Source organism: Chiloscyllium plagiosum, chromosome 24 (assembly GCF_004010195.1).
Source record: "Chiloscyllium plagiosum isolate BGI_BamShark_2017 chromosome 24, ASM401019v2, whole genome shotgun sequence".
Taxonomy (NCBI): Eukaryota; Metazoa; Chordata; class Chondrichthyes; order Orectolobiformes; family Hemiscylliidae; genus Chiloscyllium; species Chiloscyllium plagiosum.
In genome coordinates, this window is record NC_057733.1 from 47,760,290 (window position 1) to 47,825,125 (window position 64,836).

General features: G+C 40.7%; 1 protein-coding gene across 2 annotated transcripts; it reads right to left on the reverse strand.

Moving 5' to 3' along the window:
- Positions 1-9,689: 9,689 nt before the first annotated feature.
- arhgdia (Rho GDP dissociation inhibitor (GDI) alpha) lies at positions 9,690-59,181 on the reverse strand. 2 transcript variants are annotated; one of them, XM_043715019.1, is made up of 6 exons: positions 59,048-59,181; positions 32,950-33,155; positions 22,576-22,659; positions 18,291-18,367; positions 16,051-16,114; positions 9,690-11,159 (listed from the first exon to the last, which is right to left on the reverse strand). In XM_043715019.1, exons 2-6 carry the CDS (start codon positions 33,137-33,139, stop codon positions 10,960-10,962), a joined length of 615 nt encoding a protein of 204 aa, XP_043570954.1. In that variant the 5' UTR covers positions 33,140-33,155; positions 59,048-59,181; the 3' UTR covers positions 9,690-10,959. The 2 variants fall into 2 exon arrangements, with proteins under 2 accessions (XP_043570954.1, XP_043570952.1); XM_043715017.1 differs by having other exon boundaries at positions 59,029-59,149.
- Positions 59,182-64,836: the final 5,655 nt, after the last annotated feature.

Sequence of the window (64,836 nt, forward strand, 5' to 3'; positions counted from 1 at the left end):
CCCAAAAGGGATTCCAATGATCCAAAAATGTCTCTCCTTCTCCCATGCACCAGCTCCTCAGCCATGCATTCATCTGCTCTATCCACCTATTTCTGCCCTCACTAGCTCATAGCACTAGGAGTAATCCAGATATTACTACCCTTGAGGACCTCCTTTTTAAATTTCTGCCTAACTCTCTGTAATCTCCCTTCAGAATCTCAACCTTTTCCCTTCCTATGTCATTGGTTCCAATGTGGACAATGACCTCCTGCTGGCCCCTCTCCCCGTGAGAACATTCTGCACCCTCTCTGAGACATCTTTGATCCTGGCACCAGGGAAACAACACACCATTCTGCTTTTTCTCCGCTGGCCACAGAGACATGTCTGTACCTCGGACTACAGAATCCCCTAACACAATTGATCTCCTGGAAGCCGACATACCCCTCATTGCATTAGAGCCAGTCTCAAGACCAGAAACTTGGCTGTTTGTGCTACGTTCCCCTGTGAATCCATCACCCCATACATTTTCCAAAACAGCATACCTGTTTGAAATGGGTATATCCACAAAAGACTCCTGCCCTCGATGCCGACCTCTCTTACCCTTCCTGGAGTTAACCCATCTATATGACTGTATCTGAGACTTTCCCCCCGTCCTATAACTGCCATCCATCACATACTGTTGCTATTGCAAATTCCTCATCGCTTCTGTCCGTCTCTCCAACCGATCCACTCGATCTGATAAGATTCGCATCCAACAGCATTTATGGCAGAAATAATCTGCAGTAACTTAAACTCCTACATCTGACAAGAAGTACATCTCACTGTAAAGGACATTTTTGCTCCTTCACAATCTACAGACCCAGAAAATAACACCATTTTATTCCTCGACAAAATACTGCACCAGATTAATAGCTATGGCTTATATTTTAAGTTTAATCAAGAGACTTATCTCCAAAACATATAATCAAGAAAGAACCAACTGTACTCACTCATACAGCCTTTCTCTTGGACAGACTTAAAACAACAATTATTCTGGAGTGATTGTAACAAGGTCAGCCAGGTGGACCTCAGAGTATGAGTTCCCTGATTGGACCAGGTAAATAGCCCCAATCAAGGAGCTCTGGCTGACAGATATAAACAGGAGTATCTCCCCGTCCAATTCTATTTTGATTTAACCCCTGCCCTGCCCTTCACTGTTTGATCACACAGCATCGCCCTTTAATGTGAAGGGCACTGCTTGTCACAGGCCACTTGGGTGTTTCCTTTCTTCCTGGTGGTGGAAATTTCAATAAAGATTCATGCATCTTGTATCGTTCACTGTGTCTCACACCTGCACACACACAACATGGGTGCGGGGAATAAATAAGGACTACTGCAGTTAGGCGGTAGTGTGGGGGCAATCAAAAAAAAAGAAATAAACAGGTGTCAGAGGTTCTGTTCATTCTGTGAGCTGGCTCTGAGGGAGCTGGATCAGTGTCAAGGACTCTCAGTGTATAAATAAAGGGTGACTTGGTGACAGGATACCGGCCTCTGTGGAGTTATTTCAATTTCCATCAAGTATAAGTTAGCTTAAAGTAGAAGTCACCTTTAAAAGAAAAACGTTTGGCCAATAGCACTTTTAATTATTTGACATTATACAAGTTTTAACGTGTGAAAACTTTATGCATTTTTCTTTCAGTTGTTAACTTTTAAAGAGAAATCTGAACTTCTAGTTATCAGTGTTGACGGGACACAACAGCCAGCAGGAAGGGTCAGGAAAATAGGACAGACCAGGGATTAAAAAACAAGAGACCTGATGGTTCATTATGATTATAGAAACATCAAATGTTTAATCATAAAAGAATGGGGTCAATATTTAATAATCTTCTGTTCGAGGGTAACAAAATATCACAGCTGTACAGTTCAGTCTGCCCCAGTGGTGTTTACATTTCAGGTTCCCATTTTAACCAATCTGCGATAACATTGCTAATTAGTTAGCATTAGCAATGAGATTCATTGGTGATGGCTCGGTACAAGGCTGGCCTGATCCTTGAAGCTCATTCATCCAAAGTCAAAGCAATGGACATTACCTTGGATTTTCTCTAACCAGAGGGTCACTGTCACGGTTTATGAATTCCGGACTGGGGTCAATGGCAATATTCCTTTCAACAATGACTCTGTATCTATAACAAAATGTAACACGTGAACGCAACAGATGGACACAAACAAGCAATGTTCGGTGTTCTCAACTGAAAGGCTTCCTGGGCACCGGATATTTAGATGGAAATAGAGGCCAAGATTAAATGGACAGCTCTTTCAGACCCAGCACAATTGGAATGGGCTGAGGATTGCAATTCATGAAATCACGCAATGAAACCACACCGTAAGAGGCTGCTCAGCCCATTATACTTCACTGGTGGAGCTATCAAAGAAACCCCACTCCCGACTCTTTCCCCATTGCCCTGCAATGTTTGTCTTTATTAATCTGCTTCCACTTCATTTTCAAGCAGCTCATTGTCCGAGGTTATTTCAGCCAAAGTTCTTAAACCTTTATCCACTGGTTACTGATCTTTCAAGCACTAATTTTGGTTGAACTCCTTGACTAAAATCTCAACTATCTCTGGAGAACAATTTCAGCTTCTCCAGGTGTCTGAAATCCTTTGTTGCTGGTGTCATTCTGCTAAATCTGTTTCTAACATTCTCCAAAACCTTGACATCCCAGAACTAATTGCAACTGGTCCTAACTAGTGTTTCTTAAGGTCTATCACACCTTTGTGTTCCTTCTCTGTACCTCAATAAGCTACAGATCTCACATCCCTTTTCCTTCCCTCAAAACTTCTCAAATTATCCTGTCACCTTTCAGTTTACATGTAACGCCTGCTCTGTTCCTGAATAAAAACTCAGAAATCTAATCACTGTGCCTCTTCTCATTCTTCCAAACCAAAGTATGTCATTGCGTGTTCCTCTCCATTAAGTTGAATTAGCATTATTGTTGCCCGCTCCCCTCCTCTCCTCTGTCAGGCTGGTACTAACCACCTCATTCTTTAATTCACATAGAAGTCAAACTTATGAATTCAAATTCAGACAAATTTAAGGCACTAGGGCACTAGATTCAGTACTACTTGATGTTTCCTTTGAAAAGGATACATTGCCCATAAACAATATTTTTAAAAATATTAAAAAGCTGCCCCAGGTGGCATTAATTGGTATTCAGACCAGAAGTACAAAGTTGACCTGAACAAAATGTCATGATTTCAATTTCCCGCTGGTTTCCAATTGCAGAAGGGAGTCAACGACAAGAAACCTGACAAACTTTGAAATTTTGCAAATAGCACACACTTGGACTGCAGACTTGCCTCATCCATTCTGACTTTCGGAACAAACTCGGAGGTTTGGGGTGGGGGAAGAAAAATGTCAACAAGGCCAACGCAGTTGGAAAATTGAATCTTTTTTTTAAAACGAAATCCATTTCACTTGACAAGCTAAAGGAACCATTTCACTTGGGAATGCAGTTATGGGCAGAGGAGAGAGAGAAAAGGTTCCCACAATCCCTAAATCTCAGATTTTACTGATAACTGGCAATTGTTTAAATCGTTCATTCCCCACTGGCACTTCTGAAGCTTCATTTCTACTTCTTCATTACCTGCCCTATGGCAGGTGGTGAAATTTGAAGTCAAAGTCTGGAATAAAAAGCTAACTTAGAACCTTATTGTGCAAACCCATCTACTTCACTAATGTCCTTTAGGGAAGGAAATCGGCTATCCCTACATGGTGCAGTGTGAGATTCCAGACCTACAGTAATGTGACTGACTCTTAACTACCCTCTGAGCATAGCCCATACTCCACAGATGAATAAGTCTAAGCCAATTAACAAAAATGAACCAGATAAATGTAACCCATGCTTGCACGATGGCTCAGTGGTTAGCACTGCTGCCTCACAGCACCAGGGTCCCAGGTTCAATTCCAGCCTCTGGCGACTGTCTATGTTGAGTTTGCACATTCTCCGTGTCTGCTTGGCTTTCCTCCGGGTGCTCCGGTTTCCTTCCACAGTCAGGTGAATTGGATGCCAAAATGCCCATAGTGTTAGGTGCATTAGTCAGAGGGGAATGGGTCTGGGTGGGTTACTCTTCGGACCGGTTTCCTTCCACAGTCCAAAGATGTGCAGGTCAGGTGAATTGGATGCCAAAATGCCCATAGTGTTAGGTGCATTAGTCAGAGGGGAATGGGTCTGGGTGGGTTACTCTTCGGAGGGTTGGTGTGGATTTGTTGAGCCAAAGGGCCGGTTTCCAAACCAGGAAGGTGTGCAATAACATTTTCAAATCCACACTTGGATTCTAAGGTTTTAATTTGCAACTTATTTCAGTTTCTGCACCAATTCCCCAAAGATTCTGAAGTTAATGATCGACGATGACTTAATTGCTTTGTGACATTAAAGCAACTACACAAATTCAAGTTGTTGCTGCAGCCAGTGACTAAAGCCTTTGGAAAAAAATATAAGTGAAAAACCCAGGCTGGTAGATCTGCTTTCCCAATGACTATATCAGACAGCTTCCACATTACACTCTCAATGTGGCCACTTAGTGAGAGTTAGGTCTAAGATGAGCCCAGAAGTGTGGAGGGGGTGTCATAATTAACTATCTAAAATTGCAAATCTGATCAGCACACAATGCTAGTTAGCACCTTAGTCTCTAGCACTGATAATCAAGCTGGAAGGAGACTGGAGGATTAAGGAACCAAACTAACCTCCAGTACCAGGGTCAATGTCCTCATTCCATTTGTCATTGTAATTGATCACACCCTAGATCTCACTCCCATCAGACTGAGACTGGTACAAACAGTGAATGATCATGAAGAGGAAAAGACAATGTGGAGAAAAGGCCTGGAACTAGCTCTGGACAGAACTAGCACAAAGTTGCAAAAGAATTTCCCTTTCTACAATAAGTGCATGGTTAACAGAGGAATTTTATTTCAGCAAGAGACAATTAGAGTTTTTTTTAAACAAATTACAACCAATTGTAAATGGAGAATTGTCCTAACTGGCTGAGTTTTGATGATATTGGTGAGTTATAGAGTCCTACAGCACGGAGACAGACCCTTTAACCCAAACTAGTCCACCCCACCCAAAATGTCCATCTATGCTAACACCATTTCCCTGCACTTGGCCCATCGCCTTCTAATCAGGTGGGAGAAAGTGAGAACTGCAGATGCTGGAGATCAGAGTCGAAGAGTGTGGTGCTGGAAATGCACAACCGGTCAAGCAGCAGTAGGATTTAAGAGTTTATGCCTGAAATGTCAATTCTCCTGCTCATTGGATGCTGCCTAACTGGCTGTGCTTTTCCAGCACCATACACTTTGACCCACATCCTTCTAATCAGTGTATTTGTTTAAATGCCTTTTAAATGTTAAATGCACCTGGCTCAACCACTGCTGCTGTCAGCTCATTCCATAAGTGTACCACCCTCTGTGTAAAAAGAAGTTGCCCCTCAGGTTTCCTTTTATTCTTTCCCCTCTAGCTTTAAACTGATGCCCTCTAGTCCTCAATTCCCCCAACTCTGGGGAAAAAGACTGAGTGCATTCACTCTATCCATACATCTCATGATCTTATACACTTCTATCAGATTCCCCCAGTCTCCTACACTGTAAAAAGTCCTAGCCTGTCCAACCTTTCTCTATAACCCAGTCCCTTAAATCCTGGCAGCATCCTTGTAAATTTCTACTGCCGTCTTTCCAGTTCAGTAACATCCTTCCTATAGCAAGTTGACTAAAATTGAACACAGTATTCAACATCCTGTACAACAATTAAAGGAGATATTGGGCAATGTGTACAGGTCACTGATTAACAGGAGGCTAGTGTGTGGCTCAGAATACCTCCAACAGGGTTTGATTCCCATTCTAGCTGAGGTGCACTTGTACACTGGAGGATTAAGGAACCAAACTAACCTCCAGTACCAGGGTCACTGATTAACAGGAGGCTAGTGTGTGGCTCAGAATACCTCCAACAGGGTTTGATTCCCATTCTAGCTGAGGTGCACTTGTACAAGGTGAGGAGGCAGGCCCCAAGACTGGAAGGAAATGACAGAACGACAACAAAAATGGCTTGGGATAAAACATCAGCAATAAGCCAAAGCAAAGCACTTATGAATACATTAGACAAGTTACATTGCCTAAACGGGTGACAGTCAACGGGCGACAGTCAACGGGCCCAACAGTGTCCTACAGAGAGCTGCCCGCTGGTAATCTGAACAGACGGGGCCCACTCAAACACTGAGGACTCCCTGAAGTCTCCTTATAAACACTATCACTATCAACAATCACCAATGAGAAGCACAGGCCATTGAACATTGAACCAAGGTACAATGGTACAAGACATGATCTTCCCATCAATAAAAAACACCACAGGATCCCACAACCATTGGAGTAATCTGACCGTACCCCTTTGGTTTTGTATGAGGTGATGAAAGCAACAAAGATAGTCATAGAGCATGGAAACAGACCCTTTAATCCAATTAGTCCATGCTGACCAAGTTTCCCACCTGCCTGTGTTTAGCCCATATCCCACAAAACCACCCCTATTCATAAATTTATTCAAATGCCTTTTAAATGTTGGAACTATACCTATATCCATCACTTCCTCTGGAAGTTCACCCCACATACAAACGGTTTTTAAAAAAGTTGCCCCTCACATCTTTCTCCTCTCACCTTAAAAATATGCCCCCTAATTTTGAACTTCCCTATCTTAGGGAAGAGACTTTTGCTATTCATCTTATCTATACCCCTCATGATTTTATAAACTAAGGTCACCCCATCATCTCCAATGGTCCACTGAAGTCTCAGCCTATCTATATAACTCAAACCCTCCATTCCTGCAACACTCTGGTAAGCCTTTTCTGAACCCTCTCCAGTTTAATAATATCCTTCCTGTAACAAGGCAACCAGAACTGTACTTCAGAAGAGGCCTCACCTACATCCTGTACAACTTCAACAAGACTTCCTAACTCCTTTACTTAAAGATCTGAGCGATGAGGATGCTGTGGAATCCTCAGCTGCTCGCAAACACTGCAAACCTCTCAGAAATTGGAATGTAAGGCAGGGCCACCATGTTACAAGGCTTTTGATGGAACTCTAACTCTGGATGTAAGTTTGTGTGCTGAACTGGAAGGTTCGTTTTCAAATGTTACATTACCATACTAGGTAACATCAGTGAGCCTCTGGAAGAAGCACTGGTGGTATGGCCCCTTTCTATTGATATGATTGGGCTTCCTTGAGGTTGGTGATGTCATTTCATGTGGTGACATCATTTCCTGTTCTTTTTCTCAAGGGTGGTAACTGGGATCCAAGTCAATATCTTTGTTGAGAGTTCCAGTTAGAATGCCATGCTTCCAGGAATTCTCATCTGTGTCTGTTTGGCTTGTCCCAGGACTGATGCATTGTCTCAGTCGAAGTGGTGTCCTTCCTCATCTGTATGTAACGATACTAGTGAGAGTGGAGAAGACTCAAGGCACTCCACCCAAGAATTCCTGAAGACCAAAGACACCAAGATAGAAGAGGATGAAATAATGGTCTCCTTTGATGCAAAAGCTCTGCTCAAATCCATCAACATCAACCTGGCCAAGGAAACACTGACCACATTAAGAACCAAAGACACATACACCAAACAACAACTTCATCAGCAAAGACAATATTGTCAAGCTAGTGGACCTATGCCTTACCACCCACTTCACTTTCAACAAAACCTACAGACAAACCAACAGAACACCCATGGGATCTCCGATGTCAGGGTTCTTAGCAGAGGCAATAATGCAGAGACTCAAACAAACAGCTCTGCCAACCATCCAACCCAAACTCTGGGTCCCCTACATGGATGACACCTTTGTCATCAGTAAATAAAACAAATCAGGGGAAACCTTCAAGACTATCAATAATACCCTTACTGGCATAAAATTCACTAAAGAGGAGGAAAACAACAAACTGCCATTCCTAGATGTTGCAGTAGAGAGTGAATAGCCAACGGGGAACTTCAAACTAGTGTCGATGGGAAAACAACACATACGGACCAAATATCGAGCTACAGAAGCAATCATCCTAACATCCACAAATGAAGCTGCATTAGAGCATTATTTCAACGAGCCAACACACATTGCAGCACAGAGGAACTACGCAGAGCAGAGGAAAATCACCTATACAGTGTATTCAAAAAGAACGAGTACACAGTGAAGACAGTCCACCGATTTCTCAGCAACAAACAAGCAGACAAAACATGTCCAGAAACCCTAGCCACTCTCCCCTACATCAAAGACATCTCGGAAATGTCTGCCAGACTACTCTGACCCCTTGGCATTATGGTAGCCCACAAATCCACCAACACACTAAAACAGCAGCTAATGAACTTTAAAGATCCTATACAGACGACAAGCAAAACTAATGTCATTTACAAAATACCTTGCAAGAACTGTAACACTACATTGGACAAACAGGCAGAAAACTAGCCACAAAAAAACATGACCCACTCTCACTTGTATCCTTACATACAGATGAAGGACACCACTTCGACTGGGACAACACATCCATCCTAGGACAAGCCAAACAGAGAGACACACAAGAATTCCTCAAAGCATGGCATTCCAACTGGAACTCTTATCAACAAACACATTGCCTTGGATCCCATTAGCCATCCCCTGAAAAAAAGTACAAGAAATGGCATCACCAACCCAAGGAAACCTAAACACAAATGGAAAGCAGGCTATACCACTAGTGCTTCATTCAGAGGCTCACTGATGATGTTATCTAGTATGGTGATGAAACGTCTGAAAACAAACCTTCCCGCTCAGTGAGCAAACCTACATCCAGAACCTCAACCTGAGCTACAAATCTTCTTAAAACTCAGTAACTCCAACAACTCTTGGGACTTTGATAATCTTCATCTGATTAATGAAAGTCCCAATTTCCAGAATTGGGCTCCAATTCAGCAGTTCTTTCAATAGACAATTGCTTGATACACTTGATGGTATTAACGCAGGGTGAGTACTTGGTGCCTAAAGGTATGTCAAGCCCGACTCCTTTCCAGTGTGTAGTGTCTTGCAATTGGCATTCAAGAAGTTTAGCTTTGGGGTTTTAGGTTAGGAACTGAAAAACTGTGAGTCATGATATTAAATTTGCCATAAGCTGATGCTAAAATGTTGAAAATTTCGAGTTTACTTTTTGTGGGAGAAGGAACAGAAAGATCCTCTTTCACTTCTACATTTGCTGGAAAATTGATCTTTTTTGGTAAAGGAATCAAATTCCCTTTGTCACCACCCCAATGAATCAGTACAACCCGCTCAAGCCAATTACACCATTCAAAAAGAACATGCCCAATATTGTCTCTTAACCCCACTTTACTGCATTATACCCTCTGCTGCCAACAAAACTCCTCCAGTGAAGCAATTCCTCATTTCTAGAGGTCAGTGTGACGGAAAACAAGCCTCTCAACAGCCACCTTGTCAAGTTCAAAGGTCAATCTCAAATGTTAACCACTCCTCTCCTCACAGATGCTGCAAGATTTCCTGAAATTTTCCTTTCATATTTTAGATTTCCAGCAATTGTCCATGAAACTTACTGCTGCGTTGGGCCACCTGTCCTAATTTCTCACGTGGATTGGTGTGAAACTCAGATAATGTATGCAAAATGCTTTAGGATGTTGTCTTCAAATTTAGAGATTATGCAAGTTGCTGACAGAGAAAAGACGACAAGTATTTAGTCGGAATATTTTATTATATTTGCAGTGAAAACGTGGGTATGGTTTTTTAACCTGTTAATATCCAGTCTACACAGGAGTCACAAGAGAACATAAAAAAAAATCCATTATTGTATATGGGGAAGAGCAGGGGATATGGCAAGACAGACAGGTAAAATCACATTTGGTCCCAGTTCTAACCTCAATGGCTAAAAGCTTCCAATGATATATGCTGGCTGCTTAGAACACTTTATTGAATATGCCACATTTTAAAAATGAAACTATTCAACTAAAATTAGCCGGATGGTAGTGTAGAGAATCCAGAAATGGAATACTGACACAGATTGATATGAGGCACAAAATACAAAGAGGCATAACACGAGTTCCACCATCTCTTTCCAACACTTTGAAGCAATGCTCCTTTATCTTTTTGGTTGACACTTCATCCACTGCTGACATTTCATGGTCAGGCAGTTCCACTTAGCACCTGTAACTTGAAAAACTATACATGATTCCGTCTGCTGTAACATGCCTAGACACAGCACAAAATTCTCTCTAAACCATAGGCCTTCAATACTCAATTGTGTACATCTGAAATACTACTTTTAATAGATGTGCATTCACATCAGAAATGCCAGCATTGATCAGACTAGCTGCAGTGCAATGTGATCACAACCACAAGCACCTAGTAAGACAAAATGGTTTCTGGATTCATGCTACTAGTATAAAGACCTTGACTAGGAAATTCTATGATTTTTTTCAAAAACAATTTTAGCATATATAAGGCAACATGGTTACACAATAAAAATTACAAGTTTTTTTTTAAATTCAGAGAAAGAACTGCCTCTAACAAATTTACATTATATTCTTTTGCCTGGTTGAAACATCATGATCATCTAAATTTCCAAGCTTAGCATTGCGCTTAAGTAATAGATAAGAAGTGGTCAAAGCTCCACTGCAGAATGTCAAGACCTCAAGCCAAGTCTATATGACTCATTGCTTCCTCTTTTAAAGCAACATACTGCAGTCCCACCCTCCCCATCCCCCACAAAAGGCAGCTGCTGGAAGGAAAAAAAGCAAACTAAAATGAGACTGGGGAATGAAACATGTAGCCGTGCCTCTGACCTGTGCCTTACAAAAAAAGGATTTGATTTTCTTTTGCCAATGATCTCACTGTGCAGTATAAATCTCGCATTTTTTTGTTCCTTTTCAAAAAAAGATTACTTTGGTACAGGTGGTGTATTTTTATGTTTCCTCTGTCAGATGGACTACAGCTGGTCTTGTGTTGATTAATCTTTCCATTCCTTCTTTATGTTGAGCTGCCACTCCCAGGTGAGGTGGTTATGCTTGTCATCATCTGTGAATAAGGATTTGATAGTATAGGTGCCCCTCACGAACATTCCTTTGGGTGCATCTTCCTGTGTTGTAAGGAACTCATATTCGGTGTCACGTGGACCATAGCTCCCCACCATGTATTCAGCTTTATCAACTGTTCAAAGGGTACAAGAAAAAGGAATTTTAATGAATCATCCATTTAATTTCTCACTAGGTCTTCATTCAAGCTGCACATTTATGCTTCTGACATTCCGAGCACAATACACGCTTATTTAAAACGTTCCATAACCTGCTCGCCCTGCTTACATTCTTTCACAGGATGTGGGAGTAGCTGATTAGGCGCGCATTAATTGCCCTTTGATAAGCTTCCCCAGGTCAGTCACCTTTTTGAATTGCTGCAATCCATTTGATGTTGATATACCACAGCACCATCAAGAAGGGAGCTCCAGCATATCGATCTCCTGATTATAGTTCCATGGCAGAATGGTGTGGGCCATGGGAGGGAACTTGCAAGAGGGGTTGCCATGCACTCCAGCCCAGGTGGGAGAGCTCTTGGGTTAGGGGGAAAAGACAGGAAATGGAATTGAGGATCATCAGACACAAGAACAGAAATTGCTGGTCTGGCAGCATCTATGGAAAGGAGGCAGAGATAATGTTTTGAGTCCGGTGACCTTTCTTCAGAAGTGACTGTAGCTAGGAAAAGGCTGGCATATATGCTGAAGATTGGGTAGGGGAAGAGTAAACAATAGGTGGTCATGGAGCCTAGAGAAAGAAAAACAATTGGGTAAAGGGAATGGGTAATCGTCGGCCTGGGGGAAACAATATCTGCTAATTAGTGGCTGACAATGGATTATTGTGGAACTCCAACTCTGGATGTAAGTTTGTGGTAACAGCCCATATGATAAGACCTGGAGTGGGGTTTAGGGCAAGGACATAGGAGAAGGTGCTCAGGCCCTAATATTATTCAACTCAATATGGAATCCTGAAGGTTGCAGGACCCCCAAGTAGAAAATGAGGGGAAGGAGGGAATGATGAATGTTTGTGAATGGGATGCTAATCAGGTGGACTGTTTTGTCCTGAATAGTGCCAGGTTTCTTGAGTGTTGTTAAAGCTGTACTCAGTCAGGCAAGTGGAGGGTAATCTAGCACCCTCCAGCATTATAGTTAGTAGACTTTGGGGAAGACAGGTGATGAATTACCTCACCACAGAATTTCCAACCTATGTTGCTCTTCTTTTATGGAATGTCAAAGGGAGATGGTTAGATTCTTCCTTATCTGGCACCTGTGTGGCACAAATGTTAATTGCCACTTTCACCCTAAGCCTGATTGTTCAGGGCTTGTTGCATTATTAGAGGGGTCACAAATGGGTGCTGAACTTGGTGCAATCATCTGTCTGAGCTTATTGGGGGGGGCAGGGGGGGGTGTGCTTACTGATGAGTAAGTTCTCAAAATGCTCACCATCTGTCATCATCTCCATCACCCTAGGAGACAGCCACTTGGCATCTTAAGCCTACATACCATTAGATGATGGATTATCGTAACCTTGTCTCGGTTCTGTAGTCCTTAATATCCTTTCCGAAACAAAAACTAGTACATTTTAATTTTTCAACTTAACCACCCACAACCTTACAGCAGTATGTTCTACAGCTTCTCAAGCTTGGTTTGCTCATCAGTAAAATCACAGCTGAATCTCTAAATCAACTCCTCTTTCCTGGTCTAGCCTCTCAGTCCTTGAATACTTTTGTTCCAAAGCTCTAGCGATCTCAGTCCTCAGTGGAGTACCTGTAGCATTTTGGAGAAGAATTTTAATGATTCACAACTCTAAATGAAGAAACTTCACATCTCAATCCTAAACAGTCAGCCCCTTATGAGCTCCAGTTCTAGAGTCTCCAGCCATGGAAAACAGTCTCTCAGCATCTTACTGGTTAAGCCCTTTCAGAGTTGTCAGCATTTCATCAAGATCAGTTCTCATTCTTCTAAACTCTGGGGAATACAATGTCATCCCACCAAGTTTCTCCTCAGAGGACAGTGTCAGCCCAGGCATCACTCTAGTGAACATTTAACTGTAACTTGTAACACTATCTTTACTTGGATATGAAAAGCAAAACTGCGCACAGTATTTTAAATATGGCCACAACTGAAGATTTTCTCACTCCTACCCTCCAACTCTTAAGGCCAACATTTGCCTTCATAGAATCATAAAGCACAGAAACAAACCCTTCAGTCCAACCAGTGCTTGCCGAGCATAATACCAAACTAAACTAGTCCCACCTGCCTGCGCTTGGCTGATTTCCCTCCAAACCATTCCTATTCATGTACCTATTTGAAGTTTTTTTTCAGCGTTGGAATTGTACCCACATCCACCACTTCTTCAGGATGTTTATTCCACATGCAAACCACCTTCTGTGTAAAACATTTGCCCATGTCTTTTTTAAAAATGCTCTCCTCTAACCTAAAAAAAATGTACCCCCGGTCTTAAAATGCCCCAACCTAGGGAAAAATCAACTATTAACTCTATCTCTGCCTCTCATTACTCTATACATGTCTCTATCAGGTGTACTTGCAACCCCCAATACTCCATTGACAAAAGTCCCAGCCTATTCAGCCTTTTATAACTCAAAATGTCCAACATCCTGGTAAGTCTCTTCTAAACCCTCTCCAACTTAATATTTTTCCTATAACTGGGCAACCAGAACTGGATACAATATTCCTATTTGTATCCTTTCTAGTGCATGTTAACTATATTTTATGTAGGTTGCCTGAACCCTTTAAACATTTACATTTCGCAGGTACTCACTATTTAGATAATTCATAGATTCACAGAATCCGTACAGTGTGGAAATAGGTCATTTGGCCTAACAAATCCACACTGACCCTCTGTAGCGTAACCCACCCAGACTCATTCCCCTACTACTCTACGTTTACCCCTGACTAATGCACCTAACCTACATATCCCTGAACACTGTGGACAGTTTTGCACAGCCAATTTACCTGACCTGCACATCTTTGAATTGTGGAAGGAAACCAGAGCACTCGGAGGAAACCAAGGCAGATACAGAGAGAATGTGCAAACTCCACTTGTGTTTTCCTACCACAGTGAATACTTTCACTTATCCAACATTATATTCCATCTTTCGCTATCCTCCTAACTCAAGGTATTTCTTTGTGACTTACTGCCCCACTTGGTTTTGTATTAACAAATTTGAATATATTACACCTGGTCTCTTCATTTAAAGACACCGATATAGATAGCAAATAACCAGCACTTCACTTGTTACAAAACACACAAAATGCTATAAAAACTCAGCAGGTTTGGCAGCATCTGTGGAGAGAGAAATGGAATTCATATTGAGTCCAGTATGACTCTTCTTCAGAGCTGAAAGATACTGGAAAATGCTGGGTTTTATTTGTTGTTGAGACAGGAGGAGAGAGAGCAGCAGCAAATGGAACAGAAAAGGTGAATCTCCTGTTGGTGACACCCGTGAGAAGATTTAGATGTGAAATAGGTGTACGTTAAACAGGACAACAAAAAATCTCCTCTGAGCCAACAAACCACAGCAGAGACAGGGGTATGTAATCAACACGAAGCACAGGCATCATGCTCTGAATGGCGTGCGTGTCAAAGAGAAAAGAGCACAGAATGTGCAGAGAGTGAAAGTGCCTTAACAGTGATGGACCGGGCATTGCAGGCCCTGTGGAATGCTAACAGTGAAAGGGAAAAGGATGATGATGTGTTTGGGGATCAAGGTATCCTGCTGGAAGTGGCAGAACATCTTACATCCAGCCATCCAGAAAATGACCGGTTTCTCTGATGCAGTGTATTCACCAGCCCTCAACCCGCGCTAATGTATTACTCCTAACCATACAACTTACTATATCTCAAATACATTGAAAAGTCAAATACATTTCATCTTGTGCTTGCCCTATCTATGCTACACCCTCAAAACAGTCAGATGTATCCAACTTTTAATTCCCTTTCATAACAGTGATGTCAGCCTAGCATTCTGAAATGCCTATAGTGATGTTACCAAATGCTACTACAATCTAGTTATCTCACTATTGATGCCAGGCTGTCATTCCAGTTTCCTCCCTCCTTCCCCTTTTTAAACCAGTTAGCTTGCTTTTGCTATTTTCTAGTGTACAGAACTGTTCCAGAATCAAGAGAATTATGCAAAAATTAAAATATATATCTATCACTCCAACGACTTCCCAAAATCTTAGGCTGTAGGTCAGCATGACCAGGGATTTGATGATTAGATTTTCCAGTATTTTTTCTAGCCTAACAATAATATCCATAAATTCCTCATTTGCATTACTTTTAATCCCCAACACATCAATAGTGTTTGCCATACAAACTCAGATAAAACATTTGATTAGCATTTCTGCCATTTTCTTATTTCCACTATAATTTCTTTTCTGCTTCTACTCTCTGCAGGATCTACACTTTTGCCAGTTTCTTCCTTTCAAAAACAGTAGCCTTTATAACTGGCTTTCATATATCTTATTAGTTTTATTTAGCCCTCCTCATCACTTTTCTGATCAACATTTAAGGATTTCCAACACGTTCCCAATCCTCTTAGGACACTTTGGGCAACACAGTAAGCTTTTTCTATTCTGACACTGCCCTCAGTCTCCATGTGTTTAAGTCCAAATCAGATATCAGAATGTTGAAATTGATCCTTCAAGTAACTGCAAATTCAATTTTTATTATTTGATTAACTTAATTCCTGCAACTAGAGCTAATATCTATGTCATCAGCACAAAAATCAAACCAAAGCAACATTAGCTATGAATTCTGAATTTAACAAAAATTGCATCAAACTCTATTTATCTGGAGTAACAAAGTTATTGTATTTGAAATCTGAATAACAAGGAAACTGGAGTGTTTCTATTTAGCTGGGGATGGGCAGGGAAGAAAAACCTGCTCTTGGGAACGTGGTATATGGAGGAAACGTCGACTTTTTTTAAAAATTGGTTTTCATTCCAAGTATTTCAGAAAGAGAAATTTAACTTCACATTCAGTGCACAAAACACACTTGTACTCACTTGTGATTCCTTTCCTTATCGTTGTTTGAACATACTTCAGTCCAGAGACTATTTCCTTATTAACCTGAAAAGAGAGAGAGAGAGAGAGAGAGAGGGGGAGGGAGAGGGAGATTAAATAAACACATGGCCTTTCAGCTATTGATACAATCAATGTTAACCCTTATTGTGGATTAATTTGTAAGGAGTTTGATATAAAACATGCTCATTCTAGAGAACAGACAGACATTGTAAGTTTCATTATTCATTGCCTTCAAGCAGGTCTGTAGTTAGCTTTGCAAACACCATGATCCTGGTGTAAGAATGGACTCTCAAAGCTGTTTTAAAAATTCTGTTATGAGCTTCACTGGCTAGGCCAGCATCCATGCCCTTCTCTAATTGCTGAGAGGGCAGTTTCCAGGCTTTGGGCCTGGAAACACACGTAGGACAGCCCAAGCAGGGCCAGTAATTTCCTTCTCTAAATCCATTAGTAAACCAGATGGGTTTTCCTGACAATTGATGATGGTTTCATGGTCATTATTAGATCCTTAGTTCCAGATTTTTATTGATTCAAACTTCACCATCTACTGTACTGGGATTCTAAACCCCACTCCAGGAAATATTATATCTGGATCACTGGCTTAATAATTTAGCAATAATCTCACTAGGTCATCACATCCCCATAAACTTAACTGTATAGGCATACTAGATAAAAGGATGGATTGCAAAGTAGAAACAAATCTCCCCTCTTCTCACCATGAGATTGGAGACTAGAGCTGCAGCACAATGGCACTCAGAATTGGTACTTTCCCAAATGGGACTTCCACATACATCAGCAACAATGTGTATTGATAGAATGTTTCCATGTAGCAAAGTGCCACAAAATGCTTCAGAGGAGCAATAACAAAATTTGACAGCTGCACAAGGCAATAATTGGACAGGGAAGTGGTAAGTTTTAAAGAGCATCTTGAAGAGGAGAAACTAAGTGAGGGAACTTTAGAGTTTAAGGCCCCAGCAGCTCAAGACACAACCACCACAATGGAACAATTAGAAATCAGAATACTCATGCAGCCAGAATTGGAAGAGGAAAGGACGTTCATGATGCTGGGATGAGAGATATGTAGAGGGTCTAAAAAGGATTTTGACAAGGGTTTAAATTTTATCAAATTTAGGAGTGGGAGCCGATTTAAGTTGGCATGCACAGAGACAATGGGTGAAAAAATCTTGGTGACATGATACAGGCAGAGTTTTGACAATGCTGACATTCATGGTGGTGTAAGATGGTGTAAAAGGGTGGCACGGTGGGGCTCAGTGGTTAGCACTGCTGCCTCACGGCACCAGGGTCCCAGGTTCGATTCCACCCTCGGGCGACCGTCTGTGTGGAGTTTGCACATTCTCCCAGTGTCTGCATGGGTTTCTTCTGGGTGCTCTGGTTTCCTCCCACAGTCCAAAGATGTGCAGGTCAGGTGAATTGGCCATGGGAAATTGCCCATAGTGCTAGATGCATTAGTCAGAGGAAAATGGGTCTGGGTGGGTTACACATCAGAGGGTCGGTTTGGACTGGTTGAACTGAAGGGCCTGTTTCCACACTGTAGGGAATCTAATCTAATCTAAACTAAGAACACTCCCAACAGTCAGCATTCACGGAGAGGGACCTCTATCCCTGACTGTTATATATACTATCCAGTGTTGCCTTCTGGGTGTCAGCCAACACCATGCTTCCTCGGTGAGCCTGTCCTTAGTCAAAAATGCCTACTAGTGTTTAGCATTAAAATTGTGAGGCACTTTGTTGTCTCAGCCACAGCTAGGAAGTGGCTACGGTTCCAAGACCACCAGATAATAAAATAACCTCCATGCCTGTAGATAACTAGAAGAGTTTAATTATAAAGACTTCCTATTTTTACTGACAAGATTTTAAGATTCTTGTCATACAGAAAAGAAATAGCAACAGAAACAACTCTAAAAATAGACCCAAGCAATCATAATTCTGAATTTTAAGCTATAGCACAAAGTGGAGGGAGCCCCACAAACATAACAATGGGACCATCTGTAAAACTGATCAATATGCAAGTCTGCACTCTCACTGTTCCAGAGTTCAGGTTGCTAACAGCATTCCTGCTTTTCAGCTAAATACACAAGAGCTGGAAGGGTATGAATTTGGAGGCTATAGGAGGTAAGCAATTGCCCAAATCCAGAGTCAGGAAGACCACAAACAATAACTACCCAAGCAATCTCAATACGTGATTACAAGAATAGAAACAAACCTTGAAGTTGATTTTTATCTTGTATTCAACACCCTCTTTCAGCACAAAACAATGTTTTTTAAATTTTTCAACGTCACCTGAAAATAAAAACATTTTGTCAAACACAGGTTTAAATTATTTAGAAATTTGAGCAGTTTCAATAGGTGCATACACAAAATTACAGATTGTAAAGAATCCAAGGCTGCTTTAAAGAAAAGGTTTCAGAAACTAAGTGGTTAAATCGTGGAAAGCACAATTGGAAAAAGTTTTGAGAAAATTTTGCAAAGTAGAAGATGCGTGTCCTGCCAGAGCCCAACAGGGAGTACCCATTAGGGCATGCTACTGAAGACAAGGTAAATGAGTAGAGGGGAGGACAAGGAATCAGTAAACAGAAAAGACAGTGTAACTAAAACAGAACTGGTGATATTGTTAAGAATGTGGATTATGAATGCCAGTGGGATTAGCACAGGTAGTACGACAACGTTAAGATAGCTTGGGGAGTTATCTTTGAAGTTCAGTACTACGGCCTATGTACAAAAGAGCTATACTCTAAACATCTCACATGTTATGACATTGCAAACTCTTTGACCATCCAATTCACATGAAAGGATGAGAAGGATATGGACTAAATGAAGGAGCTGGTCATTGACTCTCTATCAAGGTAGAGACAGTCAGAGCTTCAAGTTGGAGTAAAATATCACCAAGCAATCTGTCGTGGTCTATTCACGTCAACACTATAGTCAGGAAAGCACACCAACACCTCTACTTCCTCATAAGGTGATGCAAGTTTGACATGTCCACAATGATTCTTACCAAATTTTATAGATGCACCATACAAAGCAGCCTATCCAGATTCACCACAGCGTGGTATGGCAACTGCTCTGCCCAAGACCACAAGAAATTAGAGTGCAGCCCAGTTCATCACAAAGCAATTTTGCTTCTATTGACTCCATCTACACTTCCAGCTACCTCAGGAAAGCAGCCAACATAACAAAAACCCCTCCTACCCTCGTTATACTCTCTTCCAAAGTTTGAAAACAAATAACAACAGATTTAAGAACAGCTTCTCCCCTGCTGTTATCAGATTTTTGAATGGAGCTCTCATCTTAGAATTGATCTTTCTCTGCACCTTCTCTGTTGCTGTAACACTATAATTCTGTATTTTGTTCTATAACCCTGATGTACTTATATAAAGTATGATTTGCCTGGGCAGCGCACAAAACAATACTTTTCTCAGTACGTGGCAATAATAAACCAAACGAAAAAAGCTTCAGAAAAATGCGACTACTTCAGTTTAGGAAACCTGGTCAGCATGAGCGAGTTGGGCTGAAGGGCCTGTTTTCGAGCTATATGATTCTGATTCTAGAACTATTGAATGATCACTTGAAGCATAGTTTATTGAACTGTCCTACAATACACCACAGAATAAAAAGGACCCGGTTCTAGCATTTAACAGTTCTTCTCTTTCAGCTTCAGAGCAAACAGATGTGCATGTATTTGGAAAGGCAAGGACTGATTAGGGATAGTCAACATGGTTTTGTGTGTGGGAAATCATGTCTCACAAACTTGATTGAGTTTTTTGAGGAAGTAACAAAGAGGATTGATGAGGGCAGAGCGGTAGACGTGATCTATATGGACTTCAGTAAAGCGTTTGACAAGGCTCCCCATGGGAGGCTGGTTAGCAAGGTTAGATCTCACAGAATACATGGGGAACTAGCCATTTGGAAACAGAATTGGCTCAAAGGTGGAAGACAGAGGGTGGTGGTGGAGGGCTGCTTTTCAGTTTGGAGGCCTGTGACCAGTGGAGTGCCACATGGATCGGTGCTGGGTCCACTATTTTTCATCATTTATATAAATAATTTGGATGCGAGCAAAAGAGGTATAGTTAACAAGTTTGCAGAATGCAAAATTGGAGGTGGAGTGGACAGTGAAGGAGGTTACCTCAGATTACAACAGGAACTTGACCAGATGGACCAATGGCCAAGGAGTGGCAGGTGGAGTTTAATTTAGATAAACGTGAGATGCTGCATTTTGGGAAAGCAATCTTAGCAGGACCTCTACACTTAATGGTAAAGTCCAAAGGAGTGTTACTGAACAAAGACCTTGGAATGCAGGTTCATAGTTCCTTGAAAGTGCAGTCATAGATAGATAGGACAGTGAAGGCGGCGTTTGGTATGCTTTCCTTTATTGGTCAGAGTATTGAGTACAGGAGTTGGGAGGTCATGCTGTGGCTGTACAGGACTTTAGTTAGGCCACTTTTGAAATATTGCATGCAATTCTGGTCTCCTTCCTATCGGAAAGATGTTGTGAAACTTGAAAGAGTTCAGAAAAGATTTACAAGGATGTTGCCAGGGTCGGAGGATTTGCGCTACAGGGAAAGGCTGAATAGGTGGGGGCTGTTTTCCCTGGAGCATCGGAGGCTGAGGGGTGATCTGATAGAGGTTTATAAAATCATGAGGGACATGGATAGGAGAAATAGACAAAGTCTTTTCCCTGGGGTCGGGGAGTCCAGAACTAGAGGACATAGGTTTAGGGTGAGAGGGAAAAGATATAAAAGAGACCCAAGGGACAACTTTTGCACGCATAGGTTGATACATGTATGGAATGAACTGCCAGAGGAAGTGATAGAGGCTGGTACAATTGCAACATTTAAGGGGCATTTGGATGGGTATATGAATAGGAAAGGTTTGGAGGGATATGGGCCGGGTACTGGCAGGTGGGACTAGATTAGGTTGGGATAGCTGGTCGGCATGGACGGATTGGACTGAAGGGTCTGTTTCTGTGCTGTACATCTCTATGACTCTATAGAGAGCTAATTTAAATCAGATATAACTTGAAATGAACCCAGGCAACCTTCTGTCTTGAACATCCATTTAGTGGTTTAAATTCAGGCATTCAGTTACAAGATTTTATTGAATTTGATGAGGTAATCCAGGAATTGAAAATAAATTAGATCAAATAAAAATGAAAAGATGTAGTATGAACAAGTGCTATTTGTTCACTAAATATTCAAATAGATGGTCAAAAAGATCTAGGGGTTCAACTAGATTTTTTTTATATAGTCAACATGTCCAAACACTGCAGAGATATAAATGACATCAACAGAATGGATAATAAAAACAAACATTGCCGGGGATATTCAGCAGGTTTAGCAGCATCAACGGAGAGAGAAAAACAGTTAATGTTTTGAGTCCAGTATGACTCCTCTTAGGAAGAATCATCACACTGAACTCAAAATGTCAACTCTTATTTCTCTCTCCACAGATGCTGCCAGACCTGAATTTCTCCAGTAATTTGCTTTTATTTCAAATTTCTAGCATCCACGTTATAACTAGTTGTGTGTTTGTAAAGGCAGAACAGTATGTTGTAAAGTGTGTTTAACACAAAAATCTTCAAAATACTTCACAGGAGGGCTATAAGCAAAACTAGGTGCAAGTCACATAATGAAATACAAGCCATATAAAAGCTTGGTTTAAGAAAATTTAAGGAACATGTTCAAGGGGGGGTGGGAGGGATTATTTGGGGTGGGGGGATAATAATAAGTAATTCCAGAGTTTCTAACTTATGCATCTGAAGGCCTGAGCACCAACGTAAAGCAATTAAAATTAGAGTACTTGAGGCCAGAGTTACATGAATATCTCCAAAGATAATGGGTGGAAGAGATTACAGACACTGGGAAGAGCAAGTCTCTAGAGAAATCTGAAGGAGGGTGAGAAACGTTTATCCGATATCAACCAACATAACTAATATAGGTCACCAAGCATAAGCATAGGTGAACAGATGTTATGTAAGTTAGGACAGGTAGCAGCATTTTCTACAGAGAACAGAATGCTAGAGGCCAATCAGAAACATGTTGGAATAGCCAAATGAAAGGCATCAAAGTTTTAACAAGGAAGCTGATACAGAGACCAGATCAAGCAATGTTACTGAGGTGGAAACAAACCAGAGAAAATCTTCTGAATAATGGCACAGTGTTCTGATTAGACCACACATTGACATAGACCCTTCGTCATCATGACACAAGGGAGATGTTCAAAACCTGAATGGGATGAGAGTGATCCTTGCCCACAGACATTTGGAGAAGGAATTCACCATTTTCAGCCATTATAAACTGAAGTGATGGTACAAAAACAGCAAATTGTACAGAAGATATCAATTTGAAACATTATTTCAAATTAAACAGTGACCATGAGAAAGGGGGGGGGGCAAAAGGTTCAAACTATAAATTGATTTTAACGCTATTTTGAAAATGACATCAGAAATGCACATTGTGATCACAGACTCTCAATCAGGTAGCTTTACTGACCTGTTAAATCCAACACTAAGGACTGAGGTGCAGCTGCACACACCAGTGTTAGTCGAGTTACTTGAACATTTGGAACATTGGGATCTACAAATAAAAGAACATAAAATTTAAATACCGACATTTCCAAACATATCTGCCATTTCATAGCAAATGTAAGACAGGACAAGATAAAGCAAGATTCAAGAAACAACACTTGAAATATGCTTACAGAGAATTCCTTTTCGTGGCACAATTTGAAATACAAATTCCAAGTCAAAAAGATTCACGTCCTCCTGAAAGTTCTGATCAACAAAACCAAGAGACTCAATTTTCATTCAGATACCTCCTCCATAAACATGAAACTTGCATTCTATAAAAAGAGCTGTGCTTTGATATATATAAATTAGTATTAATAAAGAAACAACTTGCAAAAAAATGATTACACAGCCATTTATAGCCTAACAGGTTGTGGAATTTGAAACAGTTTACAGAACTCTGTACATCTTGTCTCTATAACTGACAGAAGATTCGCACGACTGATCAAATCATTTAACACCTGAACTACGAATTCCTGATGTTATTCAGCTTCCACATCTTAAATCATTGCCACTATAGTTCTTTTAAGCATTACTGATGTTGAATCTCCTCCATACAGTGAAATAATAATTCCAATCTCAAATTTGATGAAAAAGTTGTGAATCATGGAAACTTCTTGTCATTTCCCCAACATTTCTTCAATCTTCCTAGTCAGTATCTGATTCCTTCACACCCTGGGATATTTTGAGACTTTAGAAGCTCTATGTAATTGCTGCAGAAGCAAATAGTGAAAATCTTTACAAGTGGAGAAACAGAATCTCATGCACTGGCCTGTAATAAGACAAAGATGAAACCGTCAAAGCAATGCAGCAACACAAGGTGACTGCCCCCACCCACCACTCCCAAAGTTATCTGCCCACCTTCTTGAAACTGGAACCTTCAAAACACCAACTTAATGTGCTTTAAGCACAGCAAGATTTTTTTTTAATTCAGAGTTTATTTTTTCCCAGTTATTACAAAGTTCCAGGAAATGCAACTCAAGGGTTTTGGAACAACCTCAAATTTAAACTTCTGCACAAATTTTAAGCACCTGCTATAATGCTCAAACATATCAAAAAGATTAAATACTCAGTATTTGAAAGTATGCATTATTAAAAACACTTGCCTGCCTCTGAGCACAGAGCTATTACAATCACTGGGCATTCATATCAAGTTAGAATAGGAGGAACTAGTTTATCTGGAGGTCAACTTTTATTCCATCCCAAAACAAATGTATCTGCACAAGTCTCACCTTTTAAAGTTATAAATAATATGCAATATAACAAGAGAATTTACAGTACCCAGACTAAGTTTATCTTCAGCTGAATGGTTATGTTCCATATATGTTTAAAGCAACTGGCGAATTCCAGAGCTACTGATTTTCAAGGCCAACACCAGTAACAATGCAGATCAAAAGCCAGTGCTGACCTGTTGGGGTAACATTTATTCTTTGTAAACAATATCACCTGAAGATATTTCTATAAATTTCGCAAATTAGGAGCTTCACTAGATGTAACTGACAGCCACCACCCTTTTTCTTCTGAACCCTGACAGACCCTAAAAGCTCAGAAGGAAGACCTTACACCATCACCAATTCATTTGAGAGCACTATGACACAATAACACACTTCCAGTTTTACCTTGGAACCAAGCACAGACTATTCAAAAGAAGTTGTACAAAGGATTACGCTTAATCTTTTGAAGCAAGTTACTGCACTACTTTCCCTTTCCTCCTCCTATCTGAAATAGTATCTCAAGCAAAAGGTAATTGGCCTTAATCTCAGCCTACATTATACATTTGAAGCTTACTGCAAGTTCTTAAGAAATAGGAACACAACAAGGCCTGTTTGGCTGCTTGATACAACTCTAGCATATCTGATCCTGGCCTTCATTTACTTTTCTGCTTGTCCTCAAATCCTACAACTTTCATCTAGATCAAAATTCGGCAATTCATCTTTGAATATACTCAATGACCCTGATTCCAATGCTCTGTATTAAAGAGAATTACAAAAGTTAGTGATCCTCAGAAGAAATTCCTCATCTCCATCTTAAATTATCTTTAAAATATGCCCCAGTTCTAGATTTCTCCACAAGGAAACATTCTCCCAGCATCATTTAAGTTTAAGACAATAGTTTTAGACACAATAAAAACCAAAAGAACTGTGGATGCTGTAAATCAAAAACAGAAACAGCTGAAAAAGCTCAGTAGGTCTGGCACCATCTGGAGAGAAATCAGAGTTAATGTTTCAGGTTGAGATCTCCTTCCTCAATTTTAGACCCAAACTTCTCACCCTCAATGAATAGTTATGATCATTCTTACCTAGACGATCCTAGATGAGATCATTCATTTATCCAGCCTCATTACACATTACCATTGCTTTAAAAAAAAGACTGCTTTCTCGTTCCAGAATATATTGTTATAAGAAACTGTCCCAAAATATACTCTATGAACTCACCCTCCAGGCTTCTTTAGGCAAAAGAATTAATTTAATCTCTGATAATTTAAATCTTCTGATTATTATACTTCCTCTTCCTTAGAAAGATCCATTATTTCTAAATTTATATTCTGTCCTACAGTATAACATTAGGAGGCTTATTAACCCGACACAGGACTGACTTCTTTCCTTTCTCAGCACCCAAACTGCTTCAACACCGATCCTTCAAATCATGATAATTTCTCACTACTGTTCAGATCTCATCTGCTTCTCTTTCCTCGTCCATCGGAAAGGTCAAATATTCTTGAACATTTAGGTCATGGTCACGGACGCTTTGCAACCATGTCTCTATTATTTCAGTCAATATTTCTGTGCACGATAAATTAATCCACCTGGTATGAATGTGGATTCTGATTTTATGCGATGGTGTATACTGTATTCTTATGCTGCAACCATCCTGTTACGCGTCTGACATTAATCACTACCCTACTTACTGCCTTGTCCTTTCTCCAATTCTCTAAATCTCCCCTCTTCTCAACACCTCACTGGTTTTAGTTTGAAGTCCTCATAGAACCATACAGTGCAAACACAGTCGGCATCGACACATGACGAACACCTGACTTTCAACCTAGACGACTCTAAAGCTCTGATGAATAATCATCTAGATTCAAAATGTCAGCTTGCTCTCTCTCCATGCATGCTTCCGAACCCAATGTGATTTCTAGCAATTTTTTTTGTTTTCAGTACAATTCCAGCATCTAATTTGCTCCGACCTATCAGCACTTGGACCAGAGCCTTGAATGTTATGACTTGTCAAGTGCACATCCAGATACTTTTTAAAGAGGATGTGAGGCAATTTGCCTCTGCCAACCTCCCAGGCAGTACGTTCCAAAGTCACTGCGCCCTCCAGGTAAAAAAGCTTTTCCCCACATCCTGTCTAAATCTCCTAGCCCTCACCTTGAGGTTGTGTCTCATGACTGAACTAAATATGGTCAACAGCTCCTCCTTATTCATTCCATCCATGGTCGTCAATATTGTATACCTCAGATTTCCCCTCAATCTTCTCTGCTCCAATGAAAAACAATACAAGCATATCCACCCTTTCCTCATAACTTAAAATTTTCCATCTCAGGCAGCATTCTGGTGAATCTTCTCTGTGCAATCACATCTTTCCTGTAATGTGGTGACCAGAACTGCATACTGTACTCTAGCTTGTGGTATATAACTCCAACATGAACTTCCCTGTTTTGTAATCTATGCCTTGCTTGATAAAAGCAAGTGCCCTGTATGCTTTCTTCACTACCCTACTAACATGACCACCCATGTTCAGGAGATCTATGGACAAATACTGCAAGGTCCCCTTGTCCCTTGTGTAATGCCATTCATTGAATACTTCTTTGCTAAATTATTCCTTCCAAAGTGCATCACCCTCACCCCTTAGATTTCATCTGTCACTTAGACGGCCATTTGACCATCCCATTTCTATCTTGTAGCTCAAGGCACTCAATCTCACTTAAGCACATGACCAATTGTTGTCTCACCCAAAAACTTCCTAATCTAACTGCCCCACAGTCAGCTATTTATACAAAAGATGAATAATAGGGGACCTAGCACAGATCGCATAGTACCACCGGTGACGCTGGCTTCCAGCCATTAAAGAAGCTTATCACCACCCTGTCTCCTTCAACTGAGCTAATTTTGAATCCATTTTATCCAATTATCCAAGGCTTTGCTGAAATCCATAGAAACTAAATCAACTGCACTACCTCATCTACAGCTTTAAGTTACCTAATCCTTCTGTACATTAGTCTTAATGCAGTTTCGTTTGAGACTATCCAAATAGTTCAGAAATGGGTCACTTGCTGCAAAGCAGATGGCTGATGAGTTTGCTCAAACTTCTTTTTCTAAAGAGAAATTCATCCAGATATTTGATTTTTATAATATTCTCTCATGAGCATGCCAACAGTTGTCAGGGGCAACTGAACAGGTATCTACAGCATTCCAGTACTTTTCTCCCTAAGACCTCAGCCTTCAAGCATGCATCTTAACAGCAAGTGCTGACAGATTATTGGTTATGGGGGATGAGTAGTCAAATAGCCAAGCTTAAACTTCGCACTTGATTGCTACATGCACAGTTTCCCATATAACTCACTGAATAACAACACAGTCAGATACTTTACACTTCCATACACCTGATTCAGTAAAGTCTGTTGTGATATCTCTCCAGCTACCCCAAATGCGAGAAGAAATTGCTTGATTTGAAGAGTTGCAAATCTGTGGATTTTTCTGCCATCGAAAGAGGCTCAGCCCAAAACCACTCACCTTCACAAAAGGGAGTCAGATAGAGCTCTTATGGCTAAAGGGATCAAAGGTATGGAGAGAAAATGGGAACAGGATACTAGGTTGGACGATTAGCCATGACCATATTGAATGGCCAAACTGGCTCAAAAGAACTGAATGCTTACTCTTGCTCCTATTTTCTATTTTTCCATGTTGTGTACAACACTTATTGTATGAAATGAGTATTCATTGCAAGTTTTATATCAGCCTCACACTTGAACTCAACTGAAAAGTTACTGGAGTGAGGCCCACAGGAGAATGCAAACACCAATTTCCCTTAAATTAGAAAACACTGCAATTGCAACCATAAAATTTGGATAACAGGAAGATAGGTGTTGCAAACATGGCAAGGCATGTATGAGAAAATTCAAACTTTATTAAAAAGAACTATCATCTCTCAGAAAAGCAAATATAAAGTCTAGAGGCATGGACTGAAAAAGTAAAAGTCATAACTATTCCCATTGCATTCTAAAACAATTAACACTGAACCCTTTTCATTACTCCAGCGTTAACCAAAAGATCAAGCTCTTCAATTTGTATTGATACTGAATTTTTAATGCTGTGAAACAACCCAACACATTTTATTGAGGTATTACTAAATACAATGTAACAGTACTAAATAAAAAGACATGAAATGATCAACAATGAAGCAGCTGTCAGGGGCATCTTGAGAGAGAAAGGCAACAAGGCAGAGAGATTTATAGAGGGGATGTCAGACTTTAGGGTTTTAGAAGTTGAAGGTACAGCATTCATACTGATGCATTGAAAATCAGGAATGGGAAGAGACCAAAATTGGACAAACGTTGGTATCTCAGTTGTGGCACTGGAGGAGGTTACAGGGATACGGAGGGAAGAGGAATTAAATACAAGAGTGAGAATTTTAAAACTGCACATCAAGAGACAATGCAGGCAAGCAAGTAGATGGTTTACTGCTAAATTGGACTTACTGTGAGATTGCAGCTAAGTATACAGGTTTGGATGAGCTCAAGTGCGTCACATAGTGAGACCAGCTAACGGAGGAACACATTCCAGCTCTCAACTGTCAACTAAAGAGTCTCTGGACTGCACTATATATTAATGCCAAGACTTTTATTCAGTCATTGTGACCTAATAAGGAAATACAACTCCTTTTCTCCAACTTGATAAACATTAAGGTTTCGATTGCAAATACTGTATGTCACACTGAGCATACGAAGGCCCTACAATATATAAATTAAAAGGCAGATCCATTCTGAAAAGAAGAGTGGATTATTTTGACTATGGCAATAAGCTATTAGCTATAAACTCACTATTCAGGTCATCTTTACAGCAGATTACACCATCTTTGGAAATTCTCAGCCTGTAAAGTCGGGGCAAATATTCAGTTATATGAAGGGGGTAATAAAATATTCTGGCCAAAAGGCGCAGACAGTCAATAAGTCACAAAGTATTTCCTTACAACAAAATAAATTCAATCTGCAAGCAAAGACTATTCTTAATGTATATCTTGTTTTTGAAAAGATCCATTACAATTCAAAGTCAATATATGTTTTAAGGGACAAATGCATCAAGCTTAGAAGAAAGCATGGCACTGATTTTTTAAAACTGTGTGCGACTTTCCCACACTGTAAAAAATCTAGACAATTTTAAGACACAATCAAACCATGTGTCGAATTTCCTTTACTTCATATCCGTGCAGATATAACCTGGGTTGAGTCCAACATTATGAGACTATATTTATTACTGGTTTTGGCAAATATACTGGAGTCACAGTGCAACAGCACAAAATGAATTCTAGAATTATTGTACTGGCATCAAATTTTGGCTGTTACTACACAAGAATATTTAACATATAGGATATGTTTTGGTCTGTTAGACAGATATCACAGGCACTCAAACCTTTCAAAAGAACACAGCAAAACTAAAAAATTGAAAATGTGCAACAGTTCATCTGAAACAGGACAGCGAGCTTTTCTTCATCACTACGCATGAAAGATTTACATCCAAAACATTTTCTCATCTGTCAGGTCTAAATATTGACTTTGTCGAAAAGAACTGCCCTTCATCTTCAATGTCCATTTTACAATTACACAGAACAAAAGCATTATTTGTTGGAAAATGTGCAACAGCCGAAAACATGGACTACTACTTCCTAATAGTGAGATGTAAAATTTGTACTGCTTTTACCAATATTTAGGAATCAATGTGAAAGAAAGACTGTGATGTTACAGTCACTTTTGAATGAAGAAAATGGATTCCAGCCCTGTCAAAGTGAACTTGCATTGCTATATTGCCCTACATCCACACACACAGGATCTGTGTTTAGGTTTAGATTACATTGATTAAACATTAACGACATAACGTTAAGAAAATTCATGTTGAAATACATATGCTCCAAAAAGATCATTCACCCTGCTACAAATAACGGACTAAAGGAACACAGCAGAATACTTGCAGTTTATCAAAAAGCACAATAATTACAATAATTCAGAATAGGCTCCCTGAGAAAACACCAACATTTCAATGACACTCAATCATGATCGCATAGGACATTAAAATAAAATGCCCCATTGAAAATTTTCCAATGTATCAGATGGCTTTTGGAAGGTATTGTAAGATGCTTTAAAAGCCCAAAAGAACAGCTTACAAGGTAGAGTTTTACAGGATAAAGTCTTAACTTTTCACAATGAAAATCTGACTTAAATACTGAGTAGGCTTTGTAGTAAATTCAAAACTGGAATATAAGCAGCAAGCGAAAATTATATTCTTTCATATACAATTTTGAAATAGTTAACAAGTTTTAGCTGAGAACACCTTCCAGTAATATTCAGTCATGTGCATTGCAGCTGCAATATTAAATTTATTGCGTTATTTCTAAAAAGGCTATAGTTTTGGACAGAAAAATAGACACACCAGATATGTCCATTCAGAGTGGTTCAAAGCAAGTGCTTATTGTCATCTTCTGGAGGGAAGATAGTTCCTTTGGAAAATAAACCCTTTAACAGCCAAAACGTTCAGGAAAATGATAGTACCCCCAATTCAGCCAGATTTATCAGCCCTAAACAAATGTCTGAACCGGGTACAACTGGTAAATGTTGACTTTTATCAAAGGTTAAAGAATAACAAAGAAAACAGATCTGCTGCAAGGTGTAAATCCAGAAATTCCCTGCCATGTTGTTGCTGCTGCCTCAATTAAAATTCAAGTCCAAGATCGGTAGGAATTTTGATGAACAGCACTGACAAGAAATTGGGCAAGACAGGAACAAATTTGTATGGCACTACATGAAGCTACATCTATGCTCTAAAGGAATTATACTCCCGGTCCCAGTCTCCCACTCTTAAATGATGTACTTTTTCAAACATTTATCCAGTTCCCATATGACCATTTAAAAAGTATATACAAAGTCCTCCATGATTTCTGATAAGGCATTCTTTACTCACTGCAATAAAACTACCTACAGAGCACCTCTCCCTTTGGTCATAAAATTACGCACTATGATCCCTGCTACAATAATACCCAGTAAGATGACTCAAGCTATTGTAGTTCTAGATGTGACACGCCTAATTGTGAGGTTCCTAGGCAAGAAGAGCAAATTGACTGTACATCTTTACTCATCCAGCCACCTCAGTCGGTTACAACAAGGTTAATTTACAAAGATTCCTTTTCTCTTCTACTGACTCACATTCACAGCTATTGCCAGGGAAATTGGCATCTCATTACCTTTATGTAATCACATACAGTGCACTACTCAAAATATATTGTACTGATTTTAAGCTGTAGCAATCATAGTGTAGCACTGCATTGCTAACATAAGAAAGATATTTTTCCTCATTCTTGGAGTGGTCCACATTATGTAGCACACCATTACTCTGCACAATTATTACCATCCAAACAGATTTGCCATTAATTGTCCCCCAAAGCAACTCAAAGGCATCAAAAAGAGATGCCTTTGAATTTGAATCTCCTCTGTGCAATCACATCTTTCCTGTAACGTGGTGACCAGAACTGCTTTCTATACGCTAGCTTGTGATGTATATAACTCCAACATGAACTTCCTTGCTTTTGTAATCTATGCCTTGCTTGATAAAAGCAAGTGCCCTGTATGCCTTCTTCACTACCCTACTAACATGACCACCTATGTTCAGGAGATCTATGGACAAATACTGCAAGGTCCCCTCGTCTCTTGCGTAATGCCATTGAATATTTCTTTGCTAAATTATTCCTTCCAAAGTGAATCACCCTTCACCCCTTAGATTTCATCTGTTACTTAGATGAAATTAGATGTTATTACTGAACAAGTCAGATCCCAGACACACCTGACTTAGATCGTATCTTGATTTGTTTCTGTATTAGCAAAATGCTCTCTTTGAGACATAAGCAAGCAATGCTGTAGATTGCTTTTAAGATAAAGCTAAAGTTTATCAGCAACAGAGATGAATTAGAATAAACGAAGCTGTCTATATGTAAACACAAATTCAAAGATTTTTAAATAGACTGTAAAGTACCATCCTGTTAATCCCAAAATGCACCTTTATAAATTGAATTAAGAAATTTTTGCTTACTACCCAAAATATGCCCATGGTATAGTACCCAAAGACAAATAAAGACTAACCTAGCCAGGCTAGTATTTAATGCCCATCCCTAATTGCCCAGAGGGCAGTTCATTTTCAATTACATTGTTGTGGGTCTGGAGTCACATGTGGGCCAGCCGAGGCAAGGATGGCAATTTCCTTCTCTAAAGGACATTAGTGAACCAGATGTTTTTTTTTCTGACAACTGACAATGGATTTGTGGTCTTCGTTAGACTCTTAATTCCAGAGTTTTATTGAATTCAAATTCCACCACATGCTGTGGCAGGACTCAGACTCCGGTCCCAGTACATTATCTGGGTCTCTGGATTAACAGTACAGCGGATAATACCACTAGGCCATCACTTCCCCTTACATAGTACCCCAGAACACACGAGTCCCTGTCTCTAATATTGTGGCTTTAAGTCCTAGAGTGAAAAAGGTGATAGGATCTTCCTGGAGCTATTATATAACTGAGCTTAAATGCACTCACCTGTAAGTAACTTCATCGGGTTATTACCACGATGCTTCTCGTCTAATACTAACAATAACTTTCTAATCAAAGGTAAGCTAGTTTCACTGTCTCCTTCCCTCCTTAGAAGCACTGGTCTATACAACCATCTTTGTCCAAAGACTTCACAGAACTGTTCTAAATTCTTTTTAAAAAGCACAAGTTTAAAAAAAATTCCAAAGAGTTTCCCTGAGGCTTTAAAAAACCTCTATTTTCTGAACCAGAACTTGTTTATCTTGTTTGGTCTAAAATCCTACCAACACACACAAATATCAATAAATTCTAAAGCTAGGTCTCAAGAGCTAATTTCAAAGAAATCAGCGTGACTACAGAAAGATTTACAATTAACTTCAGACAGAAAAATTAATGCCTCTTATTATCCAAAATCTAGAACCCAATCTTGCAGTAAATGAGTTTTTTTAAAAAAAAGTATACATCTCAGTTTGTATCACAAATAAAAGCAGCTATCCAAAAAATTGCAACCTACCAAGAATTGTTGAACGGTTTCCCAGCAGTATTTCTTTATACTTCCTGAGACTCTCATCATCTTTATCCAGTTCCTCAATCTCTTGAAGACTCTTTAGCGCTGGCGCTTTGTAAGTCACCGTACATTCTTCTTCCAGATTCTCAGCAGCAATGGCAGCCAGCTGTTCTGGGGTTGGCTCCTGTTCTGCCATTTCTATTTCTTCTCAGCTAGAATACAATTAAATGGCTTTTCAATACAACAATATTACTAAACATTTATGCACATTAACCACCACACTAAGATCGAATATTAAATGTAATTCTTCCACATCCTGAAACGCAAAAGAAACTTATGAAACTTGGAAATCTGACCAGTTTTGTTAAAAGCTGCTTTAATCAATGTGCATTTTCTTCTGAGTAGTGAAATGGGATGATTGTGCCATGATTATAGCCCAAGGTCAACCGAGTGGACCTCAAAATTAGTTCCCCGTTTGGGGTTGTTAATGTGGTCCAAATAGGGAACCCTGCCTGACAGATAAAAAGAGGCATGTCATTCCTGTTAACCCACAGCTGGCTCTGAGGGCGCTAGATCACTGTTGAGGACTCTCCACATGTAAATAAAAGGTGACTTGGTGATTGGATACTGGCCTCTATGGAGTTATTTCAATGTACGTTGTTGAATTCAAGATTAATTTAACCAAATATTGAAAGTTTCTTCTATGCAAAAAAACTTAAATATGTGCTGACATCCATTAGTTATTTTAAAATGACTTTTTCCAAAAAGGTAGCATTAAACAAAATGCAAAGTATTATCCAACACGACAGCAAGAAACAGAGTATTGGGAGTGATGTAGCCAAGATAGTTAAAATACACCCTTGCACCTGCTTTCTTCTCAATTTAAATTGCATCTATTTTGGTGTATGAGGAGTTTTAATGGAAAGATTTGGAGAGAGATTTGGAGAACTCCAACGTAGAACATGACAACTTTGCTCAGGCAGAAAACTGTTCTACTTTCCTACAGTTGCAGAGAATCAACATGATTTCTAAACAAAAACATGGAGAGGCTCTCCTCTGACATTCAATTTCGACTCTATCACAGTCCATTCACTGCCACTGCTTCAAATAGTTACATTTCATTTTTGCCAGTTCTGATGAAGGGTAATTGACCACAAATGTTCATTCTTTCTCTCAATAGATGCTGCTTTATCAGCTGAGCATTACTCATTTTCAGTCTTTAAGGCAAAAACCATTGACCCAGATAGCTGAGAAACTAGGAGCCAGAGTAGGTCACTTCACCTTTGTACCTACTCAATCACTCAATTTGATCATGGCTAGCCTTTATTTCAATGCCCTTTTTTTCCAACTTCTCCCCATACACCTTGATGTCTTAAATTAACAAAAAATGTTGGCAAATTTTAATGAGATAGTGGAAAAGAAAATCAGTAAGACTCTGCAAAACCAGACAGTTGTGATTTGGATCATTGCTCTCAAATCTGACTGAATCTGTTCTTAGAAATTGGGCATCAACAACTCTGCTCATATGTGACAGTTAGGATGGTACAGCGTGAACTCAAAGGACTTTGGTACTTTTCCATACTGCAGTTCCAGTATGTTCCATTTTGACAAAAACAACTTTTGCAGAACACCCCTTTTGGTAGTGGAACCAAGTTTTATTGCAAGTTATGCTACTAAACACTTTCAATTTAACAATTTAAAGAGGTTTATAGTGAAAATGCATTGACAATGGAATATCTTGCACCACAAGTAACAATGGATTTGCATAAATTTTCAAAATATTTTAAACAGATCTACACCATTATGCTTCCAGAGTAATAGCCGAAAATCCACAGAACAAAAAGGCGATTCTTGGGTAGTTTCAAGCCCTTTAGGCAGGTGGAAAGAAAAAAAACAAATATGCAAATAATTTAACGTTAGAAGGTTTGATTACATAATGACATCCTCCTTTAACAGATTATTTTGGTGAAGCATGTTCAACATGGAGGGATACTTAGACAATAGATGCAGGAGTAGGCCATTCTGCCCTTCGAGCCTGCACCACCATTCATTATATCATGGCTGATCATCCTCAATCAGTATCCTGTTCCTGCCTTAACTCCATAACCCTTGATTACACTATCCTTGAAAGCTCTATCCAACTCTTTCTTAAACGTTTCCAGAGACTGGGCCTCCACTGCCTTCTGGGGCAGAGCATTCCACACACCCGCCACTCTCTGGGTGAAGAAGTTTCAACTCATCTCTGTCCTAAATGGCCTACTCCTTATTTTTAAGCTGTGTCCTCTGGTTCGGGATTCACCCATCAGCGGAAACATGTTACCTGCCTCCAGAGTGTCCAACCTTTAATAATCTTATACGTCTCAATCAGATCCCCTCTCAGTCTTCTAAACTCAAGGATATATAAGCCCAGTCGCTCCAATCTTTCAACATAAGTAAGTCCCGCCATTCCAGGATTGGACCTCGTGAACCTACACTACACTCCCTAAATAGCCAGAATGTCTTTCCTCAAATTTGGAGACCAGAACTGCACACAATATTCCAGGTGCGGTCTCACCAGAGCCCTGTACAGATGCAGAAGAACCTCTTTGCTTCTATACTCAATTCCTCTTGCTATGAAGGCCAGCATGCTATTAGCTTTCTTCACTACCTGCTGTACCTGCATGCTTACCTTCATTGACTGGTGTACAAGAACACCCAGATCTCTTTGTACTGCCCCTTTACCTAACTTGACTCCATTTAGGTAGTAATCTGCCTTCCTGTTCTTGCCACCAAAGTGGATAACCATACATTTATCCACATTAAACTGCATCTGCCATGCATCTGTCCACTCACCTAACCTGTCCAAGTCACCCTGTAATCTCCTAACATCCTCCTCACATTTCACCCTGCCACCCAGCTTTGTATCATCAGCAAATTTGCTAATGTTACTATTAATATCATCTTCTATATCATTAATATATATTGTAAAAAGCCGCGGTCCCAGCACTGATCTCTGCGGTACCCCACTGGTCATCGCCTGCCATTCCGAAAGGGAGCCGTTTTGTACCACTTTTGGGTATTTGCACACGACCAGAGCTAGCTCCATAAATTCAAGACAGTCACCAAAACAAGTGTTTTCAAGAGAACTTTAATCACTTGGAGTGTGGTTATAGTATGGAACTTGCTACAGCAGTAGTCAAACCAAATAGGATAGCTGCATTCAAGGGAAAGCCAGCCAACCCTAAGGGAAGACGGAGTAGAAAGGTACAGTGAAAAATTTAGATGAAGTGGGATAGGAGGTTGCTAGTATGGAGTTCAAATACCAATATGCCTGTTTCTATACTATACATACTGTGGAATCATCTAATGTTTAACTTGAGGTAAATCACAAATTGTGTGCATTTTTACAGAACTGTAGAACTGACTGTCAACACAATAGTCAGCAAATAAAGACTTACAGATCATATTTTGATCCAAAAGGCTTTTCTGATGTAATGGTCATGTCCCCACCTCAGACGCAAGAGGCTGGGTTTCAAGTCCCACCTGCTCCAGTACAAGGGGTATGCAAGAACATCTCTGAATAGGTTGATTAAATAACAAAATTCCGGCACAAACTACTTCTGCTGCTGTTCCAATCAGCAGTTTGCTCACTAATTTGCTCATTTGCTTCCTAAGGCAATGCCAACAAAATAACATTTTACAAATAAACATGACAGATACAAGGGTGACACTTTCTAAATAAAAAGTAAAAATCCTTATATTCCTTGCTTCTGCTCTCCTATAGCTCTTGCTGGAGTCAAAAATACAGCTTACATTTGCAATAAAATATTCCATCGTGCTTTACATAAAAGCTAGTGAAGATTGTGGAAACCACTCAAAAATGGTCAACAGTATAGATTTAATGACTTTGACAAGACAAAGATATTGATGTGTTGCTGGAAAAGAGCAGCAGGTCAGGCAGCATCCAAGGATCAGGAGAATCGACGTTTCGGGCATAAGCCCTTCTTCAGCCCTTCTTCCTGGATGCTGCCTGACCTGCTGCGCTTTTCCAGCAAAATATTTTCAGCTCTGATCTCCAGCATCTGGAGACAAAGACAAAGATATTGCCAGGTTAGCAGATAATATGGGAAACTGAAGTTGCTCATTTTGGAAGGGTGTACAAAAAGATTATTAAAATTGGGATAAACTGCACCAGAAAGCTCCAACACAAAGGGACTTGGTGGATACTTATGCACAAAACACAAAGTTAGCACACAGGTGCAGCATGTAATCAGAAAAGCTAATGGAATATTGACCCTTACTTCAAGAGGGTTAGATTAAAGAGTAGGAAGTTTTGCTGCAACTGTATGAGGTGGCGAGACCACATACGGGGTATTGTTAGTTTTGGTCTCCTTATTTAAGGAAAAGATATTCTTTAACTGGAGGGAGTTCAGATTGCCTTATAACTGAAAATGTGTTGCTGGAAAAGTGCAGCAGGTCAGGCAGCATCCAAGGAACAGGAGAATCGATATTTCGGGCATAAGCCCTTCCTGCCTTATAAGCCAAGTTTAAGCAGATTGGACTCTACTAATTAGAACTTAGAAGAATGACAGGTGATCTTACTGAAACATATAGGATTCTTAAGGGGCTTGCCAGAGTAAATGCTGGGAGGATGTTTTCCCTCACTGGAGTGTCTAGGACTAGAGAGTAGTTTCAGATTAAAGGGGTGTCAATTCAAGAAAGAGATGAGGAGGAATTTCTTCTGAGGACTATGTTTTTGCAACACCTCAAGAGCGAGCTGTGGGGGAAGAGCCCTTCTGTATATTTAAGGCCAGGATAACTAGATTTATAATCAGTTAGGGAATCAAGGGTTATGAGTAAAATTCAGTGAAGTGAACATAAGGAATGCTGAATTTGCCACGATCCGACTGAATGGCGAAACAGGTTCGAGGATCCTACCTCCTGTTGCTATTTCTTTTGGTTTGAGCGACTTGACAGGACAGGAATAACAGTGATAACTAGGAACTGATTTTGAGAGTGAAAGGAAAAGGGATTTTAAGGGAAAGGATGAGAGGAAACAATAATAGAAAGAGCAGATATACACGTTTGGAGATCAATGTAAAGATAGGTTGGGACAAAGGAACAAACTGATTTGAACATGAGGATTACAAAATTGATACAAACCCATAAAGATCAGTGTAGCAGACATACAATACATGACAAATGCAAATTTCATGAATCAGAGTTTATGGGGCTAGATGAAACATCATTGGAGATATCATGTCTTGGGGGGAAGAACAACACAGAAGGGTTTTATGTCACTATGCAACATTTACAAAAGATGTTGCAGTGATAGAAAGAGCAAAAATGTGCTGCAGAGGTTAATTAAAACTCAGTGAACTAAGGTTGGAGTTAAAATACTGAAAAACCAAAATCAGAAGTGAACAACTTCTACTATGAGAATGAATGGAACTTTTTTTTTCCAAGCAAGTGATTGCTGAATAAGGTTATTTTAGTTATAAAGTCTACAAAGTAACAGGCAGTTCAATAGCCTGAAGCTGACAAAAACTTCTATTTTGTAACACCTCATAATAACAACTTTGAGGCACAGAAATTTATTCAAGGCACAAAATTCAATGTCAGTTTTGTAGGATATTTATTGAGTGTACAAAGTTGAGCTCAACATTGAATTTTCAGATTTCATATAAAATCTTAATATGCCATTTCAATTGCCAGGTGAAGGCAGCAGGATCCTCCACTTACGAAACACTCCCTCAATACCGCACGTGGTATTAGCCTAAATTTCCCAAGGTCCAGGAATAGAAGTTTAAACACCTCAACTATCATACCTAAAACAAGAGTACTACCACCAAGCTAGACTGACAGAAGTTATTATTCCCCGTGATCTCAATTTATTTCAAGACCACTGAAACTCCTAGAAAAGACAATGCAGAATACACCAAGCCACTCAACACCCTCAACAAATGAATTTCAATACATGGTAGTGTCTTCTAACATACTTGCTGACTGTTAACTAACCTAGATCACCACAGCAACAGAAAGCAGGGTTGTAGAATGCCTGCATGGATAAAGACACAAGCCAGCAATGAGTCAAACAGAATGCTATCACTTATTTAACACACACAATGGCTCAACACTCAGGATATAATGCCAAACCACCTCCAAAGCCATTTTATGGAAGCTCTATTTGAAGTCAGCTGAATTGGGATTTCTCAGTCTTAATTTCTAAACGATGCTTAAAGCAGTCACAATATGACAATTCCTCTGTTTCACTGCCGAATTATGGAATACTTTCCAAACTTATTGCAACTAAATTCTAAACAATACTCCAAATTTATATTTAGAAATACAAACTTTTACTATCTGTTGTAAAACTAACCATTTATCATTAATGAAATACTGCAAGACAACAACAGAAAGAATGCTTTCACAATAACCCCTTACTTGACTCAAAAGAATTCCACACTGAGACAAGCTAACCATGAATGAGGGATATGCATAATTCACACTGGCATTCCAGTGCAGTTTTAAGGTAGCAGTACTTTTTGATAATAGATGCAGTGAGGGCTCTTCCATCCAAAGTTGAGAAGGTTCAGGAGTGCTGGTGTCAACAGCTATGATAGGGCTAATAAAAACACTATGCAATTTGAGATGTGAGCATTGCTGGCTGGCCAGCATTTATAGCACATCCCTAGTTGTTCTTGAAGGTGGCCATGATCTACCTCCTTCAACTGCTGCAGTCCACATGCTGTAGGTAGATCCACAATGTCCTTAGGGAGGCATTTCTAGGATTTTGATCCAGCAACAATGAAGGAATAATGATAAATTTCCAAGTCAGGATAATGAGTGCCTTGGAGGGGACTTGAAAGTGTTGGTGTCCCCATGTATCTGCTGCCCTTGTTCTAGATGGAAGTGGTCATGAGTTTGAAAGTTGCTATTCAAGGATCTTTGTCAACTTCTGCAGTGCCTCTTGTAGATAATAACACTGCTGCAGCTGAGCATCGGTGGTGGTGTGTGCGCATGCATGTGAGGTGGAGTTTTTCCCTTCCAATCCTGATTGAAGAACTGCAATTTAGTCACAAATACCCAGAGCTTTGACAACTTCTAATCATCAATTACTGATTGTCAACTTTTCCATTTGAGGTGGTTGGGGGAGGTTCACTATTGTGCAATAGAAAGTTTTAATTAATAAATTCTTCACTTTAAAATATTCCCATTCATCTCTCCAAGATTCATCGATCACCTAAACTGATAAATCTCAGAACACTGCTGAAAGGCAAATATGACTACAATATGTTATGTGTCATTGTTATAAGACCAGTTTCTCCTCTTAGTCTTATTTTCTGTGCTACCATAATTTATTTAGTAAACTATAGAGTAGGCAGGCTTTGGGAAATCTAAACCATTAATTTTAAGACAAATCACCAGAACAAGCCTTGTGTGTATATTAGGCTAGTTAGTTATTACACAATTTGTTGCTAGCAGGTAGAGAATTCAAGTTGTCCAAATTCAGTGTGGTAAAATTTCAGTTATCTTACAAGTTGGGCTGGACAAAAGGAGACAGAGACAACCATAAAACCTTGGGATAATGAGACATGAAAGCAGAAATTGGCCATTCAGCGCATCATGTCTGCTCCACCATTCAATGATACCACAGCTGAGCTGTTAATTCTAAATACCACTTTGCTGTGTTGTCCTGACAATACTTAATTCCTTTACTGATTAGAAGTCACTCTTTCACAGTCTTGACTATACTTAATGACCTTGTCTCTACAGCATTCTGCAAATTCATTCAATCCTCAGAAGAAGTTCCTCATCTGTGTTAAATAAATGATCCCCTACTCTTGAAATTATGCCTACTGGCCCGAGACCCTCCCACAATTGGAAGCAATCTCTCTGCATCAATCCTGTCAAGCACCCTAAGAATCATGCAGTTTTCATGAAGGCTGCCTCTCATTCTTCTAAATTCCAATGAGTAACCAACCTCTCCTCCATATGCAAGATCAACCTAACAAACCTTCTTTGGACTTCCAATGCCAGCAAATCATTCTTTAGATAAGAGGGTGAAAGCTACGCACAAGTACCTTGAAAAGATGTTTCCCCCTTGTGGGTCAGTGTCAGACAGTGTGAGTAAAGTGTCAACACATGAATAGCAAGTGAAGGGATGATGTTAATCTGATTAACTGAGGCAGAGAAATAATTACAAAAAAATTAAAAATAAGATGTTGCTGGACACAAACCAAATGGCTGGATTAACATGATAGGTAGAAGAATCCTATGCCAAGGGTCTAAGCAAAGTAACAAGTAATCCAAAACAGTACAAACTAATTCAAGTAGAGAGATCGGAGGTGGGGACACTACCACTGCACACAAGCCTAGGTACAGGTTAATTGTGATGGTTCCACAATCAAAAAGCTGACAAATATCTGCCATTCAAAAATCAAAACCGGGAATCACTCAAATTGCTTAACAGAATTAGCTGAAAATACCTAGGGCAGGCAGCACCCGTGCAGGTAAAAACAGATCAAATATGGCAAAAACTCATTACAAAGAAATATTTAACTCTTTCTCTCACTGCTGCTTTCAGAATGGTCATATGGAACTTCCGGAGTATTTGTACAAAGTTAACTAAGAGGAGATTAAACAAGTTATCTAAAGGATCTAATGAAAGAGTGGATTCATGTAACCCATGGAGCCATCCCAGTGACCTATTCTGAATTTGTGATTTTTTGTCTGCCTTTCCCCCTACTGGGGATGCAGGAAAAATATTAAAATCAAAATAATACAATGGTTGATCCCAACTATCAGCTCAACACCTTACTATGGAGGAAGGTATCAAAAAGGAAGCATTTACAAATATATTTTCAAATCTAAGCTGGGAAACACTTTTCACCCAGAATGAGAAAGTCTATGTCTACCACTAGGTGCCACTGATTTAAAATATTTATATCTGGCATTCCCCCACCCTCTGCGATTTACAAAGGTAACAGCTCACCATTGAAGTGACCAGGAAGTGTTTTGCCTTTTTATATCAGTAAGGTTGGATGAAGGTGAAAATGCCATTGTTTTCAGAATTAATGATTTGCTGCATTAAAATCAGAATAAGAGCAGCTGTCTCCCATTCACACAAACTGGTCATACACAAGCCTTGCAAAGTGGTTTAACATACCTTTTGGTGTAGATTTTTGAATTATCTAGATGGCCAGTCCCCAATTTCAGCAGGTCACTGAAATTCCATTGTAGGCTTAGAATCATGTTCAATCTATTTTAGAATTACACTTTACCCTCCTAATGAAGACCAACTGAGGAATATATATTCACAACAGCAAAACTCAGGAAAACCTATCAGCTTATCTTGTCAATATTCCGCTTGCAACACGTGAGCTTTAAAACAAAAAGAAAGTTATGTTGCAGTCATGTTTTGCTGAGACGTCTTTGACACTTATACAAAACAATGTGAATAGTTCTAAATTTTCTAACTAGCTTCAAGCAATTTTAACACTGGAATCAAAATCAGGTTTTCAAATTCTTGTCTATACAAGTGGAAATACTATTACCAGTCCCTTGCACTCATGTGATTGGATTTGCTACACTTGCATTGCATAAACGATTAACATGGCATGTATTTTCATACCCACAGGCTTGTCTACACTTGATTCCATCCTAATTTCTGATTCAGACTTCTAAACAAACCACATACACTATAAAGTTGCTGTTTTAAACTTTTTTCCTGTCTCTGCCATCTTACAATTTTCCCAATGTCTCAGATACAACCTGCAGTGAGACAAAATCTAGGTCACTCAACACAACCTTCTGCATTCTGGAGGCCATGGGAAAGTTAAATGGTGTTTATTTATTTCCGCATTGAAGCTGCATTAACCATTGCCTCATTACCAAAAAGAATTCTATGCATCCAAATGAATAAGAACAAGCTCCTAAATGTATAAACCAATGAAACTTTATGGTCAACAAATAGAATGCGACTAATAAAACAAAACTTTGGTTTGAAAAAAGAAGAGACTTCCCAAACTACTGGATTTAGAAATTACATCAAAACAGTCATAAATTGACAAAATAAAAGCCTTTCACATTCAGATAAAGTTCTGGGAATGGCAACTGTGAATCAAGATAAAGCAATGAATGCTGTTTACCGTACTGAAGTAACTACGTCCCTGAAATTAATATACTTCCAGAAAGTCCTATGGGGACCATAAGTTTGACATGAAGAGGTTTGTATTTACTGACAGGAGATTAGTATGCAAGATTAAAGGGCATGGGAATGGAGACAGTATGTTACCATGGTTTAAGAACTGGTTAACAGACAGAAAACAGTTGGAATAATTGGATAATTTTCACTGTGGAAGGCAGTGACTACTAGGATACCACACGGATTAGTGCTTGCATCTAGTTATTCACAATGTATATTTAAAATTTGGATGAGGGGTGTAAATGTAATGCTTCCAAATCAGCTGATAACAAAACTGGAAAAAGTTGACTGTTGTAGAAGAGGATTCGAGGCAATTTATATAAGTACAGTACATGTCAGATGCAGTAGAACATCTTTAAATATGAAGTTTCCACTTCAATATGAAAAACAGAATGGCAACGTATTTAAACAGTGACTGGGGAATGTTGCTACACAATGGGATCTGGGTATCCTAATACACTGAAAGAGGCAGCAAGCAGTTTGGGAGGCAATTGGAATACAGCACTCATTTTAATTGCAAGAGAATGAGAATGCATAAGCAAAGATGTGTTGCTGCAGTTGTTACAAGGCTTTGGTGAGACCATGCCTGTAATATTGTGCACAGCTTTTGTCTCTTTCCAAAAAGGTTTATTTGGAAATACTAGCTTTCGGAGTGCTACTCATTCATCAGGTAGCTGCCTGAAGGAGGAGCAGTGCTCCGAAAGTTAGTAGTTGCAAATAAACCTGTTGGGACAATAACCTGGAGTTGAGAGATTTTTAACTTTGTCCACCCCAGTTCAATACTGGGGCCTCATATCATGGCTACCCAGGGAAAGATATTTGTCAGAGGAGGAGTTCGACAAAGCATCACCAGGCTGATTCCTGGGATGAGAAGTATGTTGAAGGACAGGTTATATGCAGGATAGCGCTTCCACAGCTAAAGGTCTAAGACAAAGGGGTCACATTCTTCCCTCTATCCCTAATACAACTTAGGTCTGAGATGAGCAGATATTTCTTCACTCACAGAGTAGTGACCACGGAATTCTCTACAATATAAAAGTAGACCAGGTTTCTGAATATATTTAAGAGAGAGATTACTGGGCATTAAAAGGTGCAAAGGGTATATAGGGAGTGGTCAGGAATATAGCATTTAGATAGAAGATCAGCCATTATTTTGAATGGAGGAGCCGGTTTGGTAGGCTGAAAGGCCTACTCTTGCTCTTTATTTTCTCTTTTTGTGTAAATGCATGCAAGGAAACCTGAAAATGTATTTTTGTAGTACATAAACCCACACACCTCAAATTGGGTGCATCGTATTTTAATGAGTTTTAGTGGGGGCTAATTAAAATGAACACCTCTAAATTACTGCAATACGTGTACCCAGATTATGAGTGAGCTGAAGGTAAATTTTGACCAGGTGCACTTGAGTTTAATTTTCTAGAAATTGACAATTTTGTCCATTCACCGGAAGGCAAACTCTTTGATGCAATTCCCCAGGGACATGCTACTGCAGAAACCTTTGGAGATGTCATTTTGCTGTACACAATCCTATCCTCAGGCAATCTGGTTTCCAACAGGAGGTCAGCAGATAATAATCAGCAACCTGACCTTGCCTTGCTTTTTCCTTTGCTCCATTATTAATACTGTCAACTTATGAATAACTACAACAGTCATTTCTATTTCAATTAAGCTTTGGGATGGAAGGGGCAACTCAACCAACAGTGCTAGAATTAGCAGACTTTGTATTGCCCACTAACTAGCCACTCAGAAATTGCATTTAGAAATGAGCAACCATCTATTATCAACCAAAACTCAATCCATTGCAAAGCAGATTCACCCTCACTAGTACAAGGGAAACATTTTTAGGCCAAAGTTAAAAACCACAACACTAGGTTATAGTCCAACAGGTTTATTTGGAGGCACTAGCTTTCGGAGCACTGCTCCTTCATAGGTGGTTGTGTCACACAACTACCTGATGAAAGAGCAGTGCTCCAAAACCTAGTGCCTCCAAATAGACCTGTTGGACTATAACCTGGTGTTGTGGTTTTTAACTTCGTACACCCCAGTCCAACACTGGCATCTCCAAATCATTTTTAGGCCAGCATATCTATGCCCACTTATTAAAATAACAAGTGGAAATTTCTTTCAACAGTTTAAATACAATGGGGAAAGAGATGTACTTAGATAAAAACAAGTGGACACCATTTACCTAAGGCTGATGGTTCTTCTGAAATAACAGTTGTCTATCACTTTGAATGTTGCATTTCCCCATCCATAATAAGTCTCTTGTTATGGATAATGGCCTGAGGTTACAGTACTTATTTTAAAATGGTTTCTGTAAACACATTCCAAACATAAAAGGTAAGTGAAATTAAAGCTACATATCTAAAATCTAATTTGAGACTTCTAACAAATTCACATCATGACCAAGGTTACAGCACATGCACATATGATGTAATCACACTAACTTTCAACAGAAATCCAGGGTTCAATTGAGATGGTAAATGACCCTCAATTTAAAGGCAAATCAAAGCAATTCATCAACCTTCCATGCTGTAGGAGTCTATAATAGTAATTAACCCACACAAACAGCCCAATCTACAGGATGCTCTCTTCAACCCAAGACACTTGCTTGATTCTCATAACACAGTATACTGTTGATATTTAAATTAACAAATATTCATATTATGGAAAACATAAATGTAGAAATCCAAAATCTGGCCTGTATATAATTGACAGCAAAAAATATCACCAATGATAAATCTCCATGTTTACAAACAGGACTGGGTTTGTGATAGTTTTAGATGCCACAACATTAAATGTCAAGTTTGAGAAGTAAAAGATATTGGAGTAGATTTTACACTAGGACACGAGCCTGAAACAGTTTTCTTTCACCTTGAATGAAAAGATAAATATTGAAATGCTAAGCGGGACTAGATTGATATTGGATATCTGGTTGGCAAGGACAAGTTGGACTGAAGGGTCTGTTTTGTGATGTATATCTCCATGACTCTGATGTAGTTGGCCCAAACTTAGAGCAGTTTTTGACCAGAATCTAAACCAATGTTCACAACAATAAACACAAAGGTGGTGATGCAAACTGAGATAGTCAACACCAATTGGAGACAACCTGAGATTTGCAAATTAAACTGACAACCAGTTACATAATGACCAGCTTCAGAGTAGGGTCAATTACACAATTAATTCAAATAAAATACACCATCTTTTACAGACATATGCAATAATTCCCAAACTGAAAGAAAGTAGCAGGACAAAAGTTACCAGTCCATCTTGTATGTATATTTCATGATGCACAGACCGAGGACTCTCCACTGTAGATAAGTCTGCTTACATCAATCAGTTGCCATGACTCATAAGCTTTAGACAAGGATCTTTTGATAGGCAAACTGGGCAACAACAGAGGAGTCTGTTGCGCTTCAATAATTGTGTGCTTGGAACACATTATGGAACAACAATTTTAAATTATTACACATCATTTCTGAAATTCTAGGATGCATTCAATGAGAATCTCTTGTTTAATACATATTAGCATGAACTGAAAAACCAAATAGAGACACCATTTTTAACAACAAGAATAATTTAACCTGAGGGATTTCTCCAGAATGTCACACCTCAGTGTAGTGCACCAGAAATCAATACCCACTATTACCAGCATTAATAAACATTTTTAAACTTTTATGACAATGTATGTGAAGTCCCCAATTTAGCTTTTGAATAGATGCAGGCTCACAGAAAACAGACCAGATGTCAGTACTTAACAAAAGCTATTTATTAGAAGTAAATAGTTGTTAACCTGTAGTTAGAATCTCTGAACTATTAACACATAACTCTACTAGTTAAAACTCTAAAACCTCCTTACACAATTACAGAGTCTGAAAAACAAATTGGAGGGGGTAAAAGAAAATCTGCAAGTCAGTTCAATGGCCCCAGTCTACAGGTTTCATTAAAATTATTATTTTACTTGCCAGGATTTTCTGTTGAGGGTTTAGGTGTTTCTCAACAGCAACTAGGGATGGGCAATAAATGCCGGCCCAATCAACGATGCCCACATCCACAAATGAAAAAATAAAACTACCTGGTCTCTGCCATGGGCAAGTCTGGTTTCTGCAGACTTGCTCCTGGGTTGAGATGAAAAAAATTTGTAATATTGGGAGTCACCAACACTACATTTTAAAAGAATGCATATCCAAAAAACAAATAATTAGCTTAGAACAAATGAGCAAACATTGAAATCCACAAGTGCACACAGAATACTGATGTTGTACTAAAAAGGTTTTAATAACCTGCAGTCAGTTTTACAATGCAACAGAAAAACAGAAAATAATCAAAAAGGGATACAAGAAAACCCACAATCATTCTAAGTTTTCACCACGAATGCCATGGAATCAGAACCTTAAACCACACCCATTTTTTATTCCTTCATGGGATGTGGGCTTCACTGGCAAGGCCAGCATTTCTGAGCCAATCCTAACTGCCTTCACCTGAGGGAAAAAAATCACTAAATAAATTAGGGGTATCTCCTTTAAGCCTGCCTCGCCATTTAATTAGATCATGGTCAATTTAATTGTGATCCGAAATCCACATTCTTATCTACCCAAACCTACTTCCCTTGCCTAACAAAAGTCTACCACCTCCTTAAAAATATTCAATGAGTCTCATCTCTGCAGGCAAAGAGTGCCAAAGTTGCACATACCACCAAGTGAAAAACATTTCCTTCATCTTTGCATAAAAGCCCAAACCCTTAATTTTGAAACTCCAGTTCTGGACTTACCCACATGAGAAAGCATTCTTTCCAAGTCCATCTGTCAACAGCATTCAGAATCTTATAAACTCCAATCATATCACCCACACTCTAAATTATGATGAAATTAAGCCTAGCGTGTACAATCTTTCCTCATTAGACAACAACACCCTTATTTTCAAGTCCCACCCAGTAAACCTCCTCTGATGCACCTCCAATGCAGTTACATCGTTAAATAAGGATGTCAAAACTGCACACAGTATGAGATTTGTCTCACCATTGCCATGTACAACTGAAACTTAACATATTTTACATTCAATTTCTCTCAAAGAATTAACTAGCTTCTGTACTTTGGAATTGTTCCTGTTCTGCATTTAAATACGGTTTTTAAAATTCTGCACCAAAGCGAACAACCTCACATTTTCCGATATTATCCTACCATCTGCCAGATTCCTTGCCCATGCACTTAATCTACCTATATCCCCTCCGTAGTCTCTTTATATCCTCTTAAAATATTTTCCTACCTATCTTTGTGTCATTTGCAAATGTAGCTACTGTCACTCTAAGTCATTGACATAAATTGTAAAACTGACAGCCCAACACAAACCCCTGCTTGTCACATCTTGCCAATCTGAGGAAGATCATTTCCATGAACACCTTTGTGCCAGAGAGCCCATTTTCTTTCCATATCGGTATGTTAACGCCTACACCAGGAACTCCTACTTCAAACAATTTCTGGAACCTTGGCCACTGCCTCCAAGCGCCCATTTATAACCTCCTTAATGACCAATTACAATCCTTTCCTGTGGCAAGGTCAAAAATTTCAACACCAGGTTATAATCCAATGGGTTAGTTGAAAACACTTCTTCACTAGTTGCTAGTGAGCAACAGGTCAAACTAACTGATGGAAAGTTATCTGCTTTCCTCCCTTCTTGAATAGAAGGATATTTGCTACTTTTCAGTCTGATGAAACCCTTCCAGAATCTTTGGAACATTAGTACCAATTTCTGCCCAATTATTGACACCAGGAAGTCAAACAGGACCCAGAGTCTTATGAACCTGTAGCTCCATCAGTTTACTCAGTCCCACTTCCCTGGTGCTGATAATTTCACTAAACCCCTTTCTTCCTTCAACCTCATGATTCACAGAAATTATTGGGACTTTTTTGTATTGTCTGTAGTGAATTCTGAAGCAAAATATTTAGTCATTACATCTGCCATTTCTTTATCATCTGGTAACTCCCAATTCTCACCCTTTAGAGGATCAACATTTACTTCACTAACTTTAAAAAGTGTTAAAGTAAAGTTAGCTTCCTCCAATACTAATTTTCTCTTTCCGATTACCCTTTGAGTCACTGTGTTCTGACCAGTCATTTTTGCACAATTATTTACATTTTCAATTGGTTTGATGTTTTCTTGTATTATTGTATAATTTTTAATATAATTCAAAACATTTACTGAAATGCCACAAAATTGGCTCAGTGGTTCGCACTGCCGCCTCTCAGCACCAGGGACCCAGGTTCGATTCCAGCCTCGGGCAACTGTCTGTGTGGAGTTTGCACATTCTCCCTGTGTCTGCGTAGGTTTCCTTCGGGTGCACCGGTTTCCTCCCAAAGTCCAAAGATGTACAGGTTAGGTGAATCGGCCATGCTAAATTGCCCATAGTGTTAGATGCATTAATCAGAGGGAAATGGGTCAGGATGAATTACTCTTTGGAGGGCCGAAGGACCTGTTCCCACACTGTAGGGAATCTAAAAACATATGCATGCAAATCCCTAACAATTTGCATTGCAAACCCTGAGGTGCAACTCTGTAACCCAAATACCTAAAAATAGCCTTTACTTCAAAAATAAAGTGAATCGTCACCAGACTTACACCCTGAAAATTGTTTCCCCCACGTATTTCAATTACTTGCAAACGCTTGTCCCATTGATGCAAGTGGGGTGTCACTTGAGATGGGAGGGAATTCAATGTTTTATTTTTAAAGCACCGCAAGGCTTACCATTTTTATTGCTTTGCAGGTGTTCATTCAGTCAGAGCACTAGGGCAGCCACTGCTGTCTGAAGCAAACCACCCCAAAGCTTTGTTTAGGACACCACTTTGGGTGTCTCAACCCCCTCTCTGAGGAGCTGTGCAGTAAGTGGTGGTTCTTCTGTAAAAGTTTCTGTTCAGAGTTCCAGCAGGAGCATTTGAATATTGTTTACAGTTACTATTAGATGTCTGAATTACAAGGAATTATGATCAGCAATTCTGATATAAAACTGATTAGTAGAATTCCCCTGCAATGTCATAAAAATAATTCTGGCTGGCTTTGACAAATACAAGCAACAAGATGTTTCTGTATTTAACTCATTCCATACATCTAAATGAAAATGCAATGCAGATGTTTAAAACACACTTGGGATTCTAATATTAAATACAACTCAGCACATCACAAAAATTAGTATAAAAGATTTTCAGTAAGTTGTTTTAAAACCATTTGACTTGAGCATACTGCTCAATCATTTACTCTCAGCCATAGATATATTCGCATTACTCCAATTGACATTGAGAAATCATATGGTTACAAAGTTATAAGAATTGGCATAATGTTTATTCACAGGCTCAAGGTTAGTTATGTTTAATGCTCAAGGAACACCTAGGATTATTGATATTCTGTGGCAAGATTTTTCATTTACAACAAGAGGATATTGCTCCCCAACTATCAAAAAGAACATAAATAATGGGATTGCCACATTAGAGAAAGTTGAACTACAAAGAACAGAACAGTGTCTAAAAGCTGACGGCTGTGAGATGCAACAGGTGGATGCTAGCAAACAATGCAAAATTCTTCCCACCATGAAGGCAGTTCGCTATATTAACAATAACTTATGAAATGTGAACAAGATGCTTCCCTCTGTATCCAAACAGCAGTCCAAGCATGTTTCATTCCTACCACTGGAAGATCAGACCAAACATTGTGAGATTAATACTGATCTGTTATTCAAGCATTTCAATTTCCGTATCTGACAGTAACTATCTCCAATTAGAAAAGCTACAATAAACATTTCTTCAACTCCTTGTGGACTTAAACATGTACATCATTTTAGTTACATAACTTAAACATGAATTTTATTACATCTGCCTTACAGTACTTAGTTGCTGATCAAACACATTGCCATAATGCACTGTAATTGATTGAAAAGTGCTAACCTTAGACTGGAACTGCATTATTGTTATTGTCTGTAATATGAAAACAATTTCTGTAGCATACCTGTCAAAATATTACCACCTTATGGTAACATGTTGCAACAATATTGCAAAGCAAAATTACTGAGCTGCACAAAGGTCAGTAATTGTTGTAATTTTACAACAATTTTATGTACAGAACAGTTGTATAGAGAAATAATTGGTCACATTCATCACAATACTGGAAAGATTTGGTAACAGACTATATATTTATTGCCTCTTCTAGCAATCTTGGACAGAATTTTCAGAAACCCATTATGAATACACGTTCATATAAGATTGTGGACACAATGTATGACAGCATTGAGAAATTAAATGAATGGCAGAAATTATTATTTGTTTCAGGTGTTTTCATTACAATGTCTGAAGCCCAGAAATCGTTGCTAATGACAGTAAATTATTACAAACTATCTTATTATGCACTATTTTCACAGCACAATTTCAAGTTAATGAATCATTGATACAATAAAATGGACTGCAAGGTGACTGCCATGGAACTGAAATTATCAATACACAGCATACTGCAGGCAATAGGCTAGGTTCAAGCCCCATCTGCTCAAAGAATGTCTCATAACATTTCTGAACTGGTTGATTAAAAATATCTATATGGCATCCTGCATCATCCCATTTTCGGTATTGTGTTTTTGGAACCTATATGGTCCAAATCAGTTCACAACTTGTCATGGTTGTGATACAGATTATGACAGCCCAATTGCAATCTGTATACTATTATACAGCAGATATTAATGAAGCAACCAAATTAGTTCTTCAAAATTAGAGTGTAATTTGGTGAGCAATGCTAGATATGTTTACTTGTAAGACTTCAAGCCTTTCTTCTGAAGAGGCAGGGATTTGTATATCAAGATCCTTCTTCAATTAATGATCATTTTGCTGCATTAGTACTTACATTAATAATACTAGGAAAGATGACAAATCATGAAAATGTGGAATTAATACAAGAACCGACAGGCAGAGAAGGATTGATAGAGATATGAAAGGAATAGGGATGGCATGCCAGGACAGAACAGAAACTGGTGATGGAAAACAGAGTAGCAGGGAAAGTAGTCTATGCTGAAAGCAAACCGTGTAATGTGATAATAGGGTGACAGTGGGTAAAAATGGGTTGGCTGTGCTAAAAAGCAACCCATGCCATAACCGAACTGGGTATGGAAATGGGCAAAAAAGAGAATGGAATCCAGCGCTAAAGTTACTGAACTTGCTAGAGTCCTAGAGGCTGCAGGGTCCCCGAGCAGGAAATGAGATGCTGTTCTTCAAGCTTGCATTGTAGTTCGCTGGAACACCTCAGCAGGCCTGAGACAGAAATGTTTGGTGTGGTGATGTTTTGAAGTTGTAGGCCACTGGAAGTTCTATATCGTTTTTACTGACAGAAAAAGCGTTTTGCAATGCGGTCACTCAGTCTGTGTTTCACCTTCCCAATACAGGTGAACAAATACTGGGAAGTGGACTAGATTGAATGAAGTACAGGTAAATTGCTGCTTCACCTGGAAGGTATATAGTGGCCTCGGGGAGTGAAGAGGGAGGAGCTAAACAGGCAAGTGTTACACCTCCAGTGATTGCGTAGGAAGTCCTCTGGGTGTGGGCAGGTGTTTACAGTAAGGCAAAAGTGGACCAGTATGTCCCAGAGGGAACTATCCCTGTGGAATGGTTGACAGGAGAGAGGAAGGGAATGTGTGTCTGGTTGTGGAAACCTGTTGGAGGTAACAGAAATGGTGACTTACAATCTTTTGGATGCAGAGGCTGAAGGGATGGTGAGGACCAGAGTGATCCTACCATTGCTGTAGGAGGAAAGAGAAGCGAAGGCAGGAGATGGCTCAAACATGGCCAATGGCTCTCTCACTTATAGTAGTGGAGAATCATCAGCAGACAAAAAGGTGGACATTTCAGGTTCCCCAGTGGAAAATGGCATCATCAAAACAGATGCTATGGAGACAAAGAAACAGGGAGAACGAGGTGGAGTTCTTGCAGGAAGCAGGATGTCAGAGTCCGTAGTCCACATTTCTGTGGGAGTCAGTGAGTTTATAATGGATATCCTTAATCAGCCTATCCCCAGAGATGTCGAGGAAGGGAAGGGAGGAGTCAGAGATGGACCAAGTGAAGGCAAGGGCAGGGACTGGAAGTAAAGTTGACAAATTTTTCAGTTCAGAACACAAATGGAAAGCAGAAAGAGTTGTGGGTAGGGGTCCCAAGTAAGATTGGAATATCTCATATACCCCACAAAGAGACAGGAAAAACTGGGCCTATCAAGTCCCCATGGCCACACCTTTGACCTGAAGACAGAGAGAGAGTTAAAGGAGTCTTTGTTCCAAGTGAGGATGAGCTCAGCCTGGGGGAGGAGGTTGGTCATGGATGGGGGTGGTTCGGGCCTTCTTTCCAGGAAAAAGGGGAGAGTGCTGAGACCATCCTGATGGGGACAGATGGATGTATAAAGGGATTGCACATCCATGGTGAAGAGGCAGCAGCTCCTGCTGTGAACTGGAAATTTTGAAACCAACGTAAAGCATCAGTAAAAGCGTGGATGTCAGTGGGAAGGGACTGGACAAAGGAAGAAAAAAAATTGAGTCAATGTCGGAAGAAATCAGTTCCATGGGGCAGGAACAGGCAGAAACAACAGATCTGTCCAGGTAGTCCTGTTTGTGGATTTTGTGAAGGTAGATCCTGTTGCCCCTCCTCACTGGATACCTTGCAGTTCACGCATCGACCCAACCGCTCAACAGATGCATTTAACACTACCATTCCTCAGCACCTGATTGGAAAGATAAGTCTGCTGGGCCTAAATGCCTCCCTTTGTAACTAGATCCTGGACTTCCTGACTGGGACACCTCAGTCAGTCCGGATTGGGAACAGCATCTCCAATGCCATCACACTGAGCATGGGGCCCCCCAGGGCTGTGTGCTCAATCCACTGCTGTTCACCCTGCTGACACGTGACTGTGCAGCGATGCACAGGTCAAATCACATCATCGAATTTGCTGACGATACGACTGTAGTAGGTCTCATCAACATACAGAGAGGAGATACAGTGGTTAACGGACTGGTGCAGAGCCACCAACCGGTTTCTGAACGTGGACACAACGAAAGAGATGGTTGTTGACTTCAGGAGGGCACAGAGTGACCACTCTCCGCTGGAGATTGATGGCTCCACCATGGAGATCGTGAAGAGCACCAAATTTCTTGGCGTACATCTGAAGAATCTAACATGAACCCTCAGCACCAGCTCTATAGCCAAGAAAGCCCAGCAGCATCTCTACTTTCTGTGCAGGCTGAGGAAAGCGCACCTCCCAACCCCCATCCTCATCAAATTCTACACAGGGTTCATTGAGAGTACCCTGTGCTACTGCATCACTGTCTGGTTCGGGAATTGCACTGTCTTGGATCATAAGACCCGGACAGTGAGGACAGCTGAGAAGATCAGAGTCTCTCTTCCTTCCATTAAAGACATTTACACCACACGCTGCACCTGAAAAGCTAAGGCTAACACACCCCCCACTCAAATTCTTCTCCCTTCAAGGCCCCAAGGGATCCTTCCATATCTGTCACAAATTCACCTGCACCTCCACAAACATCATTTACTGCATCCGCTGCACCCGATGTGGCCTCCTCTACATTGGGGAGACAGGCCGCCTACTTGCGGAACGTTTCAGAGAACACCTCTGGGACACCCGCACCAACCAACCAATCCTCCATGCCCGAACCACCCCCATCCATGACCAGCCTCCTCCCCCAGGCTAAGCTCATCCTCACTGCCCGGGTCTTATGATCCAAGACGGTGCAATTCCCGAACGAGACAGTGATGCAGCAGCACAGGGTACTCTCAATGAGCACTTTAACTCCGCCTCCCACTCCGCCATTGTACATGCAGGTCCTTGGCCTCCTCCATCGCCAGACCATGGCAACACGACGCCTGGAGGAAGAGGGCCTCATCTTCCGCCTAGGAACCCTCCAACCACAAGGGATGAATGCAGATTTCTCCAGCTTCCTCATTTCCCATCCCCCCCACCTTATCTCAGTCCCAATCCTCTGACTCAGCACCGCCTTCTTGACCTGCAAGCTTCTTCCCGACCTCTCCACCCCCAACCCCTCTCCAGCCTATCACCCTCACCTTAACCTCCTTCCACCTATCGCATTCCCAACACCCCTCCCCGAAGTCCCTCCTCCCTACCTTTTATCTTAGCCTGCTTGGCACACCTTCCTCATTCCTGAAGAAGGGCTTATGCCCGAAACATCGATTCTCCTGCTCCTTGGATGCTGCCTGACCTGTTGCGCTTTTCCAGCAACACATTTTTCAGCTCTGATCTCCAGTCCTCACTTTCTCCATAGGTTACCATGAGCCCACTGTAGGTTTTAGGCATTAGCCTAGTGGGTGTTGATAAATTATTGATAGTCATAGATATGTACAGCACGGAAACAGACCCATCGGTCCAACTCATCCTTGCCGACCAGATATCCCAACCCAATCTAGTCCAGAACCCAGAGAACACTCCTCCCTCGAAGGCAAGACAGTCGGCAGAACCGCTGGATCAAATCCGGCTGGGCTGCTCGGCCCTGAAGTGTCAAAGTCAGTATGAGCACTCTCATTCACTCCTATCCCCATTTGGACCACTTCCCACAATTGGAAATCGATGAAACTCGGCCATAACCTGGAGAACACTCCTCCCTCAAGGACAAGACAGTCACTTCCACCATCATCCTCACAGCTTGCTGAAAGGAATCACTGAACAATGAGCAGCAGGAATACTCTCTCCGAAAGTAGAGTGAAGTGTAATACTTTTAGGACAGCAGTAAATAGATTCTTGACTACAGCAATCAAAGGGTATTGGTAGTAGGTAAGAAAATGAAACTGTGGCCTTCGTTCAATGTCTTATGAAATAGCACAGCAACCAAGGACTAAATGTCCAACATCACTTCTGAATCACATGCATATATTATATATAGAAATGAAGATTAAGTCTAGTACATGACCAAGTTTTAGTATGAATAACATTTGGCCCAAATATTTAGATGAAAAATATATCTGAGGGATAAATATTACACACTATGGTTAGATTAATCCTCAGCTTTCCAAAACATATCTTAAATAGTTAATATCCAAATACTTCAATCTCAACAATGCAAACTGAGAGGAGATAGTGCAGATACTGATTATTTCTCCACTGGGAGCACAATAAAACCAGCAAATAACTGCTGCAAACAGCTCATTTCCCAGTCCTGTTAAATGGAAGGAAACTGTCAGCAATACTGTAGAAAATAAGTAAAATACATAGCAGCAACTGAATTGCTAAATGAAGTCAATTATCTATTCATCAGAAAAATCTACTTCCCTCGTGTTTCGCAAAAGGTTAGTCCATTATGACAAATCATTCTAGTAGAATAGTTAAAAAGGTGCATGACGTTTTTTGTGGGGCGGGGGGGAAAGAGAGAGAGAGAGAGAGAGAGTTGGTATTTCTTCCAGGTTAAAGGTCTTATTGAATAAGTTTTTCAAAGGTATGGCAAAGTAAAGTTTGTACATTCCAATCAGCAAAGGAAACATTAACTATAAGGAGTATCAGTACTCTTATACAAATATTCTTTAAATGGTTCTTAATTTAGCAAAGACCAGGTTTGCTACATCTGTTTCAGAACCATTCATTGTAACACTGCACGGACTCCTCAAACCACAAGTTGAGTTCACCAAATGCTTTTATGAACCACCACATTTCTAACACCACCAGGTTAAGTCACTGATACCATTTCCTTGTTACAGCCAACCAATTTCTTGATGAGTGACATAAAATTTGTCATTTAAATTTATTAGTTAAAATACAGACATTAAAACATTAGCTCCAAGTTTATCAATGTGAATTCCAGTGTTTCTCAAGGCTGAAATATCAAATTGCAAACTCAAAGCAAACTTATGCAATAAATTACAAGTTTGCCACAAACATGACATACTTCCTGTCACTCTCTTCCTCCTCCCTGTCACTTTGAGTGCTGCTATTGCAGCAAGGCAGGCATCAGACAAGATCTGCTCAGGATGTTTTTTCAGGTTGAGGATTCTGACAAAGGATCAATAAAGATCATTCCAGGAAAACATGAGGCGGCAAACTTTAGGAATGGCAGAGCATGACACGCTTCTCCAAAGGAAACAACTGATGCCAAGTTCACAGCATCTCTGAAGGCAAAAACTGGAAAACATTTGAAGCTGATGATGTTGGAAAAACGAAGGACAGCAGGCATTGATTTAATATTGCTTTGACAAAGTCAGCTGAGCAGAAAGGGTGGCCTGTATGCCCTCTCTCTGACAACACACACCAGAGGGGGAGTCAACTTGGAACTTTCTCAATGCCACCAAAATAATGAGATTGTGAGAAGAAACTGAATTATGGTCTGAAAGAAGAGACTCACCACATTGTGTTAGGATTGTCTGACTAGCAATCTGGTGTTTTCTGCAGATTGCTAGGAAGAAAAACAGAATTGTACACTTCTGAACAAAAAAAATTACACAATTAACAAGGAAATGGCAGAGAAGTGGGATAGGAGGAAGTTTTCTGTTTGCAGGGAGCCATGTGCACAAACACCGGCCTTTCGCTTACCTATAACAAAGCCTTCTCTTTGATTATAAAAATCTTGATGTCAGTTACCCCAGTCTTAAATTAAAATCCAGTTTTATTTGCGAATCATTTTGGCGAAGAATATGCATGAACAATATGGCCGGCTAACCGAGCATGCTGCAGCCTCCTTTCCCTCTGGCTAAAATAGGAGAAAGTACTAACAGCTTGACACACACAGCGTCACGCACAGCATTTAAACCTTTGCTCGGTATGATGTACAACAAAGACATTTTTGTTTAATGCCCTCTCGTATTGATCAACCGATGAAGCTTATGCAAAGCTAACGTGCGAGCTCTGACTGATTGATAAAGATGGAACATGGAATTAGAAAGGGGTAGCAAATTTCCGATCTCAAAAGCGTAAGTAAGCAATGTTTCCTGATTTCTGTGCAAGCTGCAAAGGCGAGGAACGGGTGCGAGGACACCGCCCTAAACGTTAAAACAGGGTAGGAGAAGGGGGCAGGAAATTGTGTCTGAAACACAGGAGGTTTCTCTCTGCCCAAGATAAAAGAGAGGGAAAAAAAAATGAAATGCAATTTTTCTAAACTGCCTGGTGGGTGCTGAGGAGCTGCTAATTAATCTAGCGCTTCACCAAACTGCAGTACCCAGTGGAATAGTACAGTTTCTGATTATTAGCCGTCCTGATTAATCACACATTGTAGTTTTATTCAAAAATTTACAAACCAGGAAGTGACCCGCCATATTCCTGCTTCAGAGATCAGAAATAAAAAAAACCCTCTGCACCGCACAACTCACATTCCCAGCCCGTCCCTTCCCCATTCCATATTCACTCCCATTAGAAAAGGCAGCATTCCTGCTCCTAACCTCCACAATACTTGCTATTTTAATTGAAGAGAGTTAGATTAAGATCAGGGGCGGCGAGTGGGAACGCGCTCCGCTGCAAGGAAGGGGGCGAAATCCTCAGCGCGTTCCCGGTGCGGGGGGGCAGAAATCCTCAGCGCGTTCCCGGGGGGGGGGGCAAATATCCCACGCGTTCCCGCTGCAAATGTGGGCGGGCGATCCCGGTGCAAGGAAGGAGAGGAATTTCCTGCGCGTTCCCGTTGCGAGGACCCATGGGGGGGGGGGGTGAGAGATCCCTTGCGCGCTCCCGGTGTAAAGCGGGGGCGGAAATGCCCTAACGCGGGTAGATACGAGCGGGGCCGCGCCCCGGGGGGTTAAAAAGCGCGGGTCCGCGCCCACGGGCAGCAGCCGTTACGGATCGGGAGCGCTCCCCACGAGGGGCGGTCTCCCTCTCCCGCGGGATCAGAGCGCGGTCCGTGCCGCGCCCCGCCGCCTCGCCATTCCCCTCTCCGGTTCTCTCTCACCGTGCTCAGTGACACTGACCAGCACAAGCGGCCGTGGCCCTCTCTCTCTCTCCCTCTCCCCGGTTGACTGACGGGCGGGCAAACAGCGGGCTCTCTCTCTCTCTCTGACTGAATCTCTCCGCCCAACACCGAGCGGGGTGGGCCCTGTGCGTCACTTCCGGCCAGCGCCGGCTTGAGCCCCTAGCGGCATGTCGCGGGTACTGCAGCTCAGTGAGGGGGAGACCTGGGTGGCATCTCTCTGAACCCCCAACTACTGTATACCTATGATTCGGAGATGCCAGTGTTGGACTGGGGTGTACAAAGTTAAAAATCACACAACACCAGGTTATAGTCCAACAGGTTTAATTGGAAGCACACTAGCTTTCGGAGCGACGCTCCTTCATCAGGTGATTGTGGAGGTGATCGGGTGACCATCCTCCAAGGTGGACTTTGGGACAGGCAGCAGAGGAAAGTGGCTGAGCAGATATTCTAACAGATGAAAGGCTTAACAGACAATCAATTCTTCAATGTACAATTTGAGTTACATCACACTGCAAATTTTTGCTATAAATTCTGTGTTATGATCGAGCCCTCCACAATCACCTGATGAAGGAGCGTCGCTCCGAAAGCTAGTGTGCTTCCAATTAAACCTGTTGGACTATAACCTGGTGTTGTGTGATTTTTAACACTGTATACCTAGACACACAGCCAACAGGGAGTTGATGGATTAGTGGTATTATTGCTGAACTGCTAATCCAGTTAAAAATCACACAACACCTGGTTAGAGCCCAATAAGTTTATTTGGGAGCACTAGCCATCTCTCTCTCCTTCAGCTGATAGCTAGTGCTCCCAAATAAACCTACTGGGCTCTAACCAGGTGTTGTGTGATTTTAACTGGATTAACAGTTCAGCAATAATACCACTAGGCCACTAGCTTTCGGAGCACGGCTCCTTCAGAGAAAGAATTTCTAATTTATCTCTCTATGAAGGAGCCACGCTCCGAAAGCTAGTACTGCCAAATAAATTTGTTGGCCTATAACCTGGCGTTATGTGAGTTTTAACTTTGTCCATCCCACTCCAACACGGGCACCTCCACGTTATGTTAATCCAGTGACCCAGCTCCTGGCGAAGGATTTCAACCCAGAATGCCAACTTTCCTGCTCCTTGGATGCTGTCAGACCTGTTGTGCTCTTCCAGCCTCACATCTATTGATTGATGTTTTTGGGGCATGGGTTCGAATCCTGCCAAGGCAGATGGTGGAATTTGAATTCAATAAAAAACTGGAAGTGAGAAACCATTGCTAATTGTTGGAAAAACTCATCTGGTTTACTAATGCCCTTTAGGGGAGGAAGCTGCCATTCTTAAGTGCTCTAGCCTACATGTGACTCCAGACCCACAGCAATGTGGTTGACTCATAATTGTCCTCTGGGCAATTAGTGATGGGGAGTAAATGCTGCCCTAGCCAGTGAAGTCCTCATCCAATGAGTAAAGAACAGGAGTGGGTCATTCAGCCTTTCAAGCCTGCTCTGCCATTCAATACCATTATGACCATCCAACTCAAGTAGGCAAAAGTGAGGACTGCAGATGCTGGAAACCAGAGTTTAGACCAGAGTGGTGCTGGAAAAGCACAGCAGGTCAGGCAGCAACTTTGAACTCGGATTTCCTTTTCTGGCTTTGATACAAATTTATTCGTCATTCCTGTCTCTTGAAATTCAGTTGGCACAAAGAGCCGACTGGTTATTACAAGACCAGACGAAATGACTCACCTCAGTACTAACTCAGCCCTTGTCTATGCTGCACTTCCCATCCTGTGTTCAGTCAGACATAAACAAAATGTGATAAAAACAGGACATTGTAAGAACTGAAAAGGCCAGCTTGTCCAACAGGCTCTCAGGTTCATTGTTGTTCTCAGTCTGTCCTTCCCCCACCTTCCTCAGTACCCTCTTCCTCCACACATTGCCTCCTCAATCTAAGTCTACCTTTCTTCCTCAATTTTATTTGGCAAATTATTGATGGGTATTGAGTTGAATTATTGAATCTGATTCCTGATGAAGGGCTTATGCCCGAATCATCGATTCTCCTGCTCCTCAGATGCTGCCTGACTGGCTGTGCTTTTCCAGCACCACACTCTCGACTCTGATCTCCAGCATCCGCAGTCCTCACTTTCTCCTCTTTACACCCTAACCCAATTCTGAGCTTATCTGAGATCCACAATTTTCCGCAGATGGTCACTGGGCTTGTGATCTGGAATTGGAAACCCTGGCTAACTTTCCACTACTTAACAAAGTATGGTCCAGTGCCGATCCGCAAAATAATAACAAGGCTTTGTGATCTGTGGCTGGACCTTTGGTTAAACTTTTGGTCATTTCTCTTGACATCTTCTTCAATGTTACATTTTTCCAGGTAATACTCCTAAGGAATATCCTTCATGTTCTCCAAGTTAAAGTTGCAATCCTAGCCCAATTTCTTGTTGTTGTAAGGCTTAATAAAGCACCAGATGACCCACTTAAGCCACCAACCGGTTTCCTGTTTACTTCCAACATTTCTGTTTATCTCTGATCAGATTATTTCCACATTCCAAGATTAAGTCTGCTTTATTTTCCAAATTGATGTCATTTAAATTCGAACATTGTTGCTCAACATTTTAAAACCTATACCACTCTCAGAATACTGCAGAAAACATCAAGTATCATAGAACACATCAGCTTTAGTTTCAATGTCCATATTACAAAAATTTTGAGTGCAACCTAATTGTAAGTCCAATTTGATTCTGAATCAACAGTTGAATTCTGATAAAATGTAATTGAACCAAAATGACAATTGAGTTCATCTCTCCACAGGTGCTGCCAAACCTAGTGAATCCATCTTTTTATCAGATCACTGTTTTAAATGGTGTAGTGAGACTGATTTAACTGCATCACAACTAAAACGAAAACTCAAATTTTAGGAAAAAAAGCCTTAGAAGAAACAAAATTACAAATCACACAACAACAGGTTATAGTCCAACCGGTTTATTTGGAAGCACTAGCTTTCGGAGCGCCGCTCCTTCATCAGGTGGTTGTGGGGGACACAATTGTAAAATACAGAATTTATAGCAAAAGTTTACAGTGTGAGGTAACTGAGATTATACATTGAAAAATACTTGGATCGTTTGTTAAATCTCTTATCTGTTAGAATGACCATGTTGGTTTCACTTCTTTCATATGTAAATCACAAAACCTTTTTTTAAAAGTTACATTCTCAGGTTAACTGTAACAATTGGTGTCAGCGCAGATAAGATGTGGAGATGTTGAAGGTGTTAGCCCCCTGTGTTCCCTGTCTGTGCCATAATGTTTCGACTGATTCTAATCTAAAAAGTGAATTAACAGAGTCTTACATGGATTCATGCAGTTTTTGAGCAAAGTATAATGTAACTCTGCAAGTACAAATTCGCCCCACAAACGTAAATGTGTATATGTGCATGTGGGTTTTTTTGTGTTTGTGTGTCTGGGGTGGGGGTTTATGAGTGTCTGGGAGAGAGTGTGTATATGTGTGTGTGTGTGAGTGTAAAGTGGTCTAAGTCTGTGAGAGGGTGTATGTGTGAGTGTGGTAGTGTGTGTGTCTATAGGAGTGTGTGTGTGTGTGTAAGTGTAAAGTGGTCTAAATCTGTGAGAGGGTGCATGTGTGAGTGCGGGAGTGTGTGTGTCTGTAGGAGTATGTGTGAGTATCTTTGTGCGTGTCTGTGTGTGGGTGTGTCTGTGTGTGTTTAGTGCAATGGTGGTTCACCGGTAGTATGACATGAACCCAAAGTCCCGGTTGAGGCCCTCCCTATGGGTACCGAACTTAGCTTTCAGCCTCCGCTCAGCCACTTTTCGCTGCTGCCTGTCCCAAAGCCCGCCTTGGAGGATGGTCACCCGAAGGTCTTATCACGAATGTCCTGGACTGCTGAAGTGTTCCCCAACTGAGAGGGAACATTCCTGTTGTGTGGTGCCCATTCATCCATTGCCGTAGCCTTTGCTTGGTTTCACCAATGTACCATGCCTCATGGCATCCTTGCCTGCAGCATGTGAGATAGACAACATTGGCTGAGTCGCATGAATACCTGCCATGTACATGGTGGGAGGTGTCCCCATGTGTAATGGTGGTATCTATGTACACACTTTGACACGTCTTGCAGTGCCTACCGTGACAGGGTTGTATGGAGTTGCCCTGAAGGCCGGTCAGTTTGCTACTAACAATGATCTGTTTAAAGGCGAGCAGTGGAGGTGTGGGGAAGGTCTTGGCGAGGTGCTCATCCTCATTGATAATGTGTTGCAAGTGGATGAAGAACATGGCGTAGATCTTTGACTCCTGGGAAGTACTGGACAACCAAGGTTCCTTGCGGTGGCTCATTGGAACTGGCGGTTGATGAGTTGAGCATTGTACCCCATTCTTATGAGGGCATTCCTGAGTATTTCCAGGTGACCGTCATGTTCTTCCTCATCTGAGCAGATCCGGTGTGTGCGTAGGGTTTGTCCATAGGGGATGGCTGTTTTAATATGTTTTGGGTGGAAGCTGGAGATGTGTAGCATTGTGAGGTTGTCTGTGGGTTTGCGGTAGAGTGCTGGGGTGCTGGGGTACGATGCTCAACTCATCGACCGCCAGTTTGTTGTGCCACAGCAAGGAACCATAATTACCTCCTCAGGAGATAGACACGTGCTGCAACCGACAGGGTACCCTTCGTTATCCAGTACTTCCCAGGAGCCGAAAAACTATGCCATGTTCTTCACAGCCTGCAACACATTATCAATGTGGATGAGCACCTCGCCAAGACCTTCCCCACACCTCCACTGCTTGCTTTTAAACAACCGCCAAACCTCAAACAGATCATTGTTTGTAGCAAAGTGACCGGCCTTCAGGGCAACTCCATACAACCCTGTCATGGTAGGCACTGCAAGACCTGTCAGAGTGTGGGCATAGATACCGCCATTACACGTGGGGACACCTCCCACCATGTACGTGGCAGGTATTCATGCGACTCAGCCAATGTTGTCTATCTCACATGCTGCAGGCAAGGATGCTATGAGGGATGGCACATTGGGAAAACCAAGCAAAGGCTACGGCAACGGATGAATGGGCACCGCACAACAATCACCAGACAGGAGTGTTCCCATCCAGTTGTGGAACACTTCATTGGTCCAGAAATTCAACCTCGGACCTTTGGGTGACCATCCTCCAAGGCGGACTTCGGGACAGGCAGCAGCAAAAAGTGGCTGAGCAGAGGCTGAATGCTAAGTTTGGTACCCATAGGGAGGGCCTCAACCGGGACCTTGGGTTCATGTCACACTACAGTGAAGTGCCACAAGGATCGGTGCTGGTTCCTCTACTTTTTGTCATTTACATAAATGATTTGGATACGAGCAGAAGAGGAACAGTTAGTAAGTTTGCGGATGACACCAAAATTGGAGGTGTAGTGGACAGCGAAGAGGGTTACCTCAGATTGCAACAGGAACTGGACCAGACGGGCCAATGGGCTGAGAAGTGGCAGATGGAGTTTAATTCAGATAAATGCGAGTTGCTGCATTTTGGGAAAGCAAATCTTAGCAGGACTTATACACTTAATGGTAAGGTCCTAAGGAGCGTTGCTGAGCAAAGAGACCTTGGAGTGCAGGTTCATAGCTCCTCGAAAGTGGAGGCACAGGTAGATAGGATAGTGAAGAAGGCGTTTGGTATGCTTTCCTTTATTGGTCAGAGGAGAAAGTGAGGTCTGCAGATGCTGGAGATCAGAGCTGAAAATGTGTTGCTGGAAAAGCGCAGCAGGTCAGGCAGCATCCAGGGAACAGGAGACTTGACGTTTCGGGCATAAGCCCT

Excerpts from the sequence above, each read along its gene's own strand:
- arhgdia (XM_043715019.1), bottom strand. The coding sequence starts at position 33,139 with ATGGCAGAACAGGAGCCAACCCCAGAACAGCTGGCTGCCATTGCTGCT. Across the intron at positions 22,660-32,949 it reads AAACCGTTCAACAATTCTTG|ATCCCAATGTTCCAAATGTT; the intron begins GTAGGTTGCAAT and ends TTTTATTTGTAG. Across the intron at positions 18,368-22,575 it reads CTTAGTGTTGGATTTAACAG|GTGACGTTGAAAAATTTAAA; the intron begins GTCAGTAAAGCT and ends TTTTATTTTCAG.